Source organism: Patella vulgata, chromosome 9, assembly GCF_932274485.2.
Source record: "Patella vulgata chromosome 9, xgPatVulg1.2, whole genome shotgun sequence".
In the NCBI taxonomy this organism is placed as follows: Eukaryota; Metazoa; Mollusca; class Gastropoda; family Patellidae; genus Patella; species Patella vulgata.
In genome coordinates, this window is record NC_065887.2 from 60,374 (window position 1) to 112,674 (window position 52,301).

Sequence of the window (52,301 nt, forward strand, 5' to 3'; positions counted from 1 at the left end):
GTTTATCATTTTGATGATTTGGATAAAATATGTCATCAAATTATGTTGATTTTGTGCATATTATGGTGCTTTGGATTAAATAGTGAACACTTTTCAGTCTGTAGAGAGTTAAACATCCCAGTGTTTTTATCAGTGAACTAATCAGATGAGTAGAGAAGTATTAACTAAACTTTCTAATCAATACAGTAGACTTGATCATGATGTTTACAAAGTTTTATGTGAACTGAAGATTAATTCTGTTAAACCCACAAGAAGGGGCAAAAGAGGTGGCAAAAGGAAACAAAAGAAATCAACTAGCAGTTCAAATGTTTTGAGTGACTACTCATTTAATGATATTGAAAATAGTTTCATCAAAACTGATTTATCAAACCGATCTGAATCTAGGTCAACCTTTCTTAAAGTAGGACTATGGAATTCTCAATCAGTAAAAAACAAAACTACTTCTGTGCATGAATTGATTCTGGAATCCAACGTAGATGTATTGTTCATTACCGAAACATGGTTACGAGAAGATGGTGACCAATCTAAAATAGCTGCTCTAATGCCAAATGGTTATAAATATATCCATATTCCTCGCATTGAGAAAGTAGGAGGCGGTTTGGCAGTGATTTATGTCAATGGCCTTGTAAGTTGTGGAAAAAAGTCGCTACGTTTTATTTGTATCTACCGTCCCCCACCTTCGAAAAACAATGATGTCACAGATACACTTTTCATTTCGGAATTTACGCATCTCTGTGATTTACTCGATGAGAAGAAAGAAAGCACCGTGATACTTGGAGATTTTAATATCCATTATGACTCGAAAGAAAACTATCTTACCAAAAAGGCTCAGAAGATCTTAGATGTACATGATTTTGTACAACACGTCCCATGTGCAACCCATCAAAGCGGTCATACACTTGATTGAATACTGGCTAGGGATGAGGGTCTCATTCACAACGTGGAGGTTGCTGATAAACAAATCTCTGATAACTTCTACATATCTTTTGATGTTGATTTTGATAGACCATCTGCTCCTTCTGTCGAGATCATATCAACACCAATGACTTTGTCCAGGAATTAGACCAGTCAACAAACCTTAAGCCCCCATTCACACCTGACCCCTCTCAATTGTTAGATACGTTACACTCTGTACTCACAAATCTCCTTGACAAACATGCTCCATGGAAGACAAAGATTATTCGCAAACGCCCAAATACTTCTTGGTTCTCAGCAGAAATCTTGGAGGCTAGAAATATCAGGCGTGGTGCTGAAAGAAAATGGAGGAAGTCGCAATCAGAGATTTATAGACACATATATAGATCAGCTCGTAACGAAGCTAACAAACTCACCGAAAAGACAAAATCAGATCATTACATCAGTCGCATAAATGACAACAAGAAAAATCCTAAAGCCCTTTTCTCAACATTGAACAATCTACTAGGAAAACCTCAAGATTTTGTGCATCACGTGGTCCAGATTTAGAAGTGGCAAATAATTTTAGTAATTATAGTAATTATTTCATAGATAAGATCTCAAAAATAAGATCAGAATTGTCAAAAACTGGAACTTATGAACCTGAAGATGAACCCTTCAATGGTAATAAATTTCATTTATTTCGTAATGTAACTGAATCAGAACTGAAGAAAATCATATTATCTTCCAAACCAACTTCTTGTGCATTGGATAAGATTCCTACACAGTTTATGATTCTGATATTGGATTATCTTCTTCCGTTATTGGCGGCAATTATTAATTCCAGTCTGAGTTGTGGTGTAGTTCCAGAATGTTTCAAACATGCTGTTATTAAGCCCCTCCTTAAGAAATCATCAATGGATCCGGAAGTCCTGAAGAATTATCGGCCAGTGTCTAATTTGCCATTTCTATCCAAAATATTAGAAAAGGTGGTCAAAATACAGCTCCTAGAACATTTAGAAACTAACAAATTAATGTATAAATACCAGTCAGCTTATAGAAGCTCCCACAGCACGGAAACTGCTCTAAATCATGTCCTAAACACAATCAGGAGTGGGGTTGATGATGGTAATGAGGCTGTTAGTCCTCTTAGATCTATCAGCCCCCTTCGACACGCTGGATCACAAAAGGATATTAGATCGATTAGAAGTAGAGTATGGACTTAGCAGTACCGTCCTCAGTTGGTTTTCCTCATACTTGATTGGAAGATCTCAAGCTGTCCTTGTCAGGAAGTCTTTCTCTAAATCAGCATCCTTGTACTGTGGTGTACCTCAAGGGTCAGTGCTTGGTCCCATATTATTTTCTATGTTCACAAAACCACTTGGAAAGCTCTTATGTCGGCATGACAAGAACCATCGCTTTTACACAGATGATTCCCAGATCATTGACTTTTTTAAACCAGACCATGTCAGTCAAAACTTAACCTGCTCCCATATTGAAGCCTGTATCAAAAATGTGAAATCCTGGATGGACACCAACATGTTGAAACTAAATTCTGACAAGACTGAAATCCTAGTTGTAGGTCCTGCTCGCAGACTGGAAAAATGTGTAATCAACCATCTATATATTGAACAATCAGTTATAAACTTTAAAACATCAGTTAGAAATCTTGGTCTGATTATGGACAATAATCTTTCTATGGAATCCCACATTAGTTCTTTATGTAAAACCTGTAGTTATCATCTCAGGAATATTGGATCAATACGCCATCTGATCACCGAAGATGCTGCTTCAACACTAGTTCGTTGTTTGGTCATTTCCCGACTTGACTACTGCAACAGTATTTTAATTGGCATAACACATGAACAATCTCAACGTTTACAAAGAATACAAAACAAAGCCGCCAGAATAATCTGCAAAACAAACCCACGTGAACACATTTCTTCTGTATTGACTTCTTTACATTGGCTTCGGATAAATGAGCGGATTGAATTCAAATTGTTGTGTCTGACATACCAATCAGTGAATGGAACATCACCTTCATACCTACAAGAGCTTGTCCACCACCATTCCTTGTCTAGAAACCTTCGATCAAATGATAAACTTCTTCTAACGATTCCTAATTACAACTTGAAATCTTTTGGTGCGCGATCTTTTAAATACACTGCTGCAGTATACTGGAACAATCTTCCTATCCACCTCAAAAGATCTCCATCCTTATCGACATTTAAAACCTTATTGAAGACGTATTTATTTAAACGTTATGTTTAGTTGGTGCCTTGGTATTGAACTATCATTGTACAGAACTGAATCACAAGCGCTATGAGCATACTCTGTGTGGACTAGCGCTATATAAATGATATTATTATTATTATTATTATAATATAAAGAGAGCTGTTTATAGTTTAGAAAGTGGTTTACCTAAGAACTAGTGTACTATATGGGTCATTCCATGTCAACTGGACCAATGGTGGGAACATGACCTCCTCCCAAAAAATTATAAAAAATATATGTTATAGTATATAGCCTTCCATCCAAAATTTTACCTCTCTAGGTTGGAAACTCGCTATGATATGGCCATTTGAAATTAGGGTACTAAAACAGATCATAAATTCAGTAATTTTTTTCAGGTTTTCAGATGCTTTAAACTCACATTTCTAATAGGAGTAAGACCCTCTAACTTTGTAATCTAAGACAACTTTTGGTGAAGATTATGAATTTAGCATCACACTCATTATCCAATGCATACTGTTCGCGCCACCAGGTGACAAAATGTGGAACAAATGAACAATTCACTTTTATTTTCAGGATTTCCAAAGCCACTGGCAAAATCACTAGTGTATACATAAACTGCAAAATTGGCATACTTAATGTCAGTTTGTCTTATATCAATTTACAAAAGATTCTAAGTCGATAGGATAAATACTTTTCCAAATATTCAGTCTCGAAATTCAATGCAAACTGAAAACGTACAAAATATACCCATTTTCACCTTCAATTTTGGCCATATGGGACAGAGGATAAAATTCTGAAAAAGTTTGAGAATGACACTTCAATTACCCTACTATAACATACATTAAAGTCCATCTTGTGTATTTGATGGCTTATATTTTTAATTGGCACTTGAAATCTGTGCGGCGATGAAGTTTTAATGGCTGTTATCCAAATTGTTGACTTTTCACGTTGATTTTAAAATAACTTCTAAATGACCTATACCCCTCACCTATACCCCTCACACATGTCTATTTAGAGTGACTTTTTTGCGTAATATACAAATATGTAATCAATTTGGATGTACATTGTATTGTTTTAATTTTATTTTGCATCCAAAAAGAAACAATTCACTTTTATTTTCATAATTTCCACAACCTCTGGCAAAGTCATTATTGTATACATAAACTGCAAAATTGGCATACTTAATGTGAGTTTGTCTTATATACTCAGCCAAATTATAAACCTGACACTCGGGATTTTTGGGACTAGATTTTTAATATTTGGATTAAGGCAACTATGTTAGTGTTATGTTGTGCACAGATGACCTTGACATCAACAGAAAGCAAGAATACGTCTCGCCGAAAGTCCTTGACATTGATAACGTTCGTGATGTCACAGTACCCCCCAAAATGAAATTCACAGACTTGGAGAACAATCGGAATAAAGTGTTTAGTAACGGTTGTGGCCTCCTCTAGCGTCTCGTACTGCCACGCAACGTCTTCTCATGGATCTCAGAACATTAGTAAACACTACCCGAGGAAGACGTCGCCACTGCTCAGCAAGAGCATGTTGAAGGTCCTGCAACGTCAGTGGTGGATTCACTTGCTGACGAACACGTCGACCCAGTTCGTCCCAGATGTGTTCAATAGGATTAAGGTCGGGGCTAAGCGACGGCCAATCCAGGACTTGGACACCGGCATTTCTTAAAAATTTCAGGGTAGCAATTGCTGTATGGGGTCGAGCATTGTCTTGTTGAAACGTTAGTCCAGGCCCATGTCTCTGCATAAACGGAAGAAGAACAGGTTGCAAAATCTGATCCCTGTACTGGACAGCATTTAAGTTCCCTTGGACAACAAGAGGAGAACGTCCATGTGCACAAAAAGAACCCCAAACCATGACGCTGCCGCCACCAAATCGGTCAACTTCTCTGACGTAGACGTTCTACATTTGAAAGGCGCGGCATTTTCTAACAAAGTTGAAAATAACAATTTTAATTTGTTTTTCCAGTTCAAGTTACGTGTGCGTGTCCAGTTTAAGCAAACTTGCATCGATTGACCTCACGAGTTTGTGTTTGCACGTGTTTTTCAGGTTTTTCATCTTTATATGCTCAAAAGTCATGTGATCCACGTGACTTTACATTTTTATGAAATTAAAGGCTTCTTACTACTTACTATCGTTAGAAACACTTTAAAATTTATTTGAATTACCAGAAAAAAAATTGTTGAAATTCATCAGTGTCAAGTTTTTAATTTGGCTGAGTATATCAATTCACAAAAGATTCGAATTTGATGCGATATATACTTTTCCTAATATTCAGTCTCGAAATTCATTGCACACTGAAAACGTACAAAATATACACATTTCCACCTTAAATTTTGGCCATGTGGAACAGAGGTTTAAATTCTGAAAAAATGATAATAAAACTTCAAATACCCTACTATAACATACATTAAAGACCATCTTGTGTATTTGATGGCTTATATTATTAATTGGCACATGAAATCTGTGCGGTGATGAAGTTTTAATGGCTGTTATCCAAATTGTTGACTTTTCACGTTGATTTTAAAATAACTTCTAAATGACCTGTACTCTCCAAACAGGATTATTTAAAGTGATGTTTTACGTAGATTACAAATATGTAATCATATTGGATGTACATTGTATTGTTCTAATTTTATTTTTTCGCCAAAATGCGAACAAAATGGTTAATACACTTCACGAATTAGAATAATGGGTTTTGATGATCAGATTGAAAGTATTTCTGAAAGACTTAGACCCATCATATTTGTCATTTTAGATCAACTCTTAACATAGAATAAGAATAAAGACTCTTTTGGGATCCAGGGAGTATCGGTTCATTTTAGTTTTGCTTTAAATCAGGTGAAAACGTGTTTTGTCTAATAAGAAAGTTGAAGTACGGCCTTATGTAGCTTCACTATCTCTAGACGCAACAAAACTACAGGCCGCTATCCTTAACGCATCGTCTTAAAACTATGTATACTAGTTTTTCCGTATACCCTAAGGATGTTCCCTATTGTTTTTGGTGCGCGCCAGACCCCCGGGGCAGAGAGCCACGCTCAATTTTTGCATGTGTCAGTTTGTCGCCTACAAGCCAAGATTCTTAATGGATTGTCTTGAAGTTGTGCATACTTATTCCTTATACCCTAAGAATGATCGCTATTGTTTTTTGTGTGACCAACCCCCAGGGGCAGAGCCACGCCTATTTTTTCTTTGTGTGTCTGTGTGTTTTGATCATCTTGAAAACTTGTCATACTTATTACTTATACCTTTAGGATGACCGCTATTATTTTTGGTGCATGCCCAGCCCCCAGGGGCATAGCAACACCCATTTTGTTTGTTTATCGCCTAGGAGCCGCAATTCTGAATGGATCATCCTGGAGCGTGACAGGTGTCGGGCATGCACCAAAAGTTTAGAATTGCAGCCTGTGGACGATAACACTAAAATCTGGTGTTGCTGTGCCCCTGGGGGTCGGGCGGGCATACACCAAAAATCATAACAGTCATCCTTTGGGTATAAGGAATATATATGAATAGTTTTCAAGACAGTCCATTAAGAATTGCGACCTGTAGGGCAAAAAAAACACACAGACACACAAAGGAAAAAAAATGGGTGTGGCTCTGACCCGGGTTGGGCAAGCACCAAAAACAATAGGAAACATCCTTAGGGTATAACGAATAAGTATGCAGTTTCAAGATCATACGTTAAAAATTGCGGCCTGTAGTTTTCAAGTGTTCAGTGATAATGTAACAACACTACTGTACATGTACTTCAACTTTCTATGCAGACAAAACAAGTTTTCCCCTGTGTTGGAAATCAAAATTAAATTGAAACGATACTCCCTGTAGCCAAATGCGTCTTTATTCTTATTGAACAATATACGTTGCTCTAAAATGACAAATATGAGGAGCCTAAGTCTTTCAGAAGTAATTTTAATCTGATTGTCAAAGCCCTATATTACAATTTGGGAAGCGGAACAACAATGTTTTTCTAATTTGGGAGGCAAAATAAATTTAGAATGGTATAAAGTATAATCCTTATAAGACATATAGAAATAGATTTCACTAAAAATAAAACACACTTATATGGATATACTACTTCTGAATTTATTAACATGCTACGTTTCGATACACATACAGATATCGTTTTCAAGCAAATAATGAAAACGATATCTGTATGTGTATCGAAACGTAGCATGTTAATAAATTCAGAAGTAGTATATCCATATAAGTGTGTTTTATTTTTGGTATAAAGTAGATGCAAAATTATTACATATTCGTCATCAAAGCAATAAGGTACTATAAATAGACACGTTTGAGGGGTATAGGTCATTTAGAAGTTATTTTAAAATCAACGTGAAACGTCAACAGTTTTGATAATAGCTATTAAAACTCCATCACCGCACAGATTTCAAGAGCGAATTAAAAATATAAGACCCCAAATACACAAGATGGGCTTTAATGTGTGTTATAATAGGGTAAATGAAGTTTCATTTTCAACCAGTTTCAAAATTTTAACCTCTGTCCACATGGTCAAAATTGAAGGAGAAAATGGGTAAATTTTGTAAATTTTCCGTGTGAATGAATTTTGAGGCTGAATATTTTGAAAATATACATTCAATCGACTCGGGATCTTTTGTAAATTGATAAAATACCAACTGACATTAACTATGCCAATTTTGGAGATTATGTATACAACAGTGACTTTGCCAGAGGCTGTGGAAATCGTGAAAAAAAAGTGAATAGTTCATTTGTTCCGCATTTTGCCACCTGGTGGCCCAAAAAGTTTGAATCGCACATTAAGTGTGATGCTAAATTCGTAATCTACACCAAAAGTTGTCTTAGATTAGAAAGTTGTACTCCAATTACAAATGTGAGTTTAAAGCAATTGAAAATCCGAGAAAAACTTTTCAATTTTTAGTCCGTTTCAGTACCCTAATTTCAAATGGCCATATCTCCGTGAGGTTTTTTTTATCTAGAGTGGTAAAACTTTTGGATTTGCTAGGTTAAGACTATATATTAGATTAGAAAGTTGTACTCCAATTACAAATGTGAGTTTAAAGCAATTGAAAATCCGAGAAAAACTTTTCAATTTTTAGTCCGTTTCAGTACCCTAATTTCAAATGGCCATATCTCCGTGAGGTTTTTTTTATCTAGAGTGGTAAAACTTTTGGATTTGCTAGGTTAAGACTATATACTATAACATATATTTTTTATAATTTTTTGGGAAGGGGTCATGTTCCCAACATTCTGAAATTTGGTCCAGTTGACATGGAATGACCCATATGTAAATATTCAAAGTCCCTCCATCGATGAACAGTTGTCCAGTTCGTATTATAATTGTGAATTGTGAAGGTAACTTTATATACTTTTTACCGTGAAATTTTATTGTTCCATTCGGTTTCCTGGTAACAGAATTCACGATATGTATAACATTTGATTAACCCTGCGAATAAAATCAATAAATTAAACATGTTCCTAACTTAAATAAATTTTATTTTCCTATTCTATTTCCCGATGAGTCAATCTACCATATGTATAAATTTTGATTACGATATGCAACATGGCAGTCATGCGAACAAAATCAATAAATTAAACATTTCCACAACTGAAATAAATTTTAGTTTCCTGTTCTGTTTCCCGATGAGTCAATCTTCCATATGTATAATATTGATTATCATATGTAACATGGCAGCCATGCGAATAAAGCAATAAATTAAACATATTTATTGCTTTAATGAATTCCCTTTGCGTATGTTATTGGTAATGTATGCGCATGTAATCAAACTATGGTGTCAACCAAAAAAAAAAAAGATTTTTTTGATATGTCGTATCTCAGGTTTTTGTCGCATTCGAAGGACTAGATGTTCTTTTTTCAGCCCAGCCTCTGACTTCCCTGCGCCGGAATTCAAACCAGGGAGTTAAAAGGACAGCGTGAGATTAAATCGTGTTACATTATTTTTCTTGCCTCAAGCTCGAAAAGCAAAATGGATTGTTTGATGGCATACAAATGTAAAGACGTTGGCTCGCTAACCAGGAGATCCCTTGTTGGCCGAGATATTTCATCGAGACTTTTGGGCGTGGATCCCTCTTGTCAGCGGTCGAGGCACCTGGCCACGGACAACGCGTAATCGTTCGGAAAGGTACACGCTACACATTGACGTGCACATACAAGAAACTTGAAAGTTGGAATTCGAAATAAGAATAGGCCATAGTGCCGCTGCCCGGGCAAAATTTCCCTTATACGTCCACTGTATGACGTATGTCCGTCTTCATTAATCCAGTTTAGAAACACAGCAGCAGGACGTGAAATCCCATTTCATTTCAGTTTAATTTTATTGAATATGACTTTGGTTCTCATTAGGAGAATGACGAGGCTTGGTATATAGTTTCACTAAATCAAGACTTAAGGTCTGTCATATGGATTTTATACTAAGGTTAAGAACAGATAAGCAGTTTGATGCCTCAGTGCTGTACAAAAAGATAAATTTGCGGTAAAATAATATAATTACTCAGGAATTGTGGCAGGGGGCACAAGCCTCACTGTTGGGTTGTTGATCCCACTATTGGTGTAGAATTTAAAAATATTTTCTGGCAATTATTTTAAATACGCCTGATTTTGTGGTGGGAGAATCAGGAAGTAAATACATACGAATAAGGGAAATCACCCACGAAACTGACGTCACAGCCTATAGAGTCCTTCGACCAGGCCTAGAAAAATATCGAAACGGTTTACCCCTCTTCAATATTTGTATTAAAGAATTGTAACACGTCCTAATCTTTGTGGTTTTAAACAAAAATTATAGGCCAAGCAATGCTATGGATTTAATAATGAAGTCTATGGGAAAACATGGGCGACGAAGACAATGATTTCTTATCCATGGTTCTTTAATTAACTATTTACACCAAACACAAACTATACACTAAGTGGGTGAATATTGATTAAGGTGTGTCGTAATCAATAGTCATCTACGCAAGATATTCCCCTCAACCAAAAATATTACTTGGCTCCTCCCAGTGGAAGTATCGAGTATGGACGAACATTGATTAAGGTGCGTCGTAATCAATAGTCAACTGTGTAAGATATTTTTCTAAACCAATAATATTATTTGGTTCCTTCCAGTAGGAGTTGACAATGGAGGCCACGTGTTTTCATGTTCGTGCTCTTTCACATGGAAATCGATAGCTGTTGCCATCCGTCTGTCTATAAAGAACCCCTAAACCGAGTAGGCCATCAGATGTGTTTAACTTCAAGTTGAATTAATTTAACCATGTATGCTTTGATTCTGAATGTCGTGGTAGCTTTTGCCTTGATGGCCTGTACTGCAAACAGCAAAACGTCGTGTTCACAGAGGTCCACAGTAAACCTGAAAACTATATCGTGTGATCAAGTTCACCAATCTGATCTCTGCCGCTGCTGTACTGGTACGTATAACTAAATTTGCCCCGATTTGTTTCAGAACATATTTATAATTTGCGATAAATTAAAACTAGTACAGATGCACCGAACATATTTGGCTATGTTTGGATAATTCTATGTTCAAGTGGTGGAATAAAACCTAATTCAAATACAATCTAAACTGCCCTTTTAAATTTTGACCAATGTTTGACAAGTGGGAGGCAAACCCATTGGGCTTATGATAGATTATAAAAACTCGGGTTAGCAATTATTGGCCCACTGACTTCAATGTTAAATGGCTCTAACATCACAGGCTGTAGCTTCTTGTTCAACATTTCGTTGATTCCAGTCTTTTTAGACACACAATGGACCACATTTAGCAGTCTCTTCATCATAATTTTGTATAGGGTTTAATAGCAATCTTAGAAATGTATGGCGTGACGTCACGCACACATCGGGGTAACTTTCAGCGGTACAGGTGCTAGTACAGACAATTGCCCAGATCAAGTCGCGTAACGTCATCGTCATGTTTACCTTAGATCGCTATTGTTTAGATATTATGCTAGAAGGATTAGATTATGACTGGGACAAATGTCACTTTGACAATGATTGCGGTAGCCAGTGTTACCCACACCCGCCCAAATCTACCCAAATCCACCATTATTTCAACTCATATAATGATTATTTAATAACAATTATAATGTTCTTTAAGCCAAATTGACATTTATAACTTACACTCGTAACGTTTTGTTTCAAAAAAAAAAAATGTCCTTCAAAATTCAATTTCCCGGAATGCGATTCCGTGCAATACAGGAATTATGTCCCTTATTTTAAGTTCAAAACTTTTGAGGGGGAATATCGACACAAAAATGTTACGATTTTAAATTTAAAAAATGACAATTTAGTATAAAGAACTGTATATTATCAAATATAGATATAAATTATTGTGATGGAAGTTAAAATAATTGTGGATTTGTTTGGAAATCGCGTTTGAAACAAAAGCGATGGGATTATAAATCAAAAATAACAATTTGGCATAAAGAACGGGATATTATCAAATATCGAAATAAATTATTGTCTTATAATTTAAAATAATGGTGGATATTTCTTATTTTGGGTGGATTTGAGTAAATCGTACTTCCCTAATGATTGTTCTGCACGAAGACACTTTACATTCCCATCCCTCAGCTATAATGAACTATTCACATAGTTGGGATTATAAATTAAAAATAACAATTTGGCATAAAGAACGGGATATTATCAAATATCGAAATAAATTATTGTCTTATAATTTGAAATAATGGTGGATATTTCTAATTTTGGGTGGATTTGAGTAAATCGTACTACCCTAATGATTGTTCTGCACGAAGACACTTTACATTCCCATTCCTCAGCTATAATGAACTATTCACATGTTTCAAAACTGCTATTGTCAGACTCGATTTTGGTGTTCTGGTTTTATTCCTTCTAGTTAGAAGAGACTTTTTTTTATTTTTGGGGATTTGGAAGAACCTTTTATGTAGTTTAAAGGACAATATTGGCGTCAGTCATTATCACATATGTGATAGAACTGATTAAAATAGAAAAGGTCCGTGTATTACCATGTTTTTATTTAACATACTTTATGCAAGAGCTATATCTGCCAGTTGCGGGTCTTTCTTTAGGTACGAAATGTTATCTAAATTATTAATTAGACATTAATTAACATATTCAGACCATAATCACCTCTCGATGACATCGCTAGTCTGTGATATTTACTGGATTAGAACCTGATTTGCTGCTCAATGCTCATTGATGATTAAATAATAAAATAGATAATCGAGACTATGTTTTTATCGTACCGACTTTAGTAATAGTAATAAAGGCTAGTCCCAAAATTCAATGGCTAAATTGTCTGTTCAGAGTGGATCAATTTGACTGTAATTGTCAGCAAATCTCCTTTACATTTTCTAGTTTTTAACTATTACAGCTCTTTGTGTAATTCCCTATAATGTATCTTAAGTATTAATATTAATATAGAGAAGTTTTCATAAGAATTAGAAATGACAAATGATTTTTTCCATTTAAATACGTAATTGATGTTATTATATTGGACAGTCCGTGATGTACCTTGATTGTTGACGTCACGTCACATATTCAGACCATAATCACCTCTCGATGACATCGCTAGTCTGTGATATTTACTGGATTAGAACCTGATTTGCTGCTCAATGCTCATTGATGATTAAATAATAAAATAGATAATCGAGACTATGTTTTTATCGTACCGACTTTAGTAATAGTAATAAAGGCTAGTCCCAAAATTCAATGGCTAAATTGTCTGTTCAGAGTGGATCAATTTGACTGTAATTGTCAGCAAATCTCCTTTACATTTTCTAGTTTTTAACTATTACAGCTCTTTGTGTAATTCCCTATAATGTATCTTAAGTATTAATATTAATATAGAGAAGTTTTCATAAGAATTAGAAATGACAAATGATTTTTTCCATTTAAATACGTAATTGATGTTATTATATTGGACAGTCCGTGATGTACCTTGATTGTTGACGTCACGTGTAATGATGTGACGTGACATACCGTGAAATACCGTGACATTATCTATAGCGTATAACCTTCAGTGATTTCGGATATCAAAGGACGCTACATATAGATTATTCTTAAACCAAATTTACAAGGATTTACTTTGAACAAATTATGGAGCATTTCCCTTCCTTTACAAGCCGTATACGTTACAGCCCGCGATGAAGTTATCAATAGAGGTTCAACGATACCCGTACCCTCGAATGTCAATATTATATGACAGTTAGAAACTCGTATGTAAAAATAATAAATATAACAATGATTAATAATATTGAAAATGAATCAGTTTTTAGCTGCAAACAAATGAATATATTGCTTTCTCTAAGTGGGCGTATACTGTCGTCGCTCCTGTCCATTTGCATTTGTTTTATCCGATTAGACAAAAACTTAAAATATAGGTTTATATCCCAAAGATTTTGGTGCGTTAGTCAACATTATCCTTTGGTTGGACCGTGGGTCTATTATATTGTGTTGTTTTTGCTTAATCTTTTACTTCTTAATGTTATTATTATTTAATTTTTGTAAATGGCTTCATCATGAACTCTTATATCTTTAATCCAAGTTTACTAAATGTCATTGTGCTTGATAACGATAAGAGGATACTTGTCGAAACGTCGTGCTATTAGAATAAAACCAGTGATTGTTTCCCATAAAAATTGTGTTCTGTTATTGTGTACCCCAATCACTAAATGCCACTTAAAGATTACGTTTTGATATTAGCGCATATCTGAACACAACTTCGTGGATTATGACCCTACGAAATATCACAAATTGTATACGATATATGACAAAACGTAAACACAATTATATGTTATAATCCTAACGATCTCCCCCCCCCCCTGGGGTGTAGGGGGTGATAAGAATATACCCTTCGTATGTCCTGCGTGTCGTAAAATGCGACTAAATTGACCCCTGTAATGGGACAACGTGTTTGCCGTGCGTTGCGACCTGTGTCGGTGTAGAGTGGCATCCTAGTAATTGAGTGGGTATTTGGATTGCGAGCTCTATCTCTGCAACACATTGCTTTGGCCGATAATGGTGATTATGCTCCAATTTATACAGATGGTTCCAAAGATGGCGATCGGGTAGTTTCGGCTACTGTCATGCTTCCATATTTACTGCTGAACTCCAGGCCATCTTTCAGACTTTGGAGTTCATTAAACCCTCCTCGTCTTTAAAACACATTATATTTACTGATTCTTTGTCCTCTTTACAGGCAATAAACAATAAGCAACTTGTACACCCTTTAGTAGCAGACATTTATCGTTTGCTACTATCCACGGGCATCTGACCTTCTAATCGTATATATGCATACATCATACCGAACTAGACAATAATATAATAAAAAAAAAAGCACAGGAATGTATTCCTGTTCTTTTTTTTATGATATATTGTCTAGTTGAGTATGGTGTATACATATATATATATATATATATATATATATATATATATATATATATGCGGATAGAAGATGAGATTCCTGTGTACTATCACACGAGTTTAACTGTAAGGAGACCGTCCTTTACTGGCTCACCAGTCATGTTGATATTAAAGGGAATGATCAAGTCTGCTGTATCAAGATCTTCCCATATTACAATTTATACCATTTTCTGATTTTATATACGAGCGATGGCAACGGTCTTGGGATCTTGCAGGCACAAACAAACTTCATCACATTAAGCCCCTCTTAGGGAACTGGTCCAACTCCTATAGAACTAACAGAAGATATGAAGTTGTTTTGTGTCGCTCTCACATTGGTCATACTTTTTTAACTCACATTTTTATTTTAAAGCGAGAGCCTCAACCAGAATGTGAACACTGCCATGTTCCTTTGAAAATTAAGCACATTTTGATTGAGTGCAAGCATTTCAAAGATATTAGATCGAATTTTTACCGTTGTCAGTCATTACATCACATGTTTACCCTACCGGGTATATATGGTAAAGTGTTAGACTTTTTAAAAGAGATAGGATTTTAACATAAATTTAAGCTCTTCGGGTAAACAACATTTAGTTCCTGTTGAACCTCTAACAGGAATGATTCAATTCCATTTAGCATTATTTGTCTGTGAACTAAACTGATAGGCCAAAGTGTTTTAATTTCGAACCGGGAGAATATTTAGCATTATTTTAATTTCTTAATTAAATGTTAAATAATCAATCTGAGTAAATACTAAGCGTGCATTAAGCCCATCCCAAACTTAGGCTGCCTTTCTACAGCTAGCTCCACCTGAGAACAGGGCCTAAGCTAATTAACCGACATTTTAATTCCTACATCGCCGATTTTAGTCGAAAACACTGAGTATGCTTTTAGTAATATTTAGAATTATTTATTTCTCTTCTATTGTCATATTGAATGAAATTAAATATGTTTATTTAGCCGCTGTGTGTATGAAAATGTCAAAATAATCAAAGCCGAATCACAAAATAGTCCTCTAATTATTCAATATGGCGGCGCCTATGAAAGATAATTTTCACAGAGGCGGTTTTGTTTGCTAAGACAAATTGATGAGTATCTAACCTTGTTTTGATAGATATACAGATTGAAACTCTAAATAAAGTTTACAATGGCAAAGATGTATTGCAAATATTACCCACTAGCACATATTATATATCGCTTTTACCGGAGTGGCAGAAGTTGACATTTTGTCAATGACACGTGTTTACATAAAACACGTGCTTGATCGTTTTTTTTTACTCTGTTGTGTACACAAAGCAGTCCAGTCCAGTCCCGCCCCAAAATGATCACGTTAGCGTTTTAAATGGAAGCAAACTTGGGCAGTGATCATTATCTCGAAGTATGACGTAGATGGATCGCTGCGTTCAGTTTGCATTAGGCGTGAAAAATTTGATGTTTTCCAAAAAATGCAAATCATGCATCATTACGTGTAAATATATATTAATGTGTTTTTCAGTAGATCCATGTGATGGTGTTACCTGCATGCATGGTGGAAAATGTGTAGGTGAAGGTGTTTGCGAATGTGTATCTGGTTACAGTGGACCAACGTGCAACAGTAAGTATTGTTGTGATTTTTGTCTTTAGAGTCAACACTTTATCTACTGGTGAAGTCACATGGTATATGTTTAAACATTACTGTGTTTTTCAATAAGTCCATGTGATGGTGTTACCTGCATGAATGGTGGACAATGTGTAGGTAAAGGTGTTTGTAATTGTACGTCTGGTTTCCGTGGAGCTACTTGTAACGTTACATGTAAGTATTTGTGATTTTTATATGCCCCGATTTTGTCGTGTGGCAAAGTGCTCCATAACTTGTATTGTAGTAAGACTATATTTTATATAAAATATTTATTCAAATGCATCGAACCCATTAAACCCAACGTTATTGATCTACGATATCAGCTCAACTTTCCACTACATATATGGATGTCCAGTACATATATACAGAGAGAGAGAGGGGGGGGGAGAGAATGGGAGAGCAAAGCAATAGGGTTTAACGTCCACTCGACACAAACTAGATCATTTTGGGACTAACACATGGTTCAATTTTATTTCAATAATTCGCCTGCGCTTAGGGGTCTTTAGCAGTGGGTGGAAACCGGAGGACCCGGAGAAAACCAACGAGGTTGGACATGCGACCCTACTCCTTTTCACGTACAACCCGGGAATAGAAACCACGTCAGTTAACTGAATGGCGCACGCGCTAACCATTCGCCCCCCCCCCCCGGGAAGTAGAGACGAGCAGAGAGGTCCCGAGACGATGGTATGGATTGACCCGAATCAGCCGCTGCCGTGGCAGAAGGGTGGAATGGTAGTCGTAATATAGATATGTACCTTGTTTATATAGTTATTTATGTTCCTGCTACCTAGGTAAATAAATCCTATATGTACGAAACTGATCCCTTTTATCACTAATATCACAGTCGTCGCCCCTGTCCGCCATGACGTCCGTTCACATTTGTTTGTAGGTACTGTAATGATGAAACTTGAAATATTGACATCTGCATGATGTTTTAGGGCCAACACTCAACTATTATTCTGCTTTTCAGTAAATCCTTGTGAAAATGTCGAATGCTTGAATGGGGGAGAATGTGTAGGTGAAGGTGTTTGTAATTGTACCTTTGGTTTTGGTGGAGCTGATTGTAGCTGTAAGTATTCTTGTGATATTTGTCTTTATAATACCTTACCTGATCAGATATGATGAGGAACACGAATGGGAGGCCTCACATATTGCCCACGGTGCAATGATTTCTTTAATCGGGAGTATAGCACATATCTAATATATTACCAATATTATAATTATGTTACAGTGAAAGTATGTAACGTGAACGAGTGTGAGAATAGAGGAGGAGAGTGTTACAGATTTAGATGTAAGACCGATGGTAAGATACCTAGTCTTCTATCAGCTATATTTATAACCAATCCAGTTTTTATCCACTCAAATAACTATGATCTTGAAATTTACTGATAAAATTAAAATTCCATCATATAATCTGTGGATTAATCTACAAATTAACTAGACATATCCCGTGCATTGCTTTGTCAAATATTTTAAATGGCTAAATAGTTAAAGAAATATATAGTTAATAATATTTGCTTCACTAAAATATGTATTTAGTCAATCTTCTAATCTGTTATTTGTTTATATTCAGATTGTGGCGACTGTGCTAGTGATGAAGTGTGTTTGAATGGTACTTGTGTAGACGAAGGTAAGTATAACATGTTACATGTCTGTTGATTAATGTATATACAAACATTAGACCATTACCCTCTACTTTATAAACAGTTGAAATTTAAACTCAAGTTCAAACGATCACCTGTAATACTTGTATCAAACCCGTTAGAATATTTATTTCAAAAATGTATTACTGTCAAAACATTTGCAAGACGTAATAAAAGTCTTAATTGTGGTATACGTTAATATGACATTCTATTTATAAACTCTATTATATGTATGTTTTATATTTCAGGTGATAATTGTCGTGGTACTACAGATGACATGTCTAATGTGTGTTCTGATCAGGGTATGTTATTTATTTTACTAACTTTATAATATCAAGTTGAGCTACAATCATTATATTACTTTAAGTGGTTATATATATATATATATGATCAAATGAATGATGATATATACTGATTATTTAATATCTGTCTAACAACCCATAGCTATATTCATGTTTTGGCCTAGGTGAGAGAAACTATAAATAAATCAGACACCTCTTGTAATAGTGTCCAGCATTATAAAAGTTGAAATATTTCAGATGTACCATGCGGGGAAGGATTCTGTCGTTTTGGTAATAAATGTGTAAACAACACGTGCAGGTGTAAGTATAATATAGATATATGTTATCCATTATCCGTCTATTTCTATAATTAATGCTGTTCTACTTGATCATTTGTCCGCGCTTATAAAATAAATAAATAATTTAATACATTTATAAAGCGCACACGTTCCAGCTAGTATAGCTGCTCAGTGGCGCTGGTTTTACATCAAGATAAATACTTTAAAAATACATTTTAAATTTGAAATATATTAAATTTATAATTATTTTAAAAAACATATACGATTTAAACAATTATTCAAAAAAAACACACAAGGCTTAAAATTACTCAAAATTTAAAATATATATAAGTTTTAAAAGTTAATTAGCAAATACGAATAAAATCGTTACATGAATAAAGCAATTTAAACACTATTTAAAAGCATGATTAAAAAGTTCAGTTTTAAGGTTTTTCTTAAATACTGCATAGTTTGAGCTGGATTTAGCAGGATATACCTAATGCCTGAACAAGAGGAACACCTGGTAACACTATCTTATGTTGAATGATTTGTTAAATTTTTATCAATTTGATCATATTATTCTTTTGTCTTATGAAAGTAATCTTAAACACAATTGTATATTGTAAATTATATTTGTTATAGTTGTAAATTTATTATAGTTCGAGAATTCTGTGTTGGTGATGGTGATGGTAATGTGTGCAAGGTAGCTGGTAATGATGGTACTTGTTCAGGTGGTGTTTGTCTCGGTAAATATGATTTATATTATAGACACTCATTTATACAAACCCGATGTATTTATTAATAGATACTATTTCTAGAAATCTAATTCATACAGCTGTCGGGGATGTGATCATAATGTACAGGACAGTCTCAGATAGAGGGGGGGGGCTGAGTGTTCTAATGTAAATGCTGTATATTAAGACTATGGAAGTAGTTATTGCTTCCATCATCTGTCTAATCTCCAACTTGTAATAAACATCTAGTTGGAATAAAGCGTACAGTGTTAGTACTAAAAGAGCCTAATCATTAGTGTTGTTGTGTCTAATGATGTATTACTTATTTTTATAGAACCGTGTAGGCAATCCAGTGAGTGTAGTGGTTATCCATGTATTGGTGGATTCTGTGCAAGTAAATAATCACTATTCTATTTATAATCACCTATCAATATCACCCAATATGTATATATAAACACGTTTAACCTCTTTATTTGAATAAGATAAAAGATTCCATCAACCCCCGTCATGACAACAAACAATAAGTTATGACTTTATAAGTATATTCACCTAATGATGTTATTAATCGTCTACCATGGTGTACTATAGGTTTACATTGTCTTGTTTATTAATAATATATAAACCATGTTTTGTATTTTTCAGGTGCTGAATGTGGAGACTCATTTTGTATTAAGTAAGTAAACTAGCTTATGTTATACTATACCCACTGCAAAGTGAACTGTTATTAGATTCAATAAAATAAATTGTGATATTTAACCACTGCTATATAAGGTTTAATATAATAAACTATATTGTAATATTTGAGTATATTCACCCAATAATGACTTGTTTATTTATAATATATAAACCATGTTTTGTATTTTTCAGCTAAATGTGGACAACCATATTGTGAGTTGTAACCAAACTAGTTTATGTTAGAGAGCAACTATTATTAGATCCAATAAAATAAATTGTGATAGTTTACCACTTCTTTGAAATAAATAAATGCTATTTAGTTCTTTCTTTATGAATTATAATTCTAAGCCAACAATATATTCATCTAAACCAAAAACTTCAATATATTCATCTGTATTTCTTCATAAAAACCAGATAAACAAAGATTTTAAAATGTAACCAAGTTGAAAAATAAATAGTTTGTTCTTTGATTGTTGTTTATTTTGTTTACCTCGTGTTGCTGTGTTTGTCAGTCATCCATGTTAACTTCTATAGTTTGTTGGTGTTTTTGTTTATCTCATGTTGCTGTGTTTGCCAGTCATCCATGTTATCCTCCGTAGTTTGTTAACCCTAATTCAGCGATGAGTAGACGGAAAAGCAGCTGCCCGGGCAAAATTTAACCCTCTGTACACCGCTTTATACCGATTCATGCAGAACAGTTTAAAACCCCACTTCGCGAAGGGGTGACACGATTTGCCATAATCCACCCAAATATATCCTTCACGACACATAAATATGACGTGACCGCTTCTTAAGCCACGGGTCTATAAAGATGGCGATGTAATGATTTAAACAATCAATACGAGGGCTGGCTGAAAAGTTCTAAACCTGTCTCTGTAAAAGATCTGTACAAAGTCGACGGTTTCCATTTATTTTTCTACATAGTCCCCTTTGATGTGTACCCAATTTTACCAACAATGTTGCAAGACCTGGGTGCCGATCAGGAAGAGATTTTCTTCATCCACCCTAAAACAATGTCTTTCACACCTTACATGACGTCATCATTACAAGGAAACAGGGGAAGTCTGACTAGGCTCTAGATGAATGGTGGGAAGGAAAGGACATTATAAATTGGTAGGGATCAGACCACTTTGGAGAATCACCCTAAGGGCTAGTCTATATCATCCAGACAAATATGTAGATGGGTTGTCGATATTTGGCAAGATTATCCGATCGTCACATTAGCGTGTGGAATGTTTACTCTTTCCAGTCAGAGAGCATTAAAAGGGAGAAAAATAGCCCTAAAACAAGATGTCGACGCCCATTAAATTAGAGAGAGAGCGAGTTTAGCGTCAACTAGACACAAACGAGGTCGTTTTGGGGCTAATATATGGTCTATAATAAATGCAAGGGGAAGTAATCCGGGTATAACACAATGTGAAATATCAGCTATTTTAGTGATATCACACTTCATGAATAAATTAAATGATAAGGGGCTGCTATTTTGTAATATAAAGGGGCTGTAAAATATGGATTGATTCATAATGCTATTATATGTACATGGTTTGATACGAATTTTACTATTTATTATATCCCATGCTGTTGACGTAGAAGGGTGGCATAGGGCCAAAACCTTTTTTAAACATATTAATTGAAAATACTTCAACATCTAACTTTAGATTACAATATAATGATAGGAAATTTTACATCAAATGTTTCCATACACAGTTAAAATTGGGATCGACATATCTTTTTAGCCAAATTTGTCTTAAGGCAGACTCTCTACAGGGTATATTAGGTATATTAATTCTACCTTATTCATAGCTACCTATTACAGTTGAGGATTTGATTAATGGAGTTTTGTTATTCCAAAAAAAAAATTTGATATAAGAATTTATATCACTCACAAAAAAGTCAGGAATATCAAAAACTCCTAGGAAACACCATAGTTTTGATACACAAAGCATTTTGACAACTATCGCTTTGCCTATTAAGGATAGCTTTCCCTGGTTCCATATATTAAGTATGTGTTTGATACTTCTAACTCTAGTGTCCCAGTTATACTTAACATAATATTTTAATATTAAAATATTCAAGGGCAAGTTATTATCTACACCTTTAGCTGCTCCAATAGGCAGCATTTCAGATTTTTCCTCATTGAATTTGGCCCCGAAGGCATCGCAATAAATTTTCATTTCTGTAAATGTGTTAATAACGGAGTTAGTGTCGGCAAGTGTGATCGTACATAAGACTGACTTAAATCTAAGAGCTAAAATTCTTGCATAAATCTTATAATCAGTATTTAGTAAGGTGATAGGTCTATAATTCTTTAGAAGTCTCTTGTCTCCTTGACTTATAACACCACAGCACATAGTTCTGGATAATGATTTGGTCTTAACAATGTACTTTAAAATATACATATAAATAGGAGATAATATGTGCCAAAAGTGTAGATAGAACTCGACCGATATACCATCAGAGCCCGCTGATTTCCCCTTTTTCATTCCATTTAAAGCCAGTAGAACTTCGTTGGGGATGATCTCACCCTCACATTTGTTTCTATCATGGTCAGTTAACTGTCGTCTGTTGGATCTCAGTATTATTGTCGATTGGAGGAGTAGTATATAAATCATTATAAAAACGTTTACAAGTGAATAATACATTAGCAGAATTATCAATAATATCATTATTAACGTTAAATACAGAATTAATATAATGGGATTCTTTATTCTTCTTTTCAAGGTTTAGGAAATAAGAGGTACATCTATCTGATTCTAGTGCGTCTTGACTTTTCGACCGGAGTATAGGGTCTTTACATTTAATCAAATTAAATTCATGTATTTTATTTTCTAAGTCTTGAATTAAATTATGATCAACATAAAGTCCTTTAGATAATTTCTCTTGTAATTTTGCGAGGGAATTCTGTAATTTCCAATATTCGATCTGTTCCTTTTGAGACCTTTTACGGGAATAATTAACTGATTCTTTTTAATTGTATATTTAAAGTTATCCCACCAACGAGTGGGTCGGAAATATACAGGGGACATTGTAATTTCTCATTGATTATTTTAGTAATTAATGATGTATATGAGTTATCTTCTAACAAAGTATTATTAATCATCCATAGGCCAGGGCCTCTTTCAGTGGTGTCAACATTGAATATAGTGCATACAATACTATGGTCAGAATAAAAGAATGGCGTATATACTGTAGTAGGGAATTACTAAACAGTATATAATCAATCCTGCTCATTTTGATAGAACATTCTCTATTTTGTATACGAGTAAAACCCGACTTATTTGGATTAATATTCCTATAAACATCAACTAGTGTATTGTTTGATATAAAATTATCAAATACTTTGGATGTCTGGTTGTTAGTTACCATATACTTACATCTATCTATGTTTGTATCTAAGATATCATTAAAATCTCCACAAAGGACAATATCTTTTATCAATAAAACTATCACTTAATTTGTTCAGGAAATTAATACGTTCATGATAATCATTAGGTGCATATACTTTTAGAATTCTGCCTTCCGTATCTTTGGTCACATTGGATGTACAATTTTTATATTTATTTGTAACCAGAATGGCCACACCTCGTCTATTGTTATTAAAGTTATTGTAGATGATGTTTCCGTCCCACAAGTGCTTGCACAATTCTGCTATTTCTTGATCCTAGAATGTTTCTTGTATACAGATGATGTCAAAGTTAAAAAAGGTAAAGAGGGCAAATAGGTTCTTTATTTTATCAATGCTCCTTAGTCCATTGCAGTTTATTGAAACAAGTTTTGTCATGGTGAAGTTTTGACTTAAGAGATTTCTATTTCATACGAATTTCTATCAGTAAAGCTGTCACACTCACGGTGCTTTTTCGGGTCATTCGGACTGGTATAAGATAATATTCGTTTACTCGGCAGTTTACTTGGTTTTTTTTCTTGTTGTTTTCCTTTTTTAATTCTCCATGCATCTCTATTTGTGGCTGGATTGTAGAAGGTTGATGAATGTTGCTCAATATTAGCAGTTTTACATTGCTCCTTATGTTCAGTAGTAGCCTTGGTTGGCTTAGCTTTGATTAACAAAGGCTCAATACTCAGTGATTTGTTTTCACATTGTACCCCACTTATTGTGTCAGTTAATTTATCGTTTTGTTTGTCTATATTTTATTTTTTGATTTTGTATTTGCATTTCCGGATTTCTGGCTGGAAATGTCCTTTGTTTTAGTAGAATCTATTTCTTTCTCAAATTCTGTCTGATCTCTAGTTTCATTTTGTGGTGAGGCCGTTGGGATGGCTATTTCTGTATCGTTATTGTCACATTTATACTGATAATATTGGCACGTATCACTTTGCTCATTATGCTTAACGTTGAAATATTCATATCCGTCAGCGGTTGTGAATCCAATAGAGAATGGTAAAGAACTAATGCCAGGAGGGAACGTGATGTTCATTATTCTTGTGCCGTCAGCACAACCCGTTAATCTATCTATCCTCTCCCTTATTTCTCCTTCAATTTTAACACCCCACTTTTCGAACCTCTCGATAATTTCGTCGTCTTCGTTATTGTAAGGTAAACTCATAATACTAACCACTTTTTGTTTGTTGGCTACATAGCAGCATCTAACACTTTCTTCATCAAATTCTAAACCTCTTTCTATTAGAATATCACTCACTGTAGATGTTGATAGTGTAACTTCATACTTCTCGTTTCTGGAAACACGGGCTAACACAGAATTAATCCCACATAAAGTTTCGATTTTATCAATTACTTCTGATGCGCTCACTCCACGGCAATTTATTGGTATTCTTACAGTTCTATCTTTGAATTTATGGCGGTTTTTGAACTTTTTTGCTCTATCCATACTAATTAGCATTCACTATCTCGTTACGCTTGGATGACTTCTCACGGTTGAAGTGCTCGATATAAACACGTCTTTACGCTTCGAAGTCCAAGCCAACGTCCCCAGCGCGCTCACGCTAACCATTCAGCCATCCAAACCCCCTACAATAAAGGAGAATCGAGCAAGCATACATATATACAAAAAGAACCAGCGACTGCCAGGCAGGACACACTCACATTTTGCAAGAGATGGATAGAGAACAAGCTAAAAACAAACGCGATTTTTTGTACAATCAGGGGCAATAATCCAGAAAGTTATGGTCTGCAATGATCAAAAGGGACTGAGATCTTTGGGATATAAAGATATGTTTTAAGTTTCATCAAAGTCAGATAAAGGGTCCACAACCTTCGTATTACACACTTCTACACAATTTGCGTACAAAGAGCGGCAATTTTGTCGGGCAGTTTCATTTCGATTTTCCCGAAATTCGAATTCAACCTTCATTATGGTGGAATGGTGATGTATTTAAACGATTTTTAAAATCGGAAAAAAATTGTGACCTCTATAGAATCCGCAAACTAAAAAGGCGATTTTTCGGACAACCAGGGCACATAATCCAGGAAGTTAGGTTCTGGTATCCGCGATTATCAAAAGGAACCAAGATCTTAGTGTGTAATGGTGATATATTTACACGGTTTTTTTTTTAAATCCGATAAAAATTGTGACCTCTACAGGAACCATAAGATAAAAAGGTGATTTCTTTGTTCAATCAAAGGGACATAATTCAGGAAGTTACGATCCGATATGCACGAATATTGAAAGGAACCAATATCTTTGGGTTATAAACATGTACTTCAAGTTTCATCTAAATCGGATCAAAATTGTGACCTCTAGAGGGTCCACGAGGGGCGGCCATTTTGTCCGGAAGTTTTGACTCAATTTTCATGAAATTTGAACTCAACCAACATTACCGTGTAATGGTGATATATTCGAACGTTTTTTTAAATCGGATAATAATTGTGACCTCTAGAGCGACCACAAGCTAAAAACGCGATTTTTCGTAAATCAGGGGTCATAATTCAGGATGTTATGGTCCGATATGCGCGAATATCGAAAGGAACCGAGATCTGTGGGTTATAATCATACATTTCAAGTTTCAACAAAATCGGATAAAAATTGTGACCTCGTACAATCATGGGCCATAATCCATGAAGTTATAGTCCGATACATGCCAATATCGAAAAGACCGAGATCTTAGGGTGATAAACCTATATTTCAAGTGTCATTGAAATCGGATAAAATTTGTGACCTGTAGAGTGTTCACAAACAATTGTGGACGGACGTACGTCCGGACGGGGGCGACGACAATGTACGTCAACATGAAAATGTGGGCGTATAAAAATGAGTCGATGAACGTGACTATAGTGAAATCATGTGCATGTTATATTGATTTTAAGATACAAATGTTAATTTTAGTATACAAATGTCAAAATACGACAACAAATGAAGAAATAAGAATTAAGAACTAACAACACTGAATAAAGAGCTGTTTGGTCTTCCATACATAATATCCCACACAATATGATTATTTATTGACCCAATAATTTCAACATCACTGGGGGGGGGGGGTCACGCTGGCTAAGTGGGTAGGGCGCTGACTGGCTAGCCTGGAGGTTGGGTGTCTTGACGTTTAAAGATCCCCAAATTCTCTCGTTGTAGTTTCAATAACACAACAACACAAGATTATCCCAGGTGGCACTTTATATATTAAAATATAAAGGCATCTATTAAGTAATAACAAAAATAGAATAATATTTACAATGGAGCAATCGGTATCCCGGTAATCCTTTAGCATATAAACATATACAAATAATCCACTGGTAAAAAACACTGGGACGGAATATAAAATGAGTAAGACACTTCACTACAATCCAATAGAGGCCTAACGTTGACACAAATCTAAACCTATAAAAGGCTTGCTCAAAGTTAACACACGAGCGGGAATCAGTTATGCAAAAACGAGAAGGGACAGTCCCCAATCCACACATGCGACCTACCCCCAGCCGACGTCAAGCGCGTTGCATGAGAGGCCAAGATAATAACAAACCAGAAAAATATAACTTAAGATTAAATTAGTTTTCAAAATATATATCATATTATGAAGCCATACTTGCAAAGCTAAAGCCTTTACGCGTAATATAAATATAGGTACTTCGAAGGTAGATGATTTAAAATTAAAATCCAAACAATTTGGAGATCTTTTATTAATATTAGATAGCTTACTATATAATTAAGTGATTCACTAATATACTATTCAAAAAAAGTAGGGGATATTTGATTTTGGGGGCATAATACTAAAATATGCAAATGACTACGAAAAAAGTCACTATAGAACCTAACAGAAGAAACATTTCCAGTTACATGTGACGCCCAAACGCACGAATAGCTACCGCATGGAATGCAGGTGATGCTTGGGATCATCATGGGGGTCCAACCCAAGATTTGCACGACTCTGACTTTGAATATTACAGTCATTGTGGCATTGAATTACAGGGTGGAAACATCAGTTTAATTGTTTTAGTGACCAGAAAACAAATTTTGATATGCGTCGGCTTACCCAAAATGAAAGGTTACGTGCCCTTGGCATGCTACAGATCGGCACAACACAGGCGGTTGTGGCGCGGACGATGAATGTTTCTCAGTCTGTCATAAGCAGGCTATGGTCCAGATACCGTGATACACAATCTGTACAGGACAGACCACGCTCAGGTCGACCAAGGGCGACAACTCAAGCCCAGGATCGATTAATCCGTACCTTGGCCTTGAGAAATCGTGTCATCACAGCAAATCAGATCAGCGCTCGTCTTCAAACAGACACTGGTGTGAGAGTGAGTGGCCAGACGATTCGGAATCGACTGCATAGGGGTCACCTTCGCGCCCGACGTCCTCGCGTGATCCCTTGTTTGAGAGATCATCACATTCAGGCAAGACGTCGTTGGTGTAGGGATCGTCAACACTGGGATAATCGACGCTGGAGCAATGTGATGTTTTCAGATGAGTCAAGGTTCACTGTTGATTTTTTGGACAGACGTAGGAGGGTGTGGCGTCGTCGAAACGAGCGCTTCCAAGACGTTAACGTCATCAGACATGATCGATTTGGGGGTGGTTCTGTTATGGTGTGGGGAGGCATCACTGTTGCTGGAAGAACGGCTTTACATGTTGTTGCAGGGCGTGTTACAGGCCAGTACTACCGGGACAACATCTTGGCAGTCCATGTTGTGCCGTTCGCACGACGTCATGGCCGCCGTTTCATCTTCCAGGATGACAACGCAAGATATCACAGGGCCAGGATCGTTACAGGTTACCTCCAACAACAGAACATCACCACATTACCTTGGCCAGCCCTGAGTCCCGACCTCTCCCCCATCGAGCATGTCTGGGACATGCTTGGACAGAGGTTACGTCAACGTCAACAACGTCCTGCCAATGTCCAAGAACTTGCTGCTGCGTTGCAACAGGAATGGGACAATCTGGACCAAAATGACCTTAGACGTCTCATTAGGAGTATGCCACGTCGGATCAATGCTTGTTTGGCAAACAGAGGAGGATTTACCCGTTACTGACTTGGTTGTGATGCTGTGGTAACTTTGCTGTTTGACCCCGGGTATCATTTTACCCTTATAATGGTCAGTCTGTGCCTTACTTAGTCTAACGATCATTTGGAATAAATCGATGAATGTGAACTTCATTTCATTTTGTCATTTGTTTCTTCGTCAGTTTCATTAGGTGACTTTAATAACACTTAAAAATCAAATATCCCCTACTTTTTTTGAATAGTATATAATATGTACTTTGCAGAGATTAAACAGATTACAGCAGAATTCTCCTTATCACAGACTATAGTAAGTTTACCATGAATAAAAAATAGAGTTTGTTTATGAATGAAATTGTGATACATATTTTAATTTTATGAAAAAGTCTTTCTAGAGCTTTAAAGCAAAAGAATCGCTAATACTAAATTCTTTTTTAAAAAACGTCAAAGAAATCAAGACCTTGTTTACTAAAGTTTATTATGAATATAGTCTGACTGGTAGGTATCTCGTTTGTTAGAATTTAATGACTGTATCAGATTCTGTACTCAAATTATATAATATCTGACCATACAGCAGAGTTCATCAAGTCAACCGTGAATACCTGTCAGCGAGTCATCCTTTACAACCAATTTATCTCTTGAAGTCTGTTGGTCATTGGCTTAATTTTAGATTCTGCAGAAGTATGTGTATAGCAGCTAGAAGTTAGTAAGTACTAACAAGAAACTGGCAAAAGTGGTACACATCTCTGCAATGAGTTCACAAAATTTAATCAAAGGTAAATTTGTCTCATCCTTCCTATACTATAATATGCTTAATGGTTTTTGGAGTATCACTCAACTTTTCGACAAAATAAAATTAAATGAAAGTTATTAAAGTTTCTATACTGAGGGCAATAGAAAACGCATCACTTAGTTTCGTATAACAAAATGATCCTGTAAACATATCTTATTTATTTTGCTTCTTATTGTGAACAATATTCAATTGGGAACACATCAATAACAACACATTTGTACACTTATGGATGTTTAATCTGTAATCAAGGGTACAAAGTCAGAGGGGTCAAAACCAAAAGTACGACATAGATGTCAGTAGCGCGTGTGTCCTCCACGGGCCATCATCACGGTAGGCTACAGCATTAACGCGACCCCTGCAAATGTGTAGGGCGGTCCGGTGATGAAATGTGAAGCATCCCCACACCATTACACTTCCCCCACCCCATCGATTCGTTTCGAAGACGCAGCAGTCTGCAAGACGTTCCCCAAGACGTCTCCACACACGTTGACGGCCATCAGCGTGATAAAGATGAAAGCGACTCTCATCATTGAAGAGCACACTTTGCCAGTCTACTCTTCTCCATGTCTGGTGTCCTTGAGCCCATATCAAACGCCGCTGACGGTGATGATCCCTGAGGATAGCTCCAACATAAGGCCGTCGTGCACGGAGTCCTACTTCTCTTAGACGACGTCTTACGGTGTTGGCACTTACTGGTCCTTGTCTTCCGACGACTGCTACACCTGTTCGAGTCGATGGGCGGAATCTGTCACGCAGATGAGTGACCCGGATGTAGCGGTCTTGAGCCTGGGTTGTAACGCGTTGTGGACCAGGACGTTGACGGTCACGTGTTGATCTAGTAACTCGAACACGTTCCACCAACCTTACAATAGTGGACTGATGACAATTGAAGTGTCTGGCAATAGCACGTGTAGACATGCCAGCCCTGGACATTCCCATGGCTTCATTCCTTTGATTTTCAGTAAGTCTCGGCATCTCTAGCTCGATTCCTTCACACGTCCAACAACAAATTACGACAGATTGACGTTCCACAGTTCATGTACTGCACATTAAGTTGAAAACATGCTTTTAAAGGGCTCTCACACAATGCTGCACGTGAATATTGGGTTTTTCATGTGCATCTCGTGCAATTGTTTTTTTTGCACACGGGCCGATATTTTTTGCGTTTGGGAGCATTGTGTGAAACAATAGTTCATAGTATTGCATACTATTATACATATAAAACAACCTATTAATAAAATATTTGGGAAATAAAAGTGATGCGTTTTCTATATATATATATATATATATATATATGTACATTGCATCAACGTACTTATATAAAAGTTTTGCAATAGTATGAGGATAGATTTGAATAGATGTTTCTTTTTTTCAGATATTTTGAAACAAGAAAGATGTCATTTCAAGATGTCATTTCATCTTATAACACAAATACTGTATTATTGTGTGTCATGGCAAAATATGTTTCTTGCTCTCGCTGGACAAAATGTCGAAAAGTTTTATCAGCTGTACAATGAAATACAAATGACATTATAACTGAATTTGGTAAAACTCCGAAAGCGAACGCGGTAGTTTGGTGCCACCAGGTCTATGTTAGTCCCCGGTCAGAGCTATCCCTAAACACAAATTATTCAGCCTCGGTGACAGCCTTTTTTTTTTTTAACAAGTTTATTTAGATAAATATAAATACATTCATTTATGCATGAAACTATAAACAATGCAATATACAATTTTATATTATAGGATTTAAATATTTACATTTCCTTGTGGGTCAATATCTAATTATTTACATTTTCAAAGTTAACGGTTGTATACAAGAAACAATAGTATGGCATAATATACAAAGCAATATACAGTCACTTTTGAACAATATATACAATTGGATATATACAACAATAAGTATTAATTACTAACTATAACATTTTACTAGTACATGCCATTTAAAATATACCGGATAACAGTAATTATACTGTAAGAGATTAAACTCTTGAGAGATGCTCAGGTCGAGGCACCTGTTTCTAAAATTAGGGGTGACGTAATCAGATAATTGTGGGATAGCGATATTTCTAGACCACGTGGTGTTAGATTGCGTAAATACATAGCGGTAAGAACATTATGTGGACAGTGTCGGTATAACAGTTAAAGGGGAGGAGTTATACGTTCATTCAACACAGACTAGGGTACTTTGGGACTAAATAATGCTTGGTCACATTGCACAGGGCTTGAAATTGTAGCGGGGGAGGGGGATATCGTCCGTTGACTGAGGGCAGTGGGCTCGTAATCGTACCACTTGTTTGTCATTTGGTTACATTCCAAATCACATATCTGTTATAATAAGTTAGGGTCGGGTTCATTTCAAAATCGTATTATTAAATATTATTCAACTTGAAAGCAAAACAGATAAATATATGAACTCTTAATTAACTAATTATATAATTGAACTAGAAGGGAAGTTATGGGTATTAGCTGTATTTGAATATAGGTAGGGTTATGTGTAAGCTGTAGTGTTAAGTGAGCAGACACAACATTGTTTATATACTGGATATGGGGCGAGTATCCTATCAGGTGAGTTAATAGTAACATTATAGCGTCATACAAAATGAGAACATAAGAATGGTATATGCATTAGCTGTGTCTGTAAGAAGGTTTTATGTAGGCCTGTTTTGGACAGATAGACATCGCACTTAGTGTCTGAGGTGTGGGATATATAGTTTCTATATGAAACATTAGGTGCAGTGCTAATATACGAAAGCGAAAGAGTATAAGAAGATGCCTATGGTTGCAGCAACTTCTAGTGATAGTAGCAACAGTGAATGTTTTCATATTAGGGGTGAAAGTGCAGAATAAAACTTCAAACATGACGAAACCTTGCCTTATGGAAAGTAATAAGGCAGTGAAGACTGAAGCTTTAGAGAGTAATCATTATTTTTGTTTTCTTCTTGTATAGAATTGGTATATAAGATCTTTTGAAATATTGGTGGATTGAGGGTGTGTCCGGTTAGACCATATGATTGACAGGTATAGGTATATATCATGGATGTATTTAGATTTAACATTGTGTAGATGGATGGTGTCGTTGTTGATTTTGAACTCTTTGGTGAAATGAATGTTGTTTATGTGTGTGGTAATGAAACATTTATAGAATTGTAATTTGGGGCAGTTCAGAAACAGGTGATGGTAAGATTCAGTTGCTCGGTTGCAATAGTGGCATTTATAGCTGTTAATATATATATTTCTGTATAGCATAATATCTTATGTTAGCACGGCATTATTAATGGTTGTATACATGAAGACAAGGAGGGACATTGATAAAGAGTTGTCCAGACTTTAGAGAAGTCAATATGAGGTAATTGTTTATTTATTTTTGGTTATGTGTGTAATATGTCAATTAGAGACTTGTATATGTAGCTACCAACCTTGAACAGACAGACAAACAAACGACAGCCACATATATTAGTATGCCCCCCCCCCCCCTCAAAACAAAAAGTTACAAAGTGTCAACCCCTTTAAATGACTTATTAACGCGTCTTCTTTGTCTTTTAAATGATTCCGGTTCCATACCAGGCGCCTTTGAAAAACCCCCTCTTGTCAAAATTTCACCGATTCTTCGAATATTGTCACTATTGATCAAATTCTAAGTATTCTTCGGTGTCGCAGCGATGTCATTATCACCTTAATGAATAGACACGGTCTCCAGTTTCCTCCCACAATGTGTAATGCTCTACTCGTATATACATTCAACCTGACTTAACAATTAATCAACGGGGTTAAGATTGTTGATTGGGTAATCACTTGGTTTATTTATATTATCAAAGAAACCGAAAGAGCTGTAACAGGCCGCAAATGATAGTTTTGATGAACTGAGATGTGTCGCGTTGAGAATTACACACTGGAAAGAAACGTGTGTAATTTCGTTAATTTTAAAATAAAATATTGTGCAGTCAGTAAATACGCAAAAACTTAATAATTGACATGAAAAAATGAATATAAACATTATGCAATTGTTTTGTTAAAGCATTAATTTTAAAATAGATACAAACAATCGATACTAACTAGGTAATTCCGGAACTAACATATAGTTCAATATTATTTCATTAACTCGCTTGGGCGAAGGGATGTTTAACAGTGAGATGATACCGGGGGACCCGAGAAAACCCACCTTGTTTGATAGACGACCCTATCAAGTGGTAAGAGACAGATGGGTCATTTTGGGAATAAAATATGGTAGGTATATCGTCATACTTGTTTTTCTTATTTAAAGTTTGTGGTCTTGGAAACCAATTGCAAAGGCAAAGAAGATGATTAATCAGTGTAGCAATCTAAAATCTATTTACCGGTTGTAAAGGGAGATAACTGTAAAAATTTCAATTTTCTGTAAAATATCGAATATTCGTTGCAGTAATTATACTAATGTGCTGTTATTTGACAATATTAGGTTGTTATTTGATCATACTGGGTAGTATTTGGTAGTATTGGGTTATTATTGGCTTTTTTGGGGTGGTAGAGGGAGGCAAATGGAACAGCCAGATATCGGTATCGCATTTGAAGTACATCTCCCGCGATATAACTCTGTATTTTGCATCATTATGTTGTAGTATTGGGTAGTATGTGGTGATATTGAGGTGGTATTGGGGTGGTATTGGGTAGTATTGGGTAAATCGTCCCACCCCAAATTTGTTGCTATAGGTATGTTAGAACAACACTGACAGATATACTTTTGTCTGGTGTTCGTTTTTTTTCTTTTTTGCATGTTTTAAGACCTAACAACTCCCATTAAAATAACTGTGAATTTATGGAAGAAATAGTTCCGTTCGATAACTTTACACTATATGTAATACAATATCATTTGAGACCTAAAATTTAATATTGTATTTGAATCTATGTCAGTATTTTATATTTTTTTCATTCTTTCCTTATTTTTGACATTCTAATAGACAGATTAATTACAAGTTTAATCTTATGTAACAGCTGATAGGTGGTACTCACTTGTATGCTAGTACCTATATGAGATAAGATTTAAGCACAACAGATATTGACACCTATTGTTTAAAGTTAGAATGGATGACCATTAATAATTAGTTTCATTGTTAATTACCTGCGTTGTATAAACTTCTAAATTCCGCACGCCTTTTATCTGTATCAGTCGTAGACTTAAGACATAATATTATGCAAGACGTGATAGCTTGTACAAACGTGTATCAGTCAGAATCCATGACAGGCGTTAACATTGTTGCTTTAGAGCTTAGAGGTGCGAATTCTAGTAATTAGTTTATGTTGGATTATCTTACTGTCAATCAAACTCAATGTAACTACGAGTTAGCCAATCAGTTTAATTGTTTATGTAACCTGTAAACCAATCAGGGTTCAGGCGGCAGAGATGACACTACGTTATTTAAGATTGGTTTTGAGAGTCAAAGGCAGTTGGGTTTTCTGTGACCTAGAGAGAACATCTTTAGTTAGATATCTCCTGATCCAACCACCATATGTATATATATTATGCAGTAATAAAACATCTGTTTAAAAAAAAGGGTACAAAGGAGGGACAAGAGAGCCCCGTAGAGGCTGAGAGGTCTCCCGGACCTCGGGAGAGGGTCTGCCCTCGACACCGGGCAGAGGGGTCCTGTGAAGCCGAGGGGAAGCAGCTATAGCTAGACGTAACTTTACCCAACCAAATGATGTTATGTACCTGTAAATATGTTATCCAGTATTAAAATATCTTTTAATAAATAAGAGTTATGTGATTGTATCACATATATAGATATGCAGATATTTTGCAGGTAGTGCACTTGCGTATTTTTTTGTTTTTTCGTTCTGTTTTAAGATAAACCGACTTGGACTATTAGGTTTCCATCGTTAACAACATCATGAAGAATCCCATTGTCACTTATGTACAACGACTTTACAACTGGACAGGATAAAAAGGCAAGCGTGAATTTGGGGCACATGCTACAGCTACCATTGTTGTTAGTAAGTAATATTGATGATACATCATTGTTTGAAATAAATACATATCCATGATGAAAATAATAGTTCTGGTACGATGGGGTTTATTTTAATGTTTTTACAACCTCTCACCAAATATCGTCTAAGTCTTTTTGAACCCTCTGCATATTTCAGGTGAAATTTAGATCTGAATCGTATGTGTTTTGTGGTCTAAGGAGAGATAGGCTAATATGGGAAGAGTTGTGTTGCTTTGTCAGGTTGCACATCAACAGACCTAATGTGCTTTCCCTTTGAATTACAGAGCCAGTCAGAAGAAATCCAATGTTTTTAAATACCACAAACAAGGAAAACAAAACCACAGTTAGTCTTTTCCTGACAAATTCAAGGAATTTCAACCGTCCAAATTGAGAAAGCATAATAATAAAACATGAAACCAAATAAATAGTTTTGTTATTTTATTAGACTTATTTGGTACTTGTTTTTTTTACCATGCTCTACATAGAGCAGGGTAGCACACTTGATATTAATTAAAATAGTGTTACATGTACCTACTAGCATGTAATAGAAAGTGATCATACATCCGAAGATACTTGTATTAAATTAGTCTTAGTTCGGCTATAATTTGTAGTCTAAAGAAACTCTGTTCAAATTGCTTTATGCTTTAATTATCATTTAAATGAGAGACCCAGAGTAGACCCATATGAATCCCATAGAGGGCCCATATTACATATCATGGCATATCCACAAAGATCCTATATGAGTCCCATGTTATGCCCATATTACATTTATTTGCATCCCACATGAATCCCATATAGTACCCATATTACATGTCTGCCCGGGCAAAATATCCCTCATAGCACACTGTATGGCGTATGCCCGTCTTCAATAGCCCAGTATAGGAGCAGAACATGGCCATATAGGTCCCATGCAAGCCCCATATCACATTTATTTGCACCCCACATGAGTCCCATATAGTTCCCATATTATATATAAAAATAAAATAAAACCAAGTACGAACAATCCAAACCATTAGACAAAATCCGAAGTCCTAAAAAACAAAAACGGTATAGACAAAATAGTGTAATAAGGCAAAAATAGTGTAATCAGCATATGGACTGTTCATCGTGTACAAAATACACGACAAACAGTGGTAACAGGTGTCCGGAAGAGTAAGCTTACCCTGCCTGGCGCCACACCCGCCATAGCTGCATCCAAACTATTAGGCGAAATCTCGGTAAAATAGCGTGATTGGCCAATGGACTATCGGTATGCAAAATGCACGTGATGAACAGTGTTAACGATGTACTAGACAAATATTATCAGGGAGATTGTATACGCGTCAATTAAATATATCTAGAATAATAGCTAAGAGAGACATGTTATATTTACCAATCAAGACAATATGACGCCCATAAAACTTTTTAAAGGTTTTAATAAGTTTAGTTCGCAAGTATCCCTGTAGTTGAAGCTTAGATGACAAATGCCTCGATCTACTTAAAAAAATCAGAATAAAATGAACAAGCCCTCGCGTAACGATTTAGTTGAGACACAAACACTCCATAAGCTGGTGATATTGGAATGTTACTACTAATAAATGGAAAGTTAACAATCGGAAAGTCAAAGTCATCACGTTTATCGTACAATTTAACACTAAGTTTATGGCAATTGTCAAAATCGAGACGCAGATCCAAGTAGGAAGCGTAATTGTCACTGTCAGTAGTGTTTTTAATTTCGAGCTCATCAGGATATATGAATTCTACATAATCACTAAATTTTGGATTATTCAGTGATAGAACATCATCGATATATCGATAAGTGAAATTAAAATGTCTGACTAATCGTTTATTTGATTTTACGAGTGCCTGTATGTAATCGGCTTCGTAACAATAGAGAAACAAATCAGCAAGCAAAGGTGCACAGTTGGTTCCCATGGGGATACCTACCACTTGCTGATAAATTTCCCCTCCAAATTCAACAAAGATATTATCAATTAAAAAATCCAACATCTGAATTATCTTGTTGGCGGTGAATTTATTTTTGGAATCACTATGGTTCTTAACAAAATATGTAGAATTGTAATTAACAACTAAATATTGATATCTAACATTTCCCGATTTAGAAGAAAAGACACTGTGAATAATGTCTTTTAGCAGAGCTTTTAATTTACTATGGGGAATTTTAATGTACAAAGTAGAAAAGTCAAACGTTTGTATAGATGAGATTGAAGAAAGTGATCTAGATTGTAAACCATCAAGTAATTCTTTGGAATTTTTTAATATCCACATTTGATTAAAACCACTACGAGAGTATATTTTGTCACAGTATTTTTGAATACCCTCTTTCACTGCCGTTAGTATAGATGTCAATATTTTTGAAAGTGGTTTTGTGGAACAACGGGATGAACCTGCTATAAAACGTTGCTTGTAGGGATTTTTATGTAGTTTAGGTATCCAATATAACAAGGGCAGATCTGTATAGGTATCTCCACATGGAGTACCAAATGAAGTGAGTACAGATCTGTGATTGGATATAATTTCATCCTTACTAAGCGTAGAGCGTTTATACGTAGCACTGTCGATTGATTTCCCGAAATTAAGTTCTTTGAACAGGCAGTAATAATAATATCGTTTACATATAAACACTAAGTTATTGGACGCTTTGTCAGCCGGTACAATGACATACTTGTCATGTAAGGCGTTGAGATTTTCAACAATGCTAGCAACCCTAACCCTAATCCTATTTCATAACATTGCTATATAGGTCCCATGTATGTAAGCCCCATATAACACCCATATTATCTTAAATGACTTACCCATATAGAACCCACACAAACCCCATTTAGTACCCATATGGTTGAGCCCATATGGATCCGAAATGAATGTTGAGTACAAAAATGTTGGTGCCCCATATGGGCTCCCCATAATGGCCCCAGGGATGGCTTGACCCACCAGACACGTTCGCGGCTACCCGCTGTATTCCAATAGAACACACAGGTTAACACTAGGGCGTACAAGTATCGACCAACGTATGAGCAGAAGCCCAGGTTATGGTCAAGGTAACTTGAAGCACACGGCCCAAGAAATGATCCGGTATCCAGACACAAGAAGTAACACGCGACTTCTCACCTTGAAATCCTTCATATGAATCCCTGACAGACTAGTCTCTTCTTAGATAGAGCGCGCCACGCATGCGCAGTGAGACAGACGGAAGTAGACTAGATTAACTATAAACAATACAGGACAATACAGCGAACATATGGTTTAATTTTATTTCAATAATTCGCTTGCGCGTAGGGGTCTTTAGCAGTGGGAGGAAACCGGAGGACCCGGAGAAAACCCACGAGGTTGGACAGGCGACCCTACTCCTTGTCACGTACAACTGGGGATTCGAAACCACGCCAGTCGACTCAATGACAGACTTTATGATACAGCGCGCGCACGCTAACCAACAATCCAAACCATTAGGCAAAATTCGAAGTCCTAAAAAACGGTATTAAAATTAGATATAAAAATAAATAACTGACGAAGTTACTTGACTAGAAAAGGCAAAGCTAGGCATCTTATTCGAAAATCCTTATTATGGATTTCAGGTAAATTTAGAATATATTGCCAGATTTGAGCCTATATGGATTTATTAAAATGAAGTTGCTGCGGCCCATGGGCGCAAGGCATATTTTAACTTTTTTGCCATAGCCATACATGTTCTTACAAAATGTAGGGATTCATATTATCACTCGAGTCCTTGGGCCTCTTGTTTATTTAATTATTCAAATAAAGTGCAAACCGTGTAATAATTTCCAGAATATATACAAGAACAAAATATATATACTAAGCAGCAAAAGAAAGGTCAGGTTGGTATGTTACACTGTATAGACGCATTGCATAAAACTTGCCAAATGTTTTTATTGTATATTTGTGACCACATCTCCAACTTTACCTGAACAATTAGGCTCCTTCCCAAACACAAAATTGAACCCAGGAAATGTTCTCAAAAACGCAACCTGACTTCTGAGATGGTAATGTGTTCTCCATGATGCTGTTCACCACCGGGACCAGTCCTATAAAATGCACCCCCATACCTGGTTGAATCATTAACACTACAACGTCAGCAGCATGCCACGACTCACGACAGCTGAGGAACCAGGCGCTTGTAAGAATCGACGCTGGCCCAAGCCGTTGCCAATCACTTCCAGGTTAATGTTCGGACCATCTACAGGCTTCAGCAACGCTTTCGGGCGACCAACACCACAGAGGATCGCTGTTCACCACCGGGACCATTCCTATAAAATGCACCCCCATACCTGGTTGAATCATTAACACTACAACGTCAGCAGCATGCCACGACTCACGACAGCTGAGGAACCAGGCGCTTGTAAGAATCGACGCTGGCCCAAGCCGTTGCCAATCACTTCCAGGTTAATGTTCGGACCATCTACAGGCTTCAGCAACGCTTTCGGGCGACCAACACCACAGAGGATCGCCCTCGAACTGGTTGACCAAGGGTTACCACAAGGCAAGACCGCCATGTTGTGCGACAGCACGTGCAGAATCCCTTCACACAGGCATCTTAGACAGCACGTTAGACAGTGGGAACACACGGAAGACCCATCAGTACCGATACAGTGCGCCGACGTCTCACCTGAGAGAACATCCATTGCCGTAGACCTTACCGATGACCGATCCTCACCCCTTGCTATCGACGTGAACGTCTACAGTTTGCCCAACAAAACCAGAATTGGCGACACACACGTGTAAACTGATACCGTTAACTAATGAAGCTAGGCCTTTTAGTAATGACAATTTTTGTACAATTCTTGTCATTAAATTATATAAGTGGTCAGTATTCTAAACTAATGTTAAGTATGTATAGGAAGTGGTTAGAAATTATACAGTTGTCATTAATTAGCAAGTGTGTAACTAGCTGTAAAAAAAGTGACAATTTATAACAACCGTCACTATTGAATACACAACCCTAACCAATAGTGGTGTATATCATTCAATAGTCACAGTTTTAACACCTTACTGACAAAACGCCTATTTAATAATAATAATAATATATTTTATTCGTACTCAGGTACAGTTAAATTATAAATACATACACAAATTACAAAAGATATAATACAATATTATACAGTGACAATAATGTAAAGATTCAGTCAGTACATACGTGGTGAATTATTTCACGTATATGTTCACGGTTAATATCTTTGTTGTTTGATTCTAATAAATATATCTGATATATCATATCTCTCACAGTTGCTGACTTTTGAAGATTCACAATATCATTGTCAATATTAGAACAAATTGTGTTTTTGCACTTTAAAAAGTTAAATCTAGAAATACTGTATTTAAAACAGTTATAATTTATATTATTACAAATATTAGAACCACTTCCATAAAAAACATGTTTACTACAAGTCCTGATGCAAAGGTTCTTGTTGAACTGATGTTTTATAGAATTGCACAAATCTTGAGTGCAGCTGATTTTCAACAGGGCGATCTTGACATAAATGAGGTAGTAGTTTATTATGAGTGCGATAAGGCAGATTGAGTAGTCGACGAATACATTTACGCCAGGTACAGTAAAAGTTGTTAACAGACTTGTGCTCTAAGTCCCACAATACACTACCATATAAAGGCATACAATAAGTTTTAAAAAGCTGATATTTTGTGTCTTATAATGCAAACTTAAATTGATTAAAGGTAACATTGAATTTAGCAATAAAACTATCTATTCCCTTCTGGATTGTATGTTCGTTACTATCACAAAGTAGAGAGTTGCCTAGATGCGGTTCAGAATGTACAGCATTAATACATTTACCGTTAAAAATAAATATCTTTAAAATTCCTATCGTTCTGCTTATCATGACTTAACAAGAGCAGTTTACATTTGTCAGGGTTAAATTTAACATCATATTCCTCTGAGACCCTGGCACATATATCTAGTAGTGACAAAAGAGATTGTCTTGACGGAGTGACGAGGGTGATGTCGTCAGCGTAAGCAAGGGCACCCACATAGACATGTCCAATATGGCAACCCAGTTTACTGTCACACAATTTTCTTAATAACTTGTCTTAGTATACAGTGAACAATACAGGGGAGAGAACTCCACCTGGTTTAACTCCATTTGACACATCAATTAATATGCAATTCGACCATTTTACTCTAACATTTTGCGAGACATAATTATTAAGTAAGAATCGGGCTAGTAAAGGGCAGATTCCAAAGTCAATAAGTATCCTTAATGACTGATTACTAACACTTTTAACTAACTAATACACATTATGAATATAAACTGATGCCTTTGATCTGTCAGTGTCGTATATTTTCATTTATAACAGTTATGTTGCTTAGTCAACGATATCAATGTTACAGTGACAGGCAATGGAGAACTGTTCTGTTCACAGATGAGAGTCGGTATTGCGTATCAACTGCAGATGGCAGGACCAGAATATGGCGTCGACGTGGCCAGCGTTATTCTGACCAATGTGTTATGGAACGAGACTCATGGGGAGGTCCAAGTATAATGTGTTGGGTGGAATCGGCCTGAACCAGAGAGTGGGTCCTGTGATGTTCCAAAATCTTGGTCCATGGAGAGGAGGCGGCATTACAGCAGTGCGCTACATCGATAAAGCTCTCAGACCCCACGTCTTTCCACATTTCGCACGTCATCGAAACAACGTTTTCCATCATGACAACGCCCGTGCCCACACCGCCAGAGTTACTCGGGACTTTCTACAGCAGAAACAGAACGGCGTCAACGTTAGGCACTTGCCAGCCCTTAGTCCGGACTGAAAACCGATTGAACATCTTTGGGATTAAATTCAGAGGAGACTTAATAACTTTGTACCGAGACCAAACAGTCGATGGATTGCGCCAGCCTTTTCTGAGAGTGTGGTTCCAGGTGCTAATGGCGTTCATCAATCGTCTGGTCCACTCCATGTACAGACGCTGCGCTGCTGTTATTGGCACTCGCGGTGGACACACCAGATACTGATGTATAGACTGTGTACAGACTCTAAACTTTTTCGTAATGTATTGGAATTGTGATGAATTAATCACTAATGTGTCAACATACTGTTCACAAAAAATTGCTATGATCCATTTAGTAAGTCTTTTTCTAGAATGATTTGATTAAAGTGCCTCTCTGATTTTGGAATCGTACTGACGTTTTTTGGGGGTTTTTTTTGGCTGTTTAGTATATTACATCCATTGAAAGATATCGGACCGTGACTTCATAGTTCAGTTTTGTTACAAGACCATTCGTCCTACTGTACGCTACTTGTGCTAATCGAACAAGATTAACACAATAAGACAGACAGAAAAGCAGTGTTTAAAACAATCTCTAGAACAAAATACTAGTCTCTTAAACATAGGCCTACATTATGCAAGAGCTAAATCGACATATTGCGGTTCTTTCTTTACGCTAAGCACACATCTAAGCTAATGTCAGCTGTTGTTGTTGTTGGTTTCACCGTACACCTAGTAAAACATGTTTGCCGTGCTGATCATATTTGAATAAACGTATATGCCTACACTGTATACCCTTTGTTCAGTCAAGATAACATCAACTAACAATAGACCAATGGCAATAGTGAATAATAGGATTAATAGGATTATTCTTTAACAAGGTAGGACTGTGTATACATTTTTTAACATATGACTTGAAAAAGTTGGAATTCCTCTTTTTTCTAAAATAATTCTATGATTCTTGAATCTAAGAACTAAGACAAGTCTTTTATTCTACTTATTACACAAAGCTGGATCACTGAATCGAGTTTATATTTTCAACACTTTATTATTCCAGTAGAACTATAGAAATTAGAAAAATAAAGCCTTGGTATGAATAAAAAAAATTGCCTTTTGTTTACATTGTAAAGTCACCAATTTAGCGTCTGCGCTTGGTCTAGTTATTAAAGACGTCCGTCACGTTTGGTCTAAATGTTAAGGCCATCTGCAGATTTCGTCAAGGCCACAAGCACACTGATCAGCAGTTAATATTCGCTAGGTCTCTACAATCACCGAGAGGGGGTAGATCTATTTGATTAGGTCAACTTCAAGTTTTTTTTTATCGTACCGAATTTAGTAATGATGATCGAGGCTAGGCCGAAAATTAAATCGCTACCACACAGGCATATAGGGAGGTCTGCGAAGAAATTATTAGGAAAAAAAAAAAAAAATTTCTAATTTCAATATCTCGTGGAACTCTTGTGGTGAAAAACACCACGGATTAATATATTTTGTAGAATATATTTTCCCCACATCTTACAAGATGATAGGATAAACTATTATTGTTCCAGCGAAATAAAAAGAAAATGTTTCATAAATATTTCATTGTCTACTTTTCCAAACGCCCCCAAACCTTGCCATGTCTATTAGACAGGTCTGGTTATTGTCACAATATTCATAGCCAATTTTAATTTGCGTTTCAGAATTTAACTTATGCCATAGCTACTATTTTGACAATGGAGAATAATTAAACAAAATCCTAATATTATTTTACATAGATGTTTCCAAAGCATAAATTCTTTCCCTCCATATTACTACAGAAAGCGTATCCAAGATATTAGTCCGGTGGCTGAAGGGGGGGGGGGAATCGCCACCCAAGCTGTGAATTTATGAGACAGATAGTCATTACCACTGAAAGCATGTAGGCCGAGATATGCTCGACACTTTCAATACTAATCTTGATTGGATCAAAAAATATCAAGATTAGTATTGAAAGTGTCGAGAATATCCTAGAACTGACAACCAACCACGAGGACACCAAAATATCTTACCTACTCCTCTTCGCATTGCAAATTAATGGAGGTGCTGAAACAAATTGTATATTGCGTCCAATCATTCTCTTCGCAAATGATGATCCAAATGTACAAATTTTGATTGATAATGAGACGGGCAAAGGTAGAAAATATCGCGAAAGACAACTTACAACACTAGATGACGCTAGAAAAAAGATTTTCTGGGTGAAAAAATAACAGACCTTTCTTTATTATCACCTTGCCGTATACGTGGTCTTTTGCTGCATGGCTGGAATGAAGATTTACAATGTGAATTGGTTTCTGAAGCATATCCAAAGGATATGCGAGCTGTTGGCCAGCAACCAAGAAATTATTTATCTCGCTCATATGAACTTTTGATTTTGAATCTTTTGATGACGACAAAGAATAAACTAACAACTAAACATATCTCTGAGTTAATGTGTTTTTGATTTACATTTCCAGATCTCTTGAAAAGTACCATTATAATTTAATATTTTGAATGAAAACGCTAACGAGATACCACTTTAAGCTCAATTTTGAACGAAATGATTTCTGTCCACAAAAATACATGTTGCCACCCGCCATCAACCGCACCGCCCCCCCCCCCCACACCCACACGGCGGGCACCCACCCCGGCGTCCACCCCCGTACAATAGGAATCTTATAAACATATTTAGAGATGTTTCATCAAGCTCTTAGAAAATCATCATTTAAATCAACGTGAACTCATTTCCACGCAAATTTTATCACCACCCCACCCCACCCCTGGATATATTTTTACATGCACAACATTGGGTAGACCTGTATTCTCATGTCTAAATATTAAGGCCACCTGCAGATTTCGTCAAGGTCACGTGATGTAAACAGGGTTAACTCTAACCCAACCCACTGTCTTCGCCAGCAACCACGTGCCCTAACCCCGTTTACATCTTGTGACCTTGATGAAATCTGCAGGTGGCCTTAATATTTAGACATGAGAATAAAGGTCTACCCAATGTTGTACATGTAAAAATATACCCAAGCCAATGTCCCCAATGACCGTAGTATACGGACCGGCAAAGGGAAATTACGTCATGGCCGCCACCTTTAAATTGTGACGTCATATACAAAATCGATGCGCAATTGCCCAAAGAACAAGCATGTCATGTTTAATAATGTTGATCCTACTTGGGCTTTTTTGGAAGAGGATCGCCCGAGGAACAAGACGAGCTAGAAAAATGAGCTAGAAAAATTTATTTGGCTCGATCCGCTGGAGGTTCTTTCTTTTCTCATATCTCTCTGTCGGGAATAATAGGGGTTTGCACTCCCCCTTTTCAAAATTCCTGTATCCGCCCTTGTTGGGAGTTGACAATGTATAAAGGGACATAATGTAATTGAGGATTTGGGGCGTGTCATCACCACTGGGAAATATCAGTAGGCCTATTATAATCATCATCGTTATTTGTCTATAAATCACCATCAATCACCTTCACTATCACTAGATATATCAACATCATTAGGAAATATCCTGGTTTTTAGGAAATCTTGTCTTAGTTCATGATCCGTATTGAGAGTAAAATACTGGTAGTTATATTGACTATAATCATCATCTCTATCTTTATCTATATCATAACCATCATAATCATCATCATCAAAATCATTACAACCATCATCAATATTATCTATGTATGGTTTCGGTTATGTTGTTGTATTTTGTCTATATATATTTGCCTCATACCTGTTTTACTGTATTAGCTTGATAACGTTGAGAGAATACTCTACGAAACGTCGCCTTAAATACACTAGTAGCTGTTTTCCATAAGTATGTGTTTTGTTGTTACTCTATCCAGTTACTAAATGCCATTTAAAGAACAGAAAATATTATCTATGTTGTAATCTTTAGGATGAAGAACATCTTTTAGCAGAAGAAAATCCTTTAATTCACGAGGTAATTCTAGATCCATAACCTTCTCTTTTATTCCCAATCCAAGATTCTGTCTGATGAATCTTCTACACAGGGACTTGAGAGATATATTACTACAGAAACTAATGAATTCTTCCCTGTCTTGTGAATGGGTAGTGTGATCTTCCTTATCAAAATTCATAGTTGTCATAATTTCCGGCCCTTGGGCACCACTAAGACATAACAGTTTTCTCAGTTTATCTCTATCTGAACTACTGAGTTCAGTAAGATCAATTTGATTATAGCGACTCTCACCTAAATATCTAATAAAACGAACAACGCGGCATGGTTCCCAGAAGAAGGGAAACCACAGGGCTGTTTGAATAATCGTGTTACCTTGTAAGAACTCTGTCGTTTTTCATTGCAGCCATCATTAAACTAGTTCTACCTCCATTATCTGGAATATTTACATCTATTCCATCAACACCAAGTAAAATATCAATACAAGTCATGTATATTGGTTATATCTGTCTACAATAATTCTTAACAACATCATTTACCTGTCTCTTGTTCAAACCATCTTTAAACATAGTAAATCCAATGATAGAAAGATGGAGGGTCGTATGACCCTGGTTATTGTGTGTATTGATCTCTAGTCTAGGATGACGTGTCAACAATTCTAAATATTTGCTGTTTAATAAAAAGGCAGCTACAGTAGGTGTGTTGGTTTTAGAACATGGATGTTTGATGTCTAGTTCGTTATTTAACAACCATTTAAACTTGCTTACAGTATAATCATAGTTTACACCAGCTAAAAGATGAAGCATATTTTCTCCTTCAGCTGTAAAACCATTAACAATCAACTTACGCCCCATGTAATAACTGAACACCCCCAACCTCTTACATTTTAAAATATCATGGAATAACTTAACTCCGTTGTTACCTAACATCACATCTGAACCTGAATCTACTAAAAGTTTAGCCACCGTGATCCCCGTGTTTTAACAAATTGGATGTTAAACCCCATTCCTATCACATTATAGTATAGACCTGTCCTATCACATTATTGTATAGACCTGTCTGTCCTATTAAAATAATCAAATTATTGTGTAGATATTAAACATTATTCCTATATTATAACGTTTTGTATTTCACTAAAAATTAACAGTTAATAGCTAATATATAGTTTCCTGTCGACTATACTTGTAGAACAGAAATTTACTGAGTGATAAACTGGTGAAAATTGGAGGCCGTCAGGTTAGGGTGATAACTCTCAAGTTATATTTAGTACCAGGATAGGTTTTAAATATCACAAGTTTTTTTTTTAAATCACGTTCAATTAAACTTCATAATTTTATGAACATATCCAGAATATGGTGTGCAGAAAAATAGGACATTAAATGATTAAAGCCTATTTTATTTCTAGAATATATCTCTCCAAATTTCTTTGTTTATATTTGTTGTTGTTTACCAGTAATCACATGCACGTTGATTCTGTCTATCTTGACATAGATTACAATTTTATTTAAAATTTGTTTTTAGCGATGTGATTAAGGCAGACAAGTTTTAAATTGTGGTATAAGGGGAGATAATTAAAAATAGAGTTATCCTTTCTGGATGATAAAAGTAGGAATGGTGAAATAAGATTTAATTAAAGTTTGTGTATCATTACAATAAAACAACTTTGTTAGTCTCAGTCAGACTTGACAGTCCAGTTGACCAATTGGAGAACTTACCTGTTAGTCAATTTACTGTTACAAAATAGAATTTCTAAGAATTGAACCTTAAAATACTATAAATACAGTTAAATTGTGAGTTTCTATGTGTAAAAACACTACAAAATATATCTAAAAAATTGGAATAATGTTAAAAATAGTATAAACAATACCTTGATATGTTTTTAGCGTCTTGTAAATATTCTCTCCATTATCTATAAAAGAAAACCTATGTTTTGTTTTATGTTTTTCAGAGCTGCTACATTCGAACATAAACCCTCATTAAAAATTGTTTGTGATTATTTGATACGTGATCAAGAGATATCCACTAGAAGACTATCCACTGTTTTAGCTGAAGATCCTGTGGTAATGTTTTTTATTTTCTTGTCTAATTACCAAAGCGTATTAATTCCTTAACTTAACAAACTTGACAAAGACTGTATAATATTAATAATGGTTTAATCTAGTATAATATTAATAATGGTTTAATCTAGCTAGGATGCAGCCCTTTATAAACTAGTTATAGATATAATGCTGCAACCTTGTACACCAAAAAGTACAATTTGTTTCCATGGAAACACACAAACTATTAAATCCGTGAAATTTGTAATTATCAAGAGGCAGAACTAGTACAATAGGTTGATGTGTGTACAAAGTATCATAAAGATATCTTGAACGGTTTAGGAGATATTCTCTGAAATATTTCGATTGACCTCTTTTAATCAGATTGAATTGAAGCCAGGAGATTATACCACTGTTGATATTCTGATTTTATTTTCTCAATTAAATTAAATGTGAAATGATTAATTTCAATACTAGTAGATTTTATCATGGATTAAGCTGTAGACAATTAGGTCATGTATGAAAAATGATGCATCAAGACTTTAAGGTGTAAAAATTAGATAATGTGTGAAAAATATTTTATTTCAGAATCAACTGTAAGGTTGTAAAAATCAAATAGACAGAGAGTGTATTGTTGTCATCTGTTCATAATGGTTTAGATTGGTTCATGAAAACACCTTCATTTATAGGTAAATATTTATAATACTGCTGGGAGTCATGGCGACCGTCTTCATTACCTCAATGGGTGAAGAAAACTAAAACTTTACACCTGCTTAAATGATATGTTTATTAAGTGTTACTTGTGTCTTCTATTCGTTTTGTTTTGTTTTAAATTTGCTCGATATTCAAACCACGGATCTCACTTTAGATAGTTGACCGAAGATAAAAAGTTTATTCTCTTATTTGGACGAGTCAGAAATGCAAGGCTTCATATTGTACACATTGTCGTGTACGTAATAGAACCCTTGACAGACAGTTGGAATTTTGTGGAAGTTTAGGTGTCTGAGCAAACTTTCCCTCATAGTACACTGTATATGCCGGTCTTCATTAGTCCTGTAGAAGCAGAAAAGTAGGACGTTTAACCCCAGTTCATGTTATATCACTTAATCTACATTTAAAATAAATAGTAACACATAATATAAGATCATGTTTGGTTTTTTTTTTCAGGAGGTAAAAAATGTCCTTCCTGTGATAAATAGATCAAGCATGTCTCCTTTAACGTGTGTCTTTAAAGACATAGCTTATGTTTGTTTTTGTTTGATAAATGAATTTATCATGAAAAATGGAAAGTGTCAGTTGAAGTAATGGAGAATAGATGGGCAAACACACTAGCTAAACAAAGAGAACTAGAAGAAGTTGTAGATTTCTTAAAAAAATTGAAATAATTTATAATACACCTCTACTTTTGTTGATAAAAACACCAAATATATATATATATTCTACAACCCCAGCTTCAAATTTACTTACAAAAATATTTATTTACATTGTATTCAATGTCTCTAATATTTGAAATATTGTAAAAATTGAATCACTGGGGGGCCTAGGCCCCCAAAAAATCTGTTGAGTATTTACAAAGATATGATGAATTAAAAATTGGTCAATATTCGGAATCCTGTACAGATAATATAAATGGGATATGATCAAAAGTCAAGGCCACCTTCGTTAAAATCTTCTGATTGCTCTGTTTTTAATCCGACTCGGGAGATTTTCTAACGTTAATTTTACTTTCTTAAAGATGTATCATATTGTAATATATAGAATTCTGCCTTTTATATACGGCTATTGTTCAATGTGCACTTATCATAAATTATATCATTGTATACTTCTTTTCCAAAACGTTCAATCTTGCATTAAAATGGTCCTCAGTTACGAACATATTTATGTCACAACGTAGACGTCCACCTTGTGTCACGTGGATCTTAGTACCGACCTGTCAGATTGTTACATATATTATTTCTATTTGTTTATTGATAATTGCCAAGACTAGTATTTCATCTTGGTTATTATAATAATATATTTTATGGCCAGGGTTGACGTAGTTCAACTGGATTATATTGTTCCCTATAACGTCTTGAATAGTTAAACATGGTATGGTCACATTTGATCAAATTACTTGGTTCAATAGTTATTGTCCATTTTGTCTGTTTATAATCAATCGTTTTGTTGTACATCTCAAATTATTCCTGGTCAACTTTAAGTGAAACGGACAAGTTCGTTTTAATATTTAAGTAGGCTATTTTTCAAAGATGTGGCGACATCCAGAAAAGGGACAATTATTCATTGGTTGATAACGTCACGTGACAGTCTAATATTCCTATATAAAGGGTGCTAGAACGTCGGAAGAGCAGATAAAGGTTCGTTATATCCAAAGCTAACCAAGAGATAAAACCGATACTTTATAACAATTACCGTATAATCACAACCTTTTAACTAATTAGAAAGGTGATGGAACTTGGCCATACATGTTAATGTCATCATTAGTCAGGAGAGCCGCCATTATCACCGGATTAATAAATGTGCGATGTCAAGGACGTTAAGGTTTTGTGAACGTTATCTCCCACCACGCCGGACACCCATATTTATTATTATAGAATGATTTACTAACTGCATTTTATTGTTATTCGTGTCATGACATAACCTTGAAATAAAGGAACGGGCATATTGAAAGTATTATTAGCATTAGTCGTTACTTACTAGAGGAACACCAGAGTAACCTCCCCTGAATAGTTGGGAATGGCTTCGATGAATCTCGCATCTTGAAAGTTTGGGTTGGGTGTTATACAAAATTCGAGGGATGCCACCCCCCCACCCCCCAAATCCCACGGAACCGTCCAGAATAACAGCCATAAATTGTTCCAGACATCCACGAATCGTATCCTTCATATGTTACAGCCATAAATATACCTAACATCAATAAAAAATAGAAGTATTTATCACGAAAATATGCAATTTATGTGTGTCGTGTTTATAGATGGTAAAGTCGGCGGAAGTTACTATTAACTATGTATAGCACTATTCTGACAGGAATGTTACGATGCTGAGCAACGACCATCACTCCCCATGGAGATGTAGCTAGGCAAGGTGCGTGAGATTCGAACTTTTCCCTAGTTAAATCAATGTGCTGAAGAGCAGAGGTGATGCCCAGGAAAACATCTGGTAAATCTTGTAACCAGCGGCGCATCCCCTGGACATCACCATGTGTCTGGTTGCGAGTCGCATCTGCTTTAGATTGTGAAGAATCTGCCTTGCTGCATTGCCAGTTCCAGCATCCCTGCTATGAATGATAATTCTCTGTTTAGTTTAGGATCAGAATGTTGCAAGACCCTTCTGACGAATTTTTCCGGGCATGATGACTGATTCCTGGAGGTAAAGTCGTGTCCAATCTCCCCAAGAGCCACACATTTTTTTCCCTTCTATCCTTTTCCCCCAAACATTTTGAGATCATGGCCCATGGTCGTGGTGGAAACAAAATGTGGATGTAGCCCATAGGCAAAATGGGTGGTAGGGTCGGTTATACCTTGTGTTAAATGCCAAGATGATCGATCGACAAAATTAGCCACTACTGAATTTAGCCGGTCACTGGTGTTGATCAAGTTGGCAATGGGAGTCTGTAAATACGTAGGGGTTAACTATTCCGAAGGGTTCATTCAATAGTTCACCTATCTATATTCCTCAAGATGTGAACAGACTTTAATGTTCGACGAATGTCGATGGGAACTTGATGTAATATTCTTCCCATTATTCTCCAGTTGGTAAGGGCAAAGATTCCATTGAGGGGTGAAATTGTTAAAGGACCACCTGGCCTCTCCAAAAGGGCACGTCCACGATTTATTATGGCTGATTCCTTAACAGAAAACGGAGAATCAACGTCAGCGGATGTATACAACTGATTGGATATCAGATAATTTAGTAGGACATCCAAATCATGCAAATTCAACACGCTGCAGATTGAATACAGAAATCCCATCATTAAGGGCACCCAACGAGTCATCGAAAGCAGCGCCATCAGGGTCATGTGTATGGCGGGCCTGAATAAAGCAAGGAGTTGCCTCCTGCCTCCGACAAACCCAGCATGCAGTGGAGGGAGAGAAGTACCATGGCAGATAAACTAATGTCTCTTTAAATGCGGGAACTTTCGATCAGATACAGGACAAATCCTCCCTTTCTTGACTCTGGAGCCATGTTGTTTATTTGCCTATGCGTAGTCAAACGAGCCAGTTTCGTCCACCGTGAAATAATAGACGTTGTGGTCTCTTCAATGGAGAAGAATGTCTCCGATTTACTTAACGATGAAGTGGAACTATTTAAAAGAAAAAGAATAACCTGGTTCGAAATCCTCCATACCAGACATAATATTGTATGGACTAATTATAAGAAGTGTAAAGCTAAATTAGTTCCCGATCCTTTTTGTACCTTATGTGAAGATCAACGTGTTGAAACTTTGAGGCACATCTTACTAGACTATAAATATGTCAAATCATTACACGAGGTCATATATGACATGATTCAGGTGAATTTCTAGAGCAAAGGGTTTAGCAGGGATGATTATGTGGTTTGGTTCATGTTTGGATATCCCGTCCGAAAGGAAGCTGATAATTTATTTTTAGTATTTTTTATTCTCGGCTGCTAGATTGGCTGTTCTAAAGAGAAGGTTGTATTTCTTAAAGCAAAATCACAAGTTAGAAATACGTGCCGT

General features: G+C 35.9%; 1 long non-coding RNA gene across 2 annotated transcripts; it reads left to right on the top strand.

The window, feature by feature from the left end:
• The first annotated feature begins 10,328 nt into the window (after positions 1-10,328).
• LOC126831534 (uncharacterized) lies at positions 10,329-20,223 on the top strand. Of its 2 annotated transcripts, none has more exons than XR_007684191.2 (11): positions 10,329-10,551; positions 16,023-16,118; positions 17,113-17,211; positions 17,374-17,445; positions 17,716-17,772; positions 18,034-18,087; positions 18,325-18,387; positions 19,004-19,090; positions 19,413-19,472; positions 19,721-19,751; positions 19,946-20,223. It is a non-coding gene; the product is annotated as an uncharacterized LOC126831534 (long non-coding RNA). The 2 variants fall into 2 exon arrangements; XR_007684190.2 differs by having other exon boundaries at positions 10,331-10,551; positions 16,020-16,118.
• The last annotated feature ends 32,078 nt before the right edge of the window (positions 20,224-52,301 follow it).